Source organism: Rhipicephalus microplus, chromosome 4 (assembly GCF_043290135.1).
Source record: "Rhipicephalus microplus isolate Deutch F79 chromosome 4, USDA_Rmic, whole genome shotgun sequence".
Taxonomy (NCBI): Eukaryota; Metazoa; Arthropoda; class Arachnida; order Ixodida; family Ixodidae; genus Rhipicephalus; species Rhipicephalus microplus.
The window spans coordinates 18,002,824-18,074,912 of NC_134703.1; the positions used below are offsets into that span (position 1 = coordinate 18,002,824).

The 72,089-nt window shown below is 44.5% G+C and overlaps 3 protein-coding genes across 3 annotated transcripts; all 3 read left to right on the top strand.

Annotated features, from left to right (window-relative positions):
- The first annotated feature begins 7,001 nt into the window (after window positions 1–7,001).
- Window positions 7,002–13,949, top strand: LOC142813864 (uncharacterized). The gene is made up of 8 exons (XM_075891822.1): window positions 7,002–7,267; window positions 8,334–8,491; window positions 9,300–9,398; window positions 10,214–10,328; window positions 11,624–11,696; window positions 13,143–13,188; window positions 13,730–13,752; window positions 13,839–13,949. Exons 1-8 carry the CDS (start codon window positions 7,189–7,191, stop codon window positions 13,939–13,941), a joined length of 696 nt encoding a protein of 231 aa, XP_075747937.1. The 5' UTR covers window positions 7,002–7,188; the 3' UTR covers window positions 13,942–13,949.
- Window positions 13,950–29,303: 15,354 nt separating this feature from the next.
- LOC119171542 (degenerin del-1) lies at window positions 29,304–55,089 on the top strand. Its single transcript, XM_075892059.1, has 15 exons — window positions 29,304–29,423; window positions 30,209–30,397; window positions 31,413–31,470; window positions 33,118–33,254; window positions 33,497–33,609; window positions 37,107–37,267; window positions 45,506–45,604; window positions 46,173–46,287; window positions 47,159–47,228; window positions 47,986–48,031; window positions 49,092–49,105; window positions 49,807–49,879; window positions 53,640–53,782; window positions 53,867–53,923; window positions 54,967–55,089. The coding sequence occupies exons 2-15, from the start codon at window positions 30,216–30,218 to the stop codon at window positions 55,046–55,048; spliced, it is 1,350 nt and encodes a 449-aa protein (XP_075748174.1). The 5' UTR covers window positions 29,304–29,423; window positions 30,209–30,215; the 3' UTR covers window positions 55,049–55,089.
- A 5,448-nt stretch (window positions 55,090–60,537) lies between these two features.
- LOC142814183 (uncharacterized) lies at window positions 60,538–65,083 on the top strand. Its single transcript, XM_075892235.1, has 2 exons — window positions 60,538–60,632; window positions 60,716–65,083. Exon 2 carries the CDS (start codon window positions 60,755–60,757, stop codon window positions 62,411–62,413), a length of 1,659 nt encoding a protein of 552 aa, XP_075748350.1. The 5' UTR covers window positions 60,538–60,632; window positions 60,716–60,754; the 3' UTR covers window positions 62,414–65,083.
- The last annotated feature ends 7,006 nt before the right edge of the window (window positions 65,084–72,089 follow it).

Consider the following 72,089-nt stretch of genomic DNA (forward strand, 5'->3'; position numbering starts at 1 on the left):
CACTGCCACACGTGAAGTTGAACAGGGCTCATACAGCCACTCTACATTTATTGGACACCGGAACTTACCACCATCCGTATCTTCTAAACAAAATTTTCCCTGAAAGTGAAATTCAAGAAGAATGTGACGCATGTGATGACATCATTGGAATCAGATGCATGCTCACGAGCTGTCCCTCGACTCTCGCCGGCGTCGAAGAATAATGACTTCACTGGCAGAAGCTGGTGCAAAGCGCTTCTTGTCGAGATCAGTTACGAGTGGCCTGACGGTACCGACGGGGTGGCCCGCCTCGGTCTGAAAAGACCGGGATTCAGGACAATAATAAAGTATTGTACATTAATTAACGACATGATAAGATATATTTATCAAGGAACTATCCGGAAAAGTTGGTGGGGGTGGGCGGGGGCGGGGGGGGTCGAGGACACACTATTCGTAATTCGTGCCTGTGATGAATAAATATTGAAATAGCGTGTAAATGACACTGTTTTTGAATACTTGTGAGTAGAAGCTAGTACAAACGTGATTCCAAGCAAGGCTGATTGTAATGCTGAAAATGACTAGATAGGAGTCTGTGATACGCCGTTACACCTACACATGCAAAGTCACAATTCGACAGCGGATGGCTCTGTATAATACCTTTTTATTTATGGCACGCTAATGTCCCAACTTTCGCTCCATAGAGCATCATACGCACAGAAGAGAGACCACCGTCAAGTGATGTTATGACCTCCTCTAAACTGCACACAGGTGCAAGGCCGTAACTACGGTGGAGTTAAGGTGGTTCTCATAACCCTCCAAAATTTTTAATGATGTAACTTTTAGGGTGATACTAAAATCTTTACACATCTTCACATCGATCCACAGTTGCCAAAGTTAGCCGTTGTACACGTACCCCCCCCCCTCCCCTCACCCCTCCAAAAAATTCTATGGGTACACTCCTATACAGGTGAAATCGTTTTGTTTGCTAATAGACAAATATATTCGATTTCTGACACGTTGTGGGTAGTATGGTGGTGCTCCAAGATTTATTTTAGTTTAAAAAAAAACGGCCTCATCTTTTCAGTCATGTCTGCGACCAGGTGGTTACAGTAAAAAAATAAAATAATATACCGGGATTTGAAACATATGAGTACGTGTATGGAAAGGATGTCAGACGTTCGGAAGACATTAATATTTCATAAACAGACAGTGTAAGGGTGCATTTTAAATCCAACGTGAAAATGTAGTTAACATTAAACATATATAGGAGGTCTGTTGTAAGGCTGCTCGCGGTCAACACGGAATAAGCACAATCTGCTTCGACAAACGACTGAGAATTAAACTTATTAAGGGCGCTTTCTAAATAGGAAAAAATAAGGGTAAGCAAAGGTTGACGCGAGCATGCCTGACGTAGTGATTTCTTTCTTTCTTTCTTTCTTTCTTTCTTTCTTTCTTTCTTTCTTTCTTTCTTTCTTTCTTTCTTTCTTTCTTTCTTTCTCTTGACATGGTAGCAACGGATTGATCGTGTCCTGGATTACTTAGCGTTCACCTTGCTTCAAGGCTGTCCACTTTCTGCGACATTGTGCCCTGGTCTAATGACAAACTCTACAGCTATCGTTCGTCGTGCTTCGAAAGAATGTTTTCTGAATGTCGCCGTGCTCAAATTGACCGCGTTTTCTGCAGGGTAGCCGCAGTCTCTGCTCTTACCGCTATGCTATCATGCACACGGCGGCTGTTTTCGTGACTGCTTGCATGTCGTCGTCCCCTGGCGGCACCTTTTATTTGATTCTTCTTTCAGTTGAACATCGCCTAGCAGGTCTTCGTTGTTTATAAAGTTGATTTTACCGAGTTTTTCGGGTGGTATACGTGAACCTTTGCATGTTCTGATTGTTTTGATTTTTGGCTCCTCGCCAGAGTATTTGCCTTTTTGCCTGGTAGCGCGCTTTGCATCGACGGGATCATGTCTTTCATAATGTGTGCATTTTTTGTAAGTAGCCTCATTTATTGACAGTTTCTAGAAACGCTTCAAAAGACCAAAAGAAGCAGGCAAGTTAAGCGGCTGTGGCATTAGCAGGCAAGTCTTGTGTCGGTGCAGTCGCATACCATATACCAATCAGGGTCTGCTCCAAGTAAGTTGATCACCAATGCAGGCGCTACGTGACTTTTTGTAGGTGTTTCAAGACATTGAGTTATCATCTTTGTTGCGACTTCACACATTTAATGAGCTCACGTTGGTTGTTCTTGGTACCGTTGGTGTCACACTGGCGGTTTGTATTGCCATAGGCGCGTTTCTAAAGATTTTCTGACTGCAGTATTTTGTACATTACTATGTAGTACAGAGACAGCTAGCTGTCCTTGCTCCTTGGCTTTGTCTACTAGACTGCACAGTATACCCTGAAATGGGTTCTTGAAGAATGCACTTTGCGAGGTGACTAAAATCTGCATAGTTCGTATAAAAAAAAAAAACTGGGGCATTGCTGTTCTTAATTACCATTTTGGATGCCACATCGATAGTTTTTTTATGCTTAAATTTTATTTGTACAACAACAACAACAACAACAACAAAAAAAAACATTCGTAAGTGTCGCATGGGACCATAGAACGACCGCGCCTATATGACGCACACACATGACGAAGCGTCGTGAGCACTCGAGGCTGACTTCATGATGACCGCATGGCTTTGTGAACCTCCGGTGAAACGACTCAGTCAGTCAGTCAAGGAACTTTATTTGGTCCTGAGAACGCGAATGCCCCCATCAGGGGGTACCGTCTGGGGGCCCCACCAAAGATGGCACCGGGAGGGTAAAGCACTCGGCAACTTCGCGGGCTCTCTGGACAGCCCTTAGCTGCTGGTCCTTTGAGGAGCTGGTGATAAGCTGGAGCCACTCTTCCTCAGTGGAGGGAGACCCTGAACCCCCGTGCAAGTCGTGACACTGCCACAGCATGTGCTGGAGGGTGCACCTCGGATGACCACAGCGTGGGTCTTTTCCGTCTACGAATTTTGACCAAATAAACGGACATGGATACGTGTTTGTTTGTAACATTCGCAGGGTGATTGACTGTGGTCTGTTTAGGTGTGGGTGTGGAAGCGGAAACTTCCTACGCCCTAGCTGTTAGTGCTTAGGACCTCGACTCGTGCTAGAGAAACCGCTACGGATTGCGCGCTTTGGAGGTTAATTACAACGATTGTGAGGAACTTACGTAGTCGACGGCATCATCATCAGCCTGTCTTATGTCCACTGTAGGCCGAGGGCCCTTCCCAATGATCGTCAATCCACTCTGTCCTGCGAGAGCTTATTGCATTAAATGCCACCACTTTTTTAAAAATTTGTCACATTACCTAACCGTTTGTCGTCATCGGTTGCGGTTCCTCCCGTCTATCACTATTCACTCGGGCCTTCTAACTGTCCATCTGTTATCCGTACTTTTAATCACCCCTCCTGCCGAAATTCATTTCGGCTACCCTGGCCCAATTGTATTCTGATCCACTTTGCTGTCTACCTAGCAATGTCCAGTTTTGATGCCACGTTGCCGTTGTGCCGTCGTTACACCCACGCAGAATCACGCATGTCAGTTATATGCATATCCCTGATAGATAGGCGTAAATCTACATAGTTGTAACGATGGCAAGAGGAAAAACATTAAATGAAAACCGGACCGTGCTTCAACTGGGTCGGTTTGAAGTGTATGCTATTTGAAGGTTCGTGCTCTTAACTGGGCAGCTTTCAAGCGGAGTGTCTTCAAAAGTGGCGCTCAATCCCCCCTCCCCCTTTTTTTTCGCAGATGAACGTGACAGAACGTGGCGTGGTACGCGCGGCAATATGGCTCGTTTCGCTTACAGGCTTCCTTTGGCAGACGAGCATAATCCTGAAGATGTATTTCCAGTACCCATTCTCGGTTACAGTCGTCGAAGAGCTGCAGAAGGGAATCATGTTCCCAGCACTTACTGTCTGCACCGAAAACTGGCAAGTCCTCCTATGCAGTTCTTTCCTTTCGTAGTCCTAACCTGTAGATCAGAGGACGGCTACTTTTTAAGGTGGACGGCGGAGTTGATGAAACCGAGAGTTGTTGTTCTCCCCTGCACACGGCTCGTACCCAGTAGAGGGAGGGGATTGACCAATTATAACGGGGATTTTCTTGATACTTTCCGCATTGATTCATTCTTAGGAACGCTAATTAGTTAGAACCGAGAGTTCATTGTGAACAAGTCTTCCTTCCGTATGCGAGCCGAAACGTCGTTTTCTTTTAAGCTTTTGTTTGGTTGGTGTACTTCGTTCCCTAATTTAGGGCCGAATTGAGTAAGCCGACACGTCGAGGGCTTCAAGGCCTATCGGGGGGGTTTGCAGTCAGAGAGATAGAGAAAAAGACTTGGCGAATAGACAGCAAAGTAGAAAACTGGAATATAAATGGCATCTTTATTTTTATCTCCCATGTCACGAGGTTGCCAACAACGAACATAGGTTACAAGCGAAATCCCCGTTTGAGTTCAAAACTTCCATGTCAGTTTTCAGATGGAGAGTGAGAAGGGTCACTTGAATTAATCAAATCTTTATTCGCGATACAGGAGGAGGTCCCTTAGAACATGGCTGAAAGGGTACAGCTCCCCTTTCAGCAATGTGCCATGAGACATCATGTCAGAAAGTTAAACGGTGATGAATACAAAAAGAAAATCAAAGAAAGCAATGTTAAGTAATTAGTCATAACAGTGGAAACTATAGTAATTATAGATTACATCGGAAAATGCATTGGTTTCTTTCTCCTATCACGTGCGAGCCAAATGCCGACGGAACTACCTGCAGCGGTGGTCTACTGGTAATATGGTGCTCGCTTGCTGACCCGCAGGTGGCGAGATGGAATACCAACCAAGACGACTGCCTTTTCGATTGAGGCGAAAGTGCTCGAGACCCGGGTACTTTAAAGAATACCAGGTGGTCGAAAATTCCGGAGCCCTTCACTATGGCGTCTCTCATAATCACACCGTGGGTTTGGGATGCTAAACCCCATCAGTTATTATTATTATTGATGAAATTTTAGGAAGGTAGTTTAACTGTTTGTATTTTGGTATTGCCGTGCGTGTTTATGGTTGCACCCACAAAAACTGTACTCAATACCTGGTCCATGCCGCACTGCAATGCTTGAGAAGTTTCGCGATTGTTAAAGATCACTCGGTTCAGGCGCAGAGCGCGAGGGAGGCGAATAGTCAAGTTTGTTCGAGAGCTCACGTGGGCACCAGTGATAAGGCGGGAATGTTCCATGGCTCATGTATAAATGGCAACGCACCTCGGCACAGATCAGATTACTCGACTGCCGACGACTGTTCACGCCGATATCAATCTACAATGCGAATCGCTTTCAGGTTGTGTTCTCGCTTGCGCAGGCTTCGGTCAATACGAATGTCTCCAGAAGCTGTCTATCTTGTTATTGTTTTTGTAAAATGAATCGTAAAAGATGGGCTGTAAAAGAGAGACAGACAGGGCAGGCGCTTGTTACTTTTATTCGTTGACTTATTGCATCGTAGGTTTGTAGATTTTCTTAATTTAGCCTTTAATCTTTGTTTTAATCACGGTCGTCTCCACTTCTAGTACCCGTTCTTTTTTCTCTTTAATAACATTTCTAGATATGACATACGCGATATATTTAATTCGAATTTAATCCCTCTTAAGCTCACTTCAACGTGCCCGCAGTCTATATCTAAGGCATGCGGCCACTTTCCAAACGTACGTCTGTTACTTTACACCCAGCTACCCTTAGCAAGGACCTTATACCTACAGAGTTCTTTCATCTCTAATACTCCTCAGAAAGTACATTATGGGTACACTGCATTGATTATGTAGTTTTCGCTTTGATCTTGTAGCTAGGTTGCCGTTTTTGAATCGGTGCTTTCCCCATATCTTCCAACCAATATTTGTTAAGATTTATTCAGTAACTGTGGTAATACTTTGTTACCTATTCGTTCGCGAACTCCACATTTCTTCAAAATGCTATCACGAATTTCGAACTCGTGCAAAGCTGTTTACCATTACTTTGACTTCTTGCTTGGTAACCAACGTTTTAAGACATGCATAGGTATCGACGTCTTAAATCATTAAACGTTCACTTTGACCAATAAATTTGTTATCTTTCTTAGGATTAACAAGTCTGGCTACTGCGCCTTATCAAAGAACAACTGCGACGATAACTATCAGGTAGGCAAGCAACGAAAAAACGTTTTCTGCGCTAAACGTAGGTGAGCAATGCGGTTTCTCTTCGAGCCACGTTAATAAGCTATTCAAAATATTGTACATAGTTAGCCTTGTGATTTTGGTGAATGTCGCCCGACTGTGTGAAGCTGTGCCCATTGTAATGCACCGCCTGTGTTTTTTATCGCATGACATACTCACAAGCCTCGCCCCGACAGACTCTCGGCGCTGGGGCGCGACTGGGAGGTACAGGCCAAGGTGGCCATATCCGCGGGCGACATGTTTGAGTGTTACCTGCGCTCCACAGACCCAATGTGCTCGGCCATGCCCTGCAAAGAGAAGTATACGTGAGATGCAGTTATCTTGGTTTCACATTGAGCTTGACAAGCATTTGTTGCATGCACTGATAGTAAGGTTATTCGATGCATGGTTACTTCGAAAAAGTTGGAAACCCGCTGTAAATATTATTGGATCATGTTACTAATTGAGAGCATTCGCACGACAATACTTCATGAAGTTAGCGATTGTAATTGCCGCAAAACTTAAAAAAAAACAATGTGAAAAAAAAAAACGTCGGCTCATGGAATGTTGGTACCAGTACATCGTTGGAAGACTGTCACAGTCAACGCTATTGAAGAAATATAGTGTCAACCAAGCATAAACTAGTCAACTTCTGGGATCGAACAAAACGTCTAAAGTGTTTCTTGCCTATCTTCAATATGAAAATTGGCTCACGCTAAGAACAATAAAAGATAAAAGTGGAGAATGAATTGCGTGCTGCTTCGCTGACTGTCCGAGTGATCGAAAGTGGTCGAAAGCCGACATTCCAGGGGAAAGCTTGTCTTCATAATTTGTGGCCCTGAAAAAGCCAACATTCCTTTCCGACACTACTGCTTCGGAGACGTTCTTCATCGGAGCGCAGTCGATTACTTCAAATGCGTACAAGTGTGCGCGTCTGCATACACAAACCTTGACTGGATCTCTCTCTGAACGCAGTATAGTGCGCACGTACTTTCGACACCCGGGCCACATGTGTTACACGCTGGACCTGATAGAGTACGCACTGTCCGAGAGCACATTTCTTCGCTGCAAGGCGCCTTGGACGTGGGGTGAGTCGGTGACGTTTACCACGCTCGCACAACAGAGTTGACTTCGTCACGTGAGTGGCATGCAACAGAATGAGTGAAATTCCCTAATCCGACGATCACATGTACCTGTGTGTGTAAGAACGATCGTTGCATACAAAGACGAACGACACATTCTATAGCGACCACTGGAGGCAGATTTGATTTTCATTCAGCCTATCTGTGATTATCGAATAGAACCCGACGAAAGCTACGCTGATATATTACCACCGAGATTACCCCTTGTAACCGCTTTACAACTTCTTTCTTTATCTTAACCATGAAAACCAGCGAGACCCTGTGTGGGGCGTCCACAGTGCCTCGAGCATGCTGGTGCATTTTGGGTGATGTGGGGCACACCTCTAGTGCACGGGCACGAGCCGAGAGACTGACCTCGAGTTGTTCGAAAGGTACTCGCGTGTGGCGAACATTTCCATTGTATCATACGTGCTTTTCTGAGTACGAGTTCGCCCATAATAAGTCATTGTTTGTGTGTTCCCCTCTTGCAATACGCCACATTATGCCCGAAGTACCTCGTTTTTTGTGTCTGTTAAATGCATACGCTGGAACACTGTTTAACGCAAGTTGAGCTTCATTTGACAGCGTCATCATAACATGCACGTGTATGTTTTTTTTTGTCGAGAACGTTTCCAATCTAACTTTGCCCTGTGCATCTCTCGCCCACTTTTATCCAGTCCTATCTTGGTCGGATTTTAGTAATGGAATTGTTAATCACAGGTACGACATTAACCACTCGGCGATACTTCCCAACGGAGTATCCTCGAAGAGAATGCAACGTGGCATGAATGCATCGTGATTTAACAAAGCAGGAGACAGCAATACATGAAAGAAAAGTGCGGTAAACAAAGCAGTGAAAGGTAAAACTGAAGGGAAATTTATAGAACATGCCGAAAAGTCGAAACAACTTGGCATAGGTACACATGTGACATAATGACGAGCACGCTATTACTGGCAAAAAGCAATCGAGCAAGACAACCCAAAACAGCGTTAGTGTTAATTAATTAACTCATTCATTTATTCATATAATTAGAGCTCGAAATGAAGGTGTACTGGAGCAAAAGGACGTCGGTGGCCATCGAAGACACGAATAAGTTTCCCGTGATTGTGCACAGACCTGAGACGTGCCCTCCAGACAAGTCTGCTATCGTTGGAGAGACCGATATTGAATACGTCCTCTCTGTGACGCAGGTGCGTGCAATTTTTTCGTCAGTGAACAATGTCACCCTTTATCATAGAAAGCAAGTAGGCACTATATATATATATATATATATATATATATATATATATATATATATATATATATATATATATATATATATATATATATATATATATATATATATATATATATATATATATATATATATATATATATATATATATATATATATATATATCTGTGTGTGTGTGTCTGTGTAATATACAGCCGTAGACGTAGCGTAAGCTTTGTTCGGTAGTATGGTGACAGTGCGTGCAATGAACAGCTTGCAATAATATGCAAGTCGGCTTACCTGTAAGGCTTGTTTTTCAGCGAAAAACTCGTTCACAGACTGCTTTTCTCGCACGTTGTGCAGCAAAGGCGCGCAAGCTCGCGAGTACAACAAAATGTCACCTCTTCGAATTCCAGCGATGGCACGCGAGTAAAACTCAAGGAGGATACAAGTTTTATGTATCCTCCTCGGTACAACACAATGAGCGAGAAAAGCAGTCTATGAACGAAAGTTTTTGGTTGGAAAACAAACCTTACAGGAAAGCCACCTTGCAGATTATTGCAAACTGTTCATTAACGTAGCCTTATTTGGCGGATCATGGGAGAGGCCTTTGTCTGGCGGTGGGCGAAGTCAGGCTGATGATGTTGACGATGACTAAAGACATGGAAAAAAAATAACCTTGTTACTTCGTCACAATTTAGACTACTTACGTCGAATAGGCCAAGGTATCACTCATGTACTCGTTGCCTTGTTCAATACACTGATATTCTGTGACTCGCAAACAGCAAACAGTGAAACGCTTGCCACCTCCATATGCGTCCAAATACACGGAATACACAAGGCATGGCAAGCAAAGGGCCTACGGTGGATACTTAAATCAAGACGTGAGTATCAATTATCATAAACATGCAACACACGATTTCAATTTTTTTCTTCACATGTAGGACGCATGTGCAGAGATCTAGAAAATTAGTTTGTGCAACAGAATCGAAAGTTGGGCTAGTTGGATATGCATGGTATAACTGTCAGTTCAAGTGCACGAATAAACATAATAAGAGCTTATTCGTGCGCTTGAACTGATAGTTTGTGCACAATGGTTGTAACCTTTACATTGCGCCACATTAATCTACGCAGTTAGTGTACGCGTTTTTGCTGATCGTCGTTACCCGCCAACATTATATAACTTCTTTCTACTCACTTTATTTATTTTCCTTGCATCCTTTCCCGTCAAATATCTTTTGAGAAGTCCTTGAAATAAATAAATAAATAAATAAATAAATAAAATTCTCCCACTTCCTTATTTCGCCTGTGTCCTTTAAAGATGATGAGCACTGTCGTGACATTTGTTCAGCTTTCAGCCAATAATCAGTGAAAAAATCCTGTAAAAAAAGAACTCGGGTTTCATTAGGCCGCTTACTATTTTATTATCCCGTTACGTCCAATAATAAAATTAATAATAATAATAATAATAATAATAATAATAATAATAATAATAATAATAATAATAATACAAGCCGTGACCAACCATGCTTAATTGTCTCTTCCTACATAAATGTTTTATTGTATTCGTTTCTAGATTCCTGTCGCAACGTGACGCGAAACGGAATGCTCTATCTTATCAGCAGATATTGCTTAGAATATACAGAGTTCCCACCATGCATATCTATGTCTGCAAATTGTGATTGTTGGTTGCTTCCAGACTTGTTTACATGACTGTGAAATGAGGCTCCAAACAAAACACTGCGGCTCCGTGTACTCAGCGCTTGCTTTTACTGGCGCTGTTGGAGCTACGGCATGCGATCCTGGGGCTGGCGGTAAGGACCACAATTATCTGTAGAGCAATACCAGGAAAAAAAATTGCAGCATATTCGCGGTCTGAATGTTGATGCGTGGGGCGAAGCGTCCGTCCGTTCGTTCGTGCATCCGTCCTTCCGTGCAACCGTGGGTCGATCTGTCCGTCCGTCCATGCGCCTGTCTGTCTGTATGTCCGTACGTCTAGTGAACACACCAAGTACCACCATCTCGCATCTTTTCATCATATATAGTGATTATATACAAGTACTACCATCTAGTGGTTATTCCAAGAACTAGACAGGAAGTGGCTACCTACTGCATACATAGCCCTCGGCTTAAGAAGCTTTGCCCGTAGAAGTGTATCCCCTGTGGCACACACCCGCTTTCTCGGGTATGTGCCACTGGTGATTACAAACGATAACGGGAGACGAACGGGTGATGCCATAAAGAGCTTCGACCCTAAAACAAACAAAAAACCAATATTGACAAAACATGTTTTATAAACACTATTTTACTCAATTTATTGGTAAAAATTGTTTATCATGGAATAGTTATTGCGGCCAAACCTCACTGTTCTGCAACAGGTCCTTTATAGCCTCTAGATGGTAACCTTCTAAGGCAGTATACTATAGCGCGGAAGCTACGGAACCGAAATGCTTGCCTGTGCGCGTGCTAGGAAACGGTACATGTTTCCGATCCGCGGAGTTACCTGGCTCAAATAAATGAAGCTTTAGGCATTGTAAAAATAACACATGTATGTGAAGATGGAAAAGATACTGTACATTTTTTTTTCGCATTTCTTGGACTGCACCACGTTTTCGCACGCCTCTTCTCGCTGCAAACATAGCGTTTCCGCAGCCGACTGGACCGTGGGTGGTCGCAAACTTCCCGTTTAGTTCTCCAAGAAATATATACTCGAAATGCGATAGAACGTGGCTGCCTAAGCAGACCAAGCATCACCTGACACAAGCTGCGAGTTGCATAGCAGGAAATTTTTTTGGGAGAGAGGGGTTAAATCATACATAATATATGTTTGTGCGTGCTTCTGTAGGTGTGCGTGTAATTTAATCACGCTAAACAAAATACACTGCAAGGAACAGATGTGTGACCATAATAATATTCTTATTGCTTTTTCGCGTGTACCGCAAAAACTAATCTGCGTCCTGCGCCAGCGAATGGCGTAGCTTTTCGGAAAAGTCCACCATGATGCATTATATCCGTCCTCTGATCGGCTCTCAAAACGGTGGAAGTTATAAAGGAAAATCGCGAAGGAGTACTTTATTAATCAGTTGAATTGCTCATTTTTCTCCTTCAGAGGTGTGTGTGGCATCTCTCAGTAAGAACAACACTTTCAAACCGTGCCTCAAAAAGTGCCGGGCACCATGCATGTGAGTACTTCAGATTTCTGCTTTTATTGCGATGCGAAGGGTACGGCTACTCCGAGTGCAGTTGGCATGCCAGTAGTGGTGTGTAGGCGCAAGCAAAAATATATTTTGCAAATACGGAGTCTCTTTTTATCTATCCAAGAGCAGTTGTCCCGCACCCTTCCTTGAGCTGTCGCAGCATCCGAGGTGCGTTTAAGGCCTATCTGTGATGGCTTAGGGAAGCACACTGTATGAATTCTTTATACATAGTGACACAGAAATAGAGAAAAAAAGTATAAGGACACAGTTGGGGTACTGTAAGTAACCAAACGTCATTCTCATACATGTAACTTAAGTGCTTCCAAAGCATAAGCGGCCCTTTAATTTGGTTTTGATTAACCACCCACAGTGTTGACTGCAATTTTTTTCTATTAACTTAATCGGCATTGATTTATCTAGCTATTCAATCATTGTAATAAAATCATTATGCTATCATTATAATATCCTTATAATCGCTACATCTGATGTCTGAATGTAAACTTTAACTCGGTAATATAATAAACATAAATTGTTTTTAATAGCTAGGGTGTGACTACGCGCTCTTGCTTGGTATGAAATCACATAGGGAAACCAAACAACGGTAAGCAAACGAGTGTGCATCTATTTGAGTTGAACAAACAAACGTTCCACTTAATGACAGCCAGCGTATTATCGGTCCAGCGTTGTTATCAAAATAACAGCAACCATGGGACTCCCGAACAAGTAACAGGTTCTGTCTGGTGTAGCCAATAGTGGGCAAACGAAAGACGTGCTATCATCAAGAACAGTTTAAATAAGTGAAATCACATCAAATAGAATTAAAATAATTTTCATACGGTCTTACAGAAAGAAAGGACTACGAAAAGCAGAAAGCTGTGTTTAAAACAGCTTGACATAATTCTTAATTCATATGGTGCAGCGGAACATGACTGGCGCGAGAAATATACTTTACAAGAGTGGAAGCTTGTACTAGTTGGTGTGCAGTCATGCTGGTAAGCTTTTTTTTTCAACGCACAAACATAGGAGAAAAGGGCAGAGTAGACAGAAACAATGCACCTTCTATCTACTCTGTCTTTTTTTTTCCCATGTTACAACTTGCCAGCGAGACCAGAAAGGGCACACACGTAGTCCTCCTTTTTTGTCCCTGTCGTTCTGCGACCACGGGATTTATTAATCCTATAACCAATTAGCATGATAGCGTGCCTTAGACTCTTTACACTTTCTACAGGCGCTATTATTTGGGGTCAAGAGAGGTCTAGAATATAGCTTTATGTCGCTAGGAGCCAGCGCCACGAAATGAGTGAATGGAAACGCGTTTGCTCTCAGCTGCAAAGCCCATATGCACCGCTTTGCATGTGCACCGCAGCTGAACTTGCTCTAAACATTCAGCTATACAGAAGTCATTGATTTGATTTTCGTCCTATTCTACAGGGACACTGCGTACGACGTTCGACTCACTGGCATGGGTGTCGCATCGGTAAGTATAACGGCAGCTTGTATGCGTCAAAGTGGTAAGCTCAAACGAAGTAGAAGTCCGGGCTCTGATTTAAGTAAACATCGCTAACAGGAATCGGTACCAAGACTTCTTGATAATAAATAGCGCGGGTAGTCTTCAAAATGTGACGAAAATTGGCAAATGTGCGACCAGCAGAGCATACCCTTCTGGCCTTTATCTTATTCATGGTTCCGTCTTCAAAAGAACTCGATTCAATAACAGATGCATGGTGCCGGAACGCAAGCTCACGAAGTGCTAGTTGATGGTAATGTCGCAAAGCTATAGATGTTAAAACCCACTGTTGCAGTGCTAGTGGAAATATATACTTGTGTTTGTTAACTTTTCAAAAGTACGGTCTGATGAAATGAGTGCTTGGCAACGTTTTCTCGACTTATTTTTGTTGCGTCCTGGAGCTTGAGTATGTATCGCACAGAAAAATGAAACTAAAAAGAAAACACGAGTCACATATATTTCACGCTTTTCTAATCATTCTCGTGTTATTTTTTCTTCTCTTCCTATGCAGTACAAGTGGTTAACGAATGACGAGTAAGGAAAAAAAGTTTTGTGTCCACTAAAAACAACAGCATACATTTGTCGATAGGGAGAGACTTTAGTGTTGTTTTCATTGCAAGGACAAAGCTTCTCGGTCTGACCGTAAAGTTCTCCTCGGACACGCAGAAGATCTTCGTCTACGAGCCCAATCTCACGGCGAGTGACTTTGGCCGTTTACGGTGAGTTTCCGAGATATATCTTTCTCGCGCCTTGATCTTTCTTTTTTTTTATTTACTCGTTATTAAACTTTCTCGCTTTACCTCAGCGTACCTGTCGCCCCCTAAGTGGGCGCCAAGGGAAGCCAAGACGTGATCCCGCTGAGAGTCCCATTCGCGGAGCCCGTCCGAAGCGAGAAGCAAATAGAATCGCTAGAACCTGACATACTCTGTCGATCTACTTTACGACGTCACGTCTTAGCACCGTAGAAGAAACAAAGGGAAAACGCTACTATTTGCGCCGGCGATTCCTCGGAAAATGCACCAAATCAGCCGCACGTTCTTTAGTGCATTCGTTGAGGGACACCTTCGAGGTTACTGCTCGGTACTCGGTATCAAATGGCACGGCGCTGAGCGAACTACTGCATTGTTGATCACAAAGACAGGTTCCCCTTTACAACTCCGGCTATTTGCAGCACCCGTGCCCTGCATCAAGGGACAGCAGAAAGTGATCACTGGAATGCCTTGAACGTACTTCAATGTTATATCCATTCGTTCCCGAACAATGTACTTAATATTATACATTGAATTGAAAATGTATCACTCTCTGTTTGTGTGTGCCTCGATGAACGAAGGCCTAGAACACGCAAAAGTACCGTTTGTTGCTGACTTTCAATGAAACAGGACATTTTGGAGCACTCACTCACTCACTCACTCACTCACTCACTCAACGTAAATGTCACTCAATGTAACTCAACGTAAATGTCACTCAATGTAACTCAACGTAAATGTCACTCAATGTAACTAAACGTAAATGTCGCTCACTGTAACTGAACGTAAATTGAGTGACATAAAGTGACATAAAGAGTCGATGGCAAAGCTCGCTCCTAAGTTCTGTAATGTCACGTTGAAGTCGCTGTATAGTATAAAAGGCTTGGGCTTGTAGGTGTTTTATACGGTTCCGTCACAATTATTATTGTTGTTCGTCTCTTGTAAATGCTTTTTTATTCACACATACGCATGTGACTCTAGACTATAGCAACGGTTTTCGATAAAACATGACAGCGGGCAGTGTGCGTCGACGACAAGACTAGATCCTAAAGGCCATGATGTCTGCGTTGAAGGCGCCGACTAGTACGTTGTAGATGTTTGATACTGCTCTGTCACAATTATGGTGTACAATAGTGTTTTGTTAAACCATTTTTTAAAATTTCACATTCAATCATCCCCTGTGAGGGACACAGATAGGGACGGGCAAGCCTCGACCCTCAAGTGCTTCGCCCATAAAATAAGAAGGGGCCGCTGTTACGAGATATAGTACGCAAAAAAAATTGCCCGCAGCTTCCTTCGGGGGAACACTGAGGAGGATGCGGAGCATATAATTGGTTAACGGGGTGTTAAAGTGCGACTTACTTGGGTCGATGGCTAAATTGGTTAACGTGGTTGTGAAATGGGGTGTTAAATTGCGACTTACTTGGGTTGATGGCTAAATTGGTTAACGTGGTTGTAGGAGGGGGTGTTAAATGAGTGAACACGTGCACACGTATGCGAAAGGGCGGCGCTGGTCGAAGGGACGTCGATCATTGTGTTTGTGGATTCGTTGGAATTCATTTCACCGCGACCTTGGACGTCGACGCGCCGTACAAACCAACCGACGAGCGGCAACTGAGCGAGCGAGCGCCGACCTTGAGTATATATACAGCGCAACGGCGCATGCGCGCGCGTCAGCTGCCGATGTTCTCGAAGCGCGACGGCGCATGCGCGCGCGTCAGCTGCCGATGTTTTCGAAGCGTGACGGCGCATGCGCGCTACATTATACAGCTAGCGAATGTTCGTGAAGAGGAGAAGCGCACGCGGTGTATAGAGGAGAAACGGTGCACAGATGGTGGAGGAGTGAAGCGCGCGCGGTGTGTAGAGGAGGAAGGGATGCACAGATGGTGGAAGAAGGAGGAGGAAGCTTGCGGACGGCGCCGCACTACAAGCCTCGAGTATTAGATGCTCCGCATCTAAAAAAAAGCGTTTTAACTGCGGAGCGCTTTAAGGAAAGGAGCTGTCACATCCTTTGCCTTCGCATGGCATAAACGCTCCATGCATATGATATTGAGCTTGCGTTCGTGCCAAGGAGACGTCTTTTTCTTGTTTTTCGAGTGCCTTGACGATCATGTCTTGTCATCAGCAGCAAAAAAGAAAGTGCGTTTGGCGTAACGCTCGCAAAACACGTATAAATATATAAAAAGAGGAACCATGCGTGAACTAGAAAGAAAATGACAATAATTGGAAGGAAAGTAGACATAGACAAAAAGAAATAGAAAAACAGAGAGAAAGACATAAATAAATAAAAACAAAAATGAAAAGGAAAGAAAAGAAACTCGAAGAGAAAGAAACAAAGCAGCCCAGCTCTTTCAGGCCTGTCACTACTAGAGCGAAACTGCCTTAATTATTTTTTAACGCGATAGCGTTAAAGAGCCCGTGTCGCAGAAAACCCGCCGCCGGCGCCGGCCCCGTTGGTTTTTCATTTGCTTTTGTGAGAACCCCTTGTGTGTATAACGACGGCTGACGGTACCGCCACAAATATGACGAAAAACAGATACATGTTAGAGCACCATACTCTGCGATGCATGGGCTTCGTAATCTGAGAACTAAAAGATTATTTGTTATTGCGAGTTTCAAGACCAGGTGAAATGCATGTGGCTGGGACCTTAGAGGTCAAGACGCATGACCTGAAGCCTGTTTTTCGTATGTCTTAGTGTTGTTATTACATATGATTTGTTTCATTTCACAACGCAGCTTCATATGGGTCATATTGGCAGCGAGCTAGGGCTTCCATTGGAGAGGCCGGCATTGCGATCGTTTAGACGTCACAGATAGTATGCCCTTGCTCGCTACGCTGCGTACTATACTGTGGAACGCGAAGGTCAAGTGAAATTATGGTGCGCCACGTTCAATTCTCAGCGCGAGAAGCTTTATTTGGATCATCGCCCTAATTGATTGATATGTGGGGTTTAACGTCCCAAAACCACTATATGATTATGAGAGACGCCGTAGTGGAGGGCTCCGGAAATTTAGACCACCTGGGGTTCTTTAACGTGCACCCAAATCTGAGCACACGGGCCTACAACATTTCCGCCTCCATCGGAAATGCAGCCGCCGCAGCCGGGATACGAACCCGCGCCCTGCGGGTCAGCAGCCGAGTACCTTAGCCACTAGACCACCGCGGCGGGGCGGATCATCGCCCTATTAACAGTGCTATAGGTTGCGTGCAAGCAACTTGATCTTGTTAAGTACTGTTCCATGCCTCATTGCCCAGACGCATAAGACAAATCCTGCTATAAGTTTTCAGCATTCTCCTAAATGTAAAGAAATGCGCTACACTTGGCTCGTGAAGTAAAAAATGAAAGAGGACGCCGATGCTCACTCACCGGTCTGCAAAAAGCACTTTCGTGACGAGAATTTTGTGTATTTCACCGCAGCTAAGATGTTCGGTAACGTACAGTTGTCGAGTGCTGACGAGGGTTACCGGTAGCTTATCATAGGCATTTATTTATGTTGGAAAACTATAGGCTCACTGTAAGTCAGCAAAATACACTGAGAAGAAAAGTACCCAGGAATATCCCTCACGATGAGGTCCTTACGAAACATTTCGTAAATTTTACGATAGCATCGACATGGTCCGGACGACGGTGCACTGCAATAGCAGAGCAAGTGGCGATTGCGTTGGCCCTGCTGGATAACAGGAGGTTCACAATTTACAGCGACTCGAGATCAGCGGTCCGAGCATTTGCCAAGAGAAAAATATCGGAACTAGCCTTGCGAATTCTTTGGGACAAAGATTTCGAGCCACACACACTCGTTTGGTTCCCAGCTCATATGGGACGCATTGAGGAAGCCCCGCCCAATCCCAACGAGTCAGCCCACATAGCTGCGCGAGGACTAATAAACCGCGTATAGCTATCGGGGGGGGGGGCGGGGGGGGGGGAACCGTGACCCTCCCATCTTGTATAATGAATTGACAAAACATTTTTACATGGCGCAGAGACAGTATACCCTCCACCGCACAGAAAACTAAGCAGACCTCGGGCTCTGACACTCGGGCTTCTTCAGGTCGGGGCGTACCCTAATCCCGCGCTATCGAACAAAAATTATCCCGATAAACAACCAACTAATACGGGTTCCTACTGCCACGATATAGCTACCTTGCAATATATGCTCTGGCAGTACCCCGCGTTACGCTGTGGGGAAGTCATTATGCCGTCCAAATAGGAGGGTGCTATTGCAAGTTCCGCACTTGAACAACGGGTATGGCAAGTCCGCTGGGCCCACGACACAGCAGAGAAACTTGGTATTTCTGTTCCGACGTGGGAGCGGCCCGCAACGTTCCGAAGGACCAAATCAAGTTCATCCATTCATCCATCCATTGAAGGTGTTTATCAGCACCTTCGATGTTAGCGAACTAAATAATAAAATTAACATCAATACGTTGCCGAAAGTCTAAGCTACAGCTAAAAGTAACCATATTAGTGGTTAAAAAAAACACGACATGATGATGATCGTCAATCAGATCGGAGCGCAACTAAAAAGAGCGCTGAAGGAGAAATTGGCCCTTTGTATTGCAGGTCTGACCCGTACGCCTGGCCATGTGTTGGAGTGCACTGCGCTCATCATTCCCAAATGTTAGTTGACAGTTCTGCGTGTGCACATAAGACGTATGTGACAGATCCTCGTGTATCATCTACTCAAACTAAAAAAAAAAAAAAACGGGTGACGCCAATGTCGCGGCCGCTGGATAAAAAACACCGGCCGTGCTAACGCTTGGGTCTGCAGAAAGCACTTTCGAGACGAGGGTTTGGCGTAAGCCGCCGCAGCTATGATGTTCAGTAACAGCATGACGTGTGTGCAAAAGCTGTCCCGGAAGCTGATCGCTTGCGTTTGTCGATAAATTTTACTAATGACACAGACCGACAGATTCACGGAATGAGCAAAAAAAAAAGAAGAAAAAGGTACCTACGTCTCAAATACCTTTCAGGGCAAGGTGTTTACAAAACAATCTTTTCACCTTTACGGTTGCACCAAAGGAGTTGAAAACATTGTGTTAGACAAAGGAAAAAGTAAACTTATCAGTAGCAAAAAAAAACGGTGATGATCATCAATCATATTGAAAAACTAAAAAGAGCAATCGGGGGCGATTGACCCTTTGTTTTGCGGATCCCACCAGCACTTTCAATCATGCTTGGCGATTTACTCCGCTCACCATTCCCAAGGTGTCGTTGTCAGTTCTGCATGTGCACGTTTTCCTCGTTGTTGCAAGTTCATTCGATCTTTTTATACAGTTTGAGAAATCTCGCAAAGATAATAATAACAATATCTCTAGCATTACGTCTCAAAACGCCGATGTGATTATGGGAGACGCCGTAGTGGAGTGCTTTGGAAATTTCGACCACCTGGAGTCCTTTAACGTGCACTGACATAACACAGTACACGGGCCTCTACCTCATCGCCTCGATCAAAGTGATTCTCATGGGGAAAGTCTTCCAGAATGTAGTAACAGCTTAGCTTTCACGAAATCACTTGCATCGTCCTCTATTGTGTCAGCTGTACCGGCTTTAGGTCACGATTGTAGCATATTGGCTAGACACGCGGGTGCCACCACGGGGGCATTGCGAGTTGTCGTTCGCCTTCCCGCATGCATTGCGTCGGCAGGGGTGCAAAAGGGGCACTTGCCCCCCTCAAGTCTCTCCAGCACTTGCCCTCACCCCAGCTGCACTATAGTGCTTTTATCTTCCTCAGCCGCGATGCAACACTCCCCAAATTTGCACCCCCCCCCCCCCCCAAAAAAAAAAATCCTGCCGACGACCCTGCTGGTCCAGGTTATCAGGTTAGGCCGCTTTTTAAAGAAATGTGCTTCAGAGCCAGGGGGCAGCATGTGCGGTGCTCACAACGAAAGCGCGTGGTGTGCGAAAGTGCAAGATATGCTGTTCTCGAGCAGACGACACCCTCTGCCATCCTTTGAATGACGTCACCACGCAGGTGGTACCACGCTATGTCCTCGACGCAAATAGTAATCTGCTGTTCCCCATCTTCTCTAGATTGTGGAAGCCTTCGGCTACATGGGCGGTTAGCTAGGAATGTGGCTGGGCTTCTCGTTGCTCTCCATTCTCAAGGGTTTGGAGGAAAAGATCCTTGATTTCTTCTTCGGGAGCGGCCGGGTGACGTCCATAAGGATTCCAAGGTATGTAATCGGATGCGACAAGGCAGAAACAAAAGCGTCTGTTTAACAGGATTGGCTCGGGGAAGTTTCGGCTGTTGTCGGAAAAGGGCTGCTGAAAATGTTTCGGCGTTTATTTCACAAGGATAGGTACAATTGTGCGAGAACCCAGAAATAATTATATGCGGGTAAGAACGCCATCAAAAGCAACATTAAAGTATGCCGACGAGAAAAATGATTTTGTTGTTGTTGTTGTTGTTGTTGTTGTTGTTGTTGTTGTTGTTGTTGTTGTTGTTGTTGTTGTTGTTGTTGTTGTTGTTGTTGTTGTTGTTGTTGTTGTTGTTGTTGTTGTTGTTGTTGTTGTTGTTAGGTGATTTGAAGTCAATGACGACTTCTGCATGGTGCTACATCGGGCAAATTAAAAGGTGCGGCACTGGTATCCAAAGTGCCACATGTGTCATCTTAAGGTCTTGCTTGTAACTATAACGTGAATAGCCAGACTTTAAATAGCGTCTATAACGTGAACAGGCTGTCTTAGAATTGTATCAGAATGCAAAGCTTTGTGTTAGTGTCTTTAGCCACTACGCATGCGTCGTACGCTATATCCTCTTGCAGACTCCCGTTGGGTGACGGAAATGGCGGGCGATCGCAACGACCGCTTTTTTTTGCGTACGCTATTCTAAAACTCCCTAATAAATAGATTTAGTTGGGCGCCTTCGACAGCTATGCAGATGCTCAACTTATCTGACTAATATCGAGACATGGTCCTTCAGAGCAGAAAATATAGAAGTGTGAATAGCGCAAAATTTACGTTGCTATAGTAAATACTATATGCAGTGCGCTATTAAATGCGAAGCATTTCTTAGTGAATCAAGTGCTGTTTGATCGTTTCTATCTATGCACTTATCTAGCCGCCTCTGTCTGGGTACTCTCGTGATCGCCTCGTTAACGTGGAGACCAGCATTGGTATGAGAGAGTAAAAGCGTTAGAAGGAAAGATATGTCTGTCTATGACATGAAAAACGTTAAAATTTTTTGAGTACGTCGTCAAACCACTTTGTCCAGATACGTGTTGCACAAACCCGCTCACCACGAACCCCGGTACGCACCACAGGTAGCTTTATATCAATCTAGGAATGGTGACAATAGACATTTAAATTTAAAATGCTAGAGCGTTAAGGAAAATCGACATCGGCCGCGTTAACCTGAAAAATACATATAAAAATTATGATTGCAGCAGGAACCCAAGGGTTCTGCGGGGCAGTAAGGAATTCTACCATAAAGCCACGCCTGGTTCTTGAACTGCCTTGGAAAAATAGCCTATGCAGGCTTAATGTGGCTGCAACGTCAATCGTTTCAGTGCTAGCTAGCTAATTTCGTAACAAGACAATAAATACTAGCTATGTGCTAATGTGATACTGGTGTTGAATCGGGTTGCTGTCATTAGTGGGGCCAGAGCAGGCTCCGCTTTTATAACATGTCTAATAAACATGCTTGCTGCCCTACGATTACACTCGACCCCGGAGGATTAAGCTGACGAAAGTTGTTGATGAAGTACTCATCATCGCACCGTGAGGTACACTTTAAGGTGCTATAATACTGACTTAACGTGAGTGATGACATAAGTTACCCTTTAAACGTTGGTGTAGTCGACATTTTTGGCAAGCTTGCAATGCGCACACTTATAAGAGGAGGTCGATCCACCTGGCAACGCTTGGATAAAAGGCGAAAAATGCAGCGTAGACAATCACTTGCCGAATGTTTCGCATGAAATTTATTCCCTCAAAGAGTGTGATTTGCCGAATTTTAACCAACTAATCCTCTTCGTTACGATTGCTTATTACTAATCTGTATGACAGTATTTTAACTTTCATAGCAGCGGTGCGTGTTCAGGTTGATCTGAACTTATGTTTCTAGCTTTATTATACGAAAGTGCAATTTTCTCTCTCTCTCTCTTTCTTGTTTCCATGTTTATGCGAATATGGCCAGTAGTTTTTAGGAAGGAAAACTAGAGAGAGAAAAGGCAGGGATATTAGTCGGTTTGGTATGTCCGGTATGCTACCCTGCACAGGGAGAAGGGATAGGGGGAGTAAAAAAAAGAGTAAAGAAAGAGAGAAAAAGAGGAGGCTCGCACCCGTACTCGCATAATGTTGCAAAGCAGAGGGGCAATCTTGTGAAGTATATGGCATCATTAAAAGACTACAGCCGCTCGTGCTAGTCTGTTGCCCTTAAGAATTTTAGCAGTGCCTTGGTTGCTTGAGTACCCGAGGACTTTTTGAGTTGACATTGAAGAATAGTTTCTAGCATCATCATTCTGTTGCCAAGACGGGCCAGAGTGAGTGCGAGGGCTCGTCTCTGTACAGCGTAGCGAAGACAGTCGCAGAAGATATATGCTGCACAGTCACCTCGGTACCGCGGGCGTCGCACTGAGCGTTGTCGGCCATCCCTATCCAAAAGGAATATGACTGCGAAAGCCACTCTTAGCCATAAGTGGTATAGGAGATGTGCTTCAATTCGGTGGAGTCCGCTTGCTATATGAAATCGCTCCAACGCGTTCATGTGGTGTTTCCAATAGTTCTGACTTTTTATGTATGCAGTGTTGGCTGCGAAATTTCCTTTGCGATTATTCGAAGTATAGCAAACAACATTAGACGTTAGAAGGGGTCATTGCAGTCTTGCAAGGATTACCGGGCAGCATTACCGGCATGTTCCATGCCGTGGCGACCATGGACATGTTACTTTGCCCCTCCTCGAATGACGTTTGAATGCAGTGTCTGATCTCGAACGAATACTTGTTGTCAGCCGGGCAGCACTTTTTAGGATGATGGTTATATATATATTAATGTAACAGGAAGAAAAGAAAAATGGCGAGTTGGGCTAGTCGGTTTCAGCGCTCGTATTGTTAAGCGTTCGTCACCGTCTTTCGTCTTTCGCGCGGTTTCAAAGAGGAGGAAGATACAACCGATAAGCACGTTGTGTTCTAGCAGCAAGAGACGATAGCGTTCCGTCGTGAAGTGCACTTCGAGTTAAGAGCTGCTTGAGTTCAGCTCAATTCGCAAACATAGCAGAACAATAAATAAAACGTCTTTTTTTTTTTTTTACAGGGACGCCACGAAAGAGGATGTTATACACTCGTCCCTGAACCACCGCATGCTGAACCGCCGTGTTCGAGCACTGAGGATGGGGTCGTATTAGGAAAGCTTTCGTCGCTTATATGTGCAAAGCGATATTGCAAGAAACACAGCGGGGATGAGCGACAAATAGAATAAAAAAGATAGAAATAAACCCAGCTGATACTATAGGAGCGGCTATACGCACACTCACCTGCCCAAGCGTGTGGAAATGTTGGTGTCAGATAAAAGACAGAGAAAGAGAAAATAGTTTGCAGCCATCCGGCGCTGCAAACATGAATGACCAGCCAAGCTGCATCGAACGCCTCACATCCACATGGAAAGGGGGGGGGGGGGGTATATGATTACTACCTCAGAGTAGCAGCAGCAATACTGTAGCTTTTTGGCGGCTGTGGTAAACCGTGATTGGCGCTGCACGCGACAATTTTCAACGAGAATTTTTTTGTCGAGCAATGCACTCACGATAATTTTCTGTCATTTCGGTGGTCTACACATGGCAGTCTTAGAAAGAAGTGATTGAGTTGCTGGACGGGCCTCGCTTTTATGGACGAAAGCGAGAAACACACGCGGGGAAGGGCCATTCGAGGCCGCATTCAAAGCCGCCGAGTGAAATGCAAGGCAACTGAAATCCAGTCTTTACCGGGAACACGATGAAGTGTGTTCGCACTGTTCACGGGCGCCTTATCACTCAGAATGCTATTTTCAGTTTTGTTTTGTGGTTTCTTTTATTTAAACGAATACTGAGTTGTGTGCTGTATGCCTTATTGCATAGAGATATATGCTGTTTGCCTGCAAATATTGAAGGGCCCCTAAACCACCCAGAGGTCGAAGGTTAGTTGCCTAGTTACAGTTGTGCTTGAGTCTACAGCAAACGAGTTCGTCGACTCACTTTTGCACCTCAAAGAATGCTGTTCCTCAGCGTCCGAGGTGAAAACGCGAAGAACGCACGCATCTGCTAGCAGAGGTACACGCGAGCACGAGTGTCTGCTGGTGGTTCAGAGGCCAACGAGGCTGCGTCCGTACGGCTGCTGATGACGCGCAACTAAATCTGCCTATTGAAGATGGCTAGGCTGCATCCATACGGCTGCTGCGGACACGCAACTCAGTCTATTATTGCATCCCACGCCAAAAAAACTGACACGCGTGTTTTAAAAGTGAAGAAGAGGGAAAAGAGAGCGTGCACCAGTTCGCGATGACGAGAATTTCTGTTCACGACTATACGCGGATTCTCCGAGCTTCACTGATTGTTGGCAGACAATGTAGGTGTGCAGTGATTGGATGGTGCTATAGTCATGAGTTTGCTGTTAGCTTTTTTACCTACTGTCATCACACACTCTTCTTTTTGATTTATTCCTTCGCACCCCTTTTTTCTTCCCGAGTACAGGGTAGCAAACCAGATGCTTTGGCTGGTTAGCGTTTCTGTCTTTCGTTTATCTCTCTCTTTCTCTCTCGCACTATACTTTTATATAGCTTGCACTATACAATGAGATATTTTAGTACTAGGAAGAACTACGAAGCATTTCTTAGCGAACTTCGGCGAATTTGAGCGTATCTCGAGTGGCGAATTAGAACATATAACTGACAGACCCTAACGGGGAACTCATGACATGCATGTCATGATTACAAGCCGTACCCTCATGATGGACTCACGGTCGTTTAGCTAGCTTCAGATGTAACAAATATGGTATTACGTGACGTGAGTGGATGACGAAGGTATATTACTGGTGCAAACACGATAACCATGGCATGCGCGTCATGTAAGAACATGACTATACACTATGATCATCATGCGCCCGCGGCCGTTTCCCTAGCTCCGCATATACCAGATTCGGTATCACGTGACGTCAATAGATGACGAAGGTAACTCACACGTCCAAACATGATATCCATGACATGGAAGTCATGTACGGCGTAATTTACGTCCACCTCGTAACGTTGTGAAGAGTTTAAAGTGACATCAACGTTCCTCATTCGTGCTTCGCATATCATCGATTCCCACTGTACGTGGGATATGCCAAATATTTTTTATAGGTAATGTTGACGTCTATATGAGTGAAGCTTGAAGCTGTAGCATCGGATCACGATACATAACATAGTGAATACTGTGGCTTTTGCACATTGAAATAGCATATACGTAACGCTGTGCTTTGCTCTTTAGATGTAGCTTTATGCTGGCATGACAATTTTGTTGACTTATGCGCTGGTACATCTCAAAAACTGTGGATACCTAAAAATAAAAATAAATACTCCATTCATGTGTTTTCTGTGTCACTGTTCAGGGAGGTAACTATACAGTAAATGTTTCTGTCTAGCAGTCTTTGTAAATGGTTTTAAAATTGTCGACCTTGTCGCGTCTTGAATCGTCCTGTGATTGCTCCTAGCGTTGGCCGTTGGATTCGCCGACGGTTCATTTTGCTTGTTATCAGTGTTAGGGGAGTGGAGTTAGTCATCCTCTAAAGCACGTGCACGCCTCGATTGCGGGCTGCGTCACACGGGGGTTTTTAACCGCAGTTACGCTTCCGTGGCTTACAGGATTATCCACAACTAACTAACTAACCAACTAACTAACTATCAAATTAACTAATTAATTGTTTATTATTTTAACAACACAATTAATTAATTATTTGAATTAACACTGTCTGAGAATTAACTAACTAACTAATTAACAAACGAATCAACTAACTAACAGACTAAGTAATTAACCAACTATTAACTAATTAGCTAACGAATCAACTAACTAATTATTTACGAATCAACTAACTAATTAACTAACTAATTAACTAACTAATTACCAACTAATCAGCCGGCCGACCAACTAGATGTGCACAGTATTTATTAACTGCAATAAGTAAACGAGATTCGCGAATGCTGCTTGTGGGCCTTCAATAATAAGCAGCATGCGCTCATCAGCGACATTGTAAATGGCAGACCGACAATTCTACCGTTCAACGCTTAAAGCCCATTCTGGGGTAGAACTCTTGGGAAACACAATTTCAAGAAAAAGCACGCTGCAGAACTCACATCGCGCAGCAGTGCTGAGATGGCTGCGAAATACGCGCCGAAAGAAAGAACACTTTGTTCCCGGAACATCTCATTAATATGAGAGTTGCGTCCGCAGCCCAGGGCTCTATTAACGTGCACCGTTCAATTGTGGGTCCGACATGAGCCCAGCCGTGTCCTTCTTTGCGAGAGAACAAGGCGCAAACAGAGACTGGACGGCCATCGATTGTCCACTTTTGTGGGAACAGGCCGCCGCTTCAAGTGCTCAGCACGCCGGCTAGTTAGTCTCCTGCGAAGCCAACATCGCCACACAGTGCGGAGCAACGAAGAGCCACTCGGAAATGTAAGCATTGTTGTGCGACTGCTTTTTAGTGATAAACTTGAACCTCTGTTTTTTTTTTGGTCTCGATAAGACCAACAGGTGTGAAAGAAAAGGACTGTGAGAAAGAAAACAAGTGCAGACGCTTGCGAGTGCGAGAAAGCTAAGAATTGCGGGACGAATGGTGGAAAGAAGAATGTTGTAGACGTGATGTTAACAGATAATGAGAGGTCAGTTTGGATTACAGAAAAAATAGCATAGTCGCTATCTAGATGAAACGAATCAGACTTGGTGAAGTGGGGCATGTCACCGAACGCATGTATCATTACGATAATGCATATGTTGATTACTTTTGGGTAACACTTCCCGAAACAACGATATGATTAAGAGAGGCGCCCTAGTGGAGGGATCCGGAAATTCCGAGCACCTGGGCTTCGTTAACGCGCACATAAATCTAAGCTCGGGGCCATCTATCATTTCGCCACCATGGAATTGCGGCCACCGCGGCCGTGATTATGCCCCGCGACCTCCAGGTTAGCACTCAAGCATCATAAGCACTAGACTAGCTCGGCAGGCTACATCATTAGAAGAAACGTGAGAAAGGAGTTTGAAATTGCAAGTGGAAATGAAATAACTTCAGGGGTTACTGTGCTTAGTAGGCAGTTAATAAATTACCCTTTTCCTTGTTGCTTTGTAGCCGCAGAGCTTTACAGTTGCCATGGGGTGAGTCAGTAATGGTTACCATTGCTCATCGTGCCAGTGCATGGTGTATTGTGCCTAATTATGCTAGCCTAAATGCAACATTACTGAGCGGTGTTTAATCGCTTCCGACGAACATTAATGCATCACCGCAGTGTACACATGCTTAGCTTACAGAAATTAACCAGAACAACTTAACAACTTCGGGTTATCTTCGAATATACGCACTTAAGCGTTGGTACAAGCTTCAGAGCCCGACACTGCCTAGATATGAGTTTGAGTCGCGTAAAATAACGTAATACAATGTCGTAAGTTTATCAATACTACTTTAACTACGCAATGTTATAACACTGGCAAAGTGTGACCTTAAACCAACAACTTCAAACCAACACAAGTGATAATGTATAGACCATACAATGAAGTTTAGTCGTCGCCTCTACTTGGCGATGGCTACGCCTTTCCAATCAATCGGTTGTTAGGATAAAAATAAAATTGAAGGAAGAAATGTATATCGAAGTGTGCAAAACCAGCATGCCCATACTGACATCCTAAAGTAAAAGTGTTCTACGTAGCTCAATATGCCGACTTTTAATTTCTAAATTTATCATAATGTACAACGTAACGTAGCTGTGCATGTGTCCAAAGGTAGCAAACAGCCACACCAAACGCAAGAGGTAAACGCTCTGGAGATCAGATTTTGTATGGTGTTATTCGACCAAAGCGCAGTAGCCATAGATGAGGGGCAGCGGATGTGCCTGATCTCCTAAAACGGGCGCCAAATGTGCCCCATGCATTTTCTCAGTCGGACTTGCTCTGTTAAATGTGCATTGTTACAGCCATGCATGTTTTTGGCGATAATGGCTGATGTAGTGGAATGCAACCCTGATGTTTCATTCCAGGAACTGTTAACTTCCTATTTTGTACCTGCAAATTTGGGAACCAAAGGCAGGTCATTGTGAGCATCAAGTCATCGCATTAAATAAATGTTAGCACCCACTGCGAAGCTTTTAGCAAGGTCTACAGCTGGGCTAGTTTGTTTTTAATAGTGCAGCTGTTTAAACCGACCATAAACGCTTTCGTGTGTACAGAAGCTATCATCACCATGAACATGTATGCGCCACAAAAACTGTACAATTTATCGCTACGTTATTGCGCACTGTTTAGAAGACGAAGGCTGAACCATAAGAGCGCAAGCGCAAACTTTCAACTAAATTTATTGTATGGAAGCATGATGCTTTTATAAAATCGTGTTTCGTACATTTAGATAAAAACAAACTCGGAGAATGTACTAAGAATGAACAGCACAATGCCGACAGCCACTCATGCCGCGAGATAGATACTGAATAGATAATAATGAATATAGTTATTGATTAATAAGTGGAAAGATACCGAGAAATAAGTACTGATGAATAGATACCAACTAGTATACTCCAAAACTGGGCAAATTCCACTACCCAGAAACAGTCGGCTGAGAATGAAAGAGGCAGATGCGCCCAAACCTCAGTTTCAAATTTTTATGGAGATGTAACCACTAATTGAGAAACGCTTTAATAAACCATTGGAATTAACCCAGTAATAAACACAGTGGTCGCATGCTTCAGTGGTACGTAAACTGTCAATTTTCATGAAAGGGAACACGAGAGTGCGCATTCAAGTGGGAGCTAGAGCAACTATAGCCTCTTTTATTTTGGGAGGCCCCTTAAAATGGCCGTCTCTCGATCTCTATTTTCTTTTATCTCGAAATATGGGGAGGGGCACGTGCCCGGTGTGCCACCCCCTGGCTACGCACCTGTCTCGCGCCGAGCAAAACAAGCAGTCATTGATTACATGGAACCAGCAGCAAGATTGCTACCCCATTCCCTTTCAAGGCCAGTATCGGCCTCTTGCGTTATCGCCTTAGAAAGAAAGGGGGTTGCAGTTTTGCCGCTGGTTCCGTATAAGTAATGAATGGTTGTTTTCCTCGCCACGAGATGACGCGAAAAGAGGCTGTGGTTGCTCTTGCTCTCACTTGAACGCGCAGCCATCAGACGCCAGAGTGTGCAGGCCACATGCTTCATAAAAATTGGCACTGTACAATGAGAGATTACTAGGGAATGGAGAAGGCAAGGGCAGCTGCGAGAATACCTCGAAGCGACGGAAGCCCTTCTTGAACGACGACGTGTACGTATCATTATAAGCGGTATACCAACACTCGGTTTCAGAGCGAGTTTCTGCCTCTAGCTGTCTGTCGGTTGTTTAACTAGGACATTTCTGTGCTGAGAAGCATCATAAAAACAAAAAAAAAACAAAAGCACCGCGGCATTACCAATGAGCTAGCAAAAGACTAGCAACAACTTAAGAAGCAACCACATTAGACTTCAAAATCATCCAGCTTCGCTGTTTAAGCCTTGCACGGCTTAGTGCAAGCTTCGTCCTTTTTTTATAGAGCCAGGCTCTTAAAACTTGAAATAATAAAACTTCAAAACTTCGGGTGTCCACGAAAATTCATCCACGTCATTCCTCGTCAATGACAAAGCTACAGCTGCGCATCACTTGGATTCAACCTGGCCCAGCGGCGCATGCGCCGAGGAGAAGCCGCTGCCAAGACACGTCCACAGAGGGGGACGGTTCGCGCAGCCGCTGTGCCGAGTTCGTCCGGCGTGGCTGCCTGGCGCCAGCCGAGCACGAGCGACAAAAGTAAGCGCCTACCGGGGGGGCCAAATCCAGATTTGCAACCTCATTCCTGGCGCTGGAGTTAGGCCGGTCTTGCATGATCTGTGACAGGTTGTGGTTCAATGCTACTCTGTCTACGCCAAAGAAATACCTACAGCATCAGCCTGGAAGGTCCCGTTAAGCCCCAAGATCAACCTGCTTCGTTGTTTCTTAAGCTTTACACGGCTAGTGTAAGTTCAGTGTACACTGTAACATATACATGTGACCGTAGCCACCGTTTGCTTCTATTTCAGTTCCAGGATGAACTTGCACTCGTCTACGGTGGTGCGGGTGCTGGTGTGGCTGTTCTGCATGAGCGGCTTCCTGTACCAAACGTCGGAGATCATCGAGATGTATCGGCGATACCCGTTCACGGTGACCATCATCGAGGAAGTGCGCCAGAACATACTGTTTCCGGGACTGACCGTGTGCGTCGAGAGCTGGTGAGTCTGCTGGCTCATCACTTGTCACGTGGTGTGGCCTGACATCGCTGGAAATCGCTGGAGCGTTGGTCAGCGCTTATTTATGCACTTTCAATTGCGTAGTAGGGTAATATGCTTTCACAGGAGTGCCACGAGAACAAAGGGTTGGACAAGTGCCTTTGTTGTCCCCAAGGCAGAAGACAGTGCCACCTTCGAAACTTTGGATCCAGCAAACAAAATCAACCTCTTCAAGACCCCCCCCCCTCCCTTGTATGTCTGCCCTGTTTTACTTACGTGTTAACGTCACCTAGTATGTGACGCATCGAGTACCACCCACTCAAAATAAACGTTGCGACGTGACAGGTAACACATGTGAAACGACTTTAAAAGCTAAGGGCTACAGCATTCTGTCTCAATGCAGAACTTTCATATTGGGAGAGTATGTGTTTTCTACCCTGCTTTAACTCAAGTGAGGGAATTTCTCAATAACATTTATGATTTACACGAAGCAGCACGACACGACTGGACAGAGAATAAAAGGTCACACGCAGCACTAGCTTCCAGCTATTTATTTACGACAAGTATTGTTTATAAAATGGCACTGTATTAATAGTAAAAACAAGCAGACAATGTATAAAGACACAGAACAGAGACCTAAACTGCCATCACTGCGTGTCTATTCTTATACTCGGTACCTGTTGTGTTAAGCTGCTCCGTATAAGTTATAAGAACCAGTATGCGTGTTCGTGCGTGCGTTTGTTTGTGTGCGTGTATACTGATAAAAGCAAAATTGAAAAAAGTCGGCACACAAAATTGCCCCCCCCCCCTGGCTACGCCGCAGCCGACCAACAAGTCTGAGATCGTATCTTTGAAAATTTGTAAAGTATGAGTGGATAACTGCATGACAAAGGTTACTTAGTCTACCAACGAGACAAGGCGGCGTCTTGTTTTGTCTCGTTGTCCTGTTTTGCGTTTCTTACAATGATTTACTATCTTTCTTTTAATCATACTGCATTATTCACGATGTTTTGTGCAGGATCAATGCATCACGGTTGTGCGAGCTGTACCCGAAAGCGTGCACTGTTGAAACTCAGGTAACTAATGCTAACAATAATAACAATTTTCATGTTTTAACGCCCCAAAACCACGATATATCGCGTACTAATTCTGCGAGCTAATGTTACATAGAATATTGAGTCATCTGTCTTTATATGCTATGGTACTTTCGAGTGGTCACCAAAACGTATACTTTTGCAAAAATTGGGATTAGTAAGGCTTGACGTAGTCTACAGAACGCTCACACACGCGAGAATACAGAAGTGTCTGGTGTGTCCTATGAGGTATAATTAACGACAGATGCTGAGGAAGCGTACTCTACTATATACGATCATTCTTAAACAAACAATAGTGCATTTTTGTCCTCTCTGGTGAAATGGTAGAGCTATGGGCATGATGATTCGAGAATAAGGAGGTGTTTCGCAATTTCGGAATAAAAACGGCGCAAAAGATGGAGAACAAGAAAAAGGGAGACACAAACAGCGCTGACTGAGAAGGTTTGTTTTGTCAACGCCACGCACTATATATTTGCGCAGTCCTGAACGACAGAAAGAGGGAACAATGATAAATAAAAAGAAATAAGAAAATATGAGATTCATCATGGCTGACCATGAATATTGACATAACTTTTCTTGCTTGTCAAGGCAGTCGAACGCCTGCTGACGTACGCGCTGCTCAGCCTTTCCATTTACAACGCCTCCGAGATTTCTCGTGTCAGCAGGTCCCGATGACGCTTGACAACCGTGCATTGCTGATATGCAGGAATGCAGCCAGAGTCACGGCAGTGGATACCAATGTGGCCAGATAACGGCGTAGAAGCATTGTCTGTGTCTTCGTCTTTTTTTTTTGGGGAAGGGGGGGGGCTCCGTTTTTTGCAATATTTTGTTTTCGAGATGGTGGACTAACCCCCGTATTCTAGGACGTCCCTTCACTCAGCGCTTCACCTTCACTTTAGAAAGCCGATGGGAGCGCCGTCTCTAGGCACGGCAAGTCACTGCGTATAAGCAATAATCTGCTGCGATTCTTGAGTAGCGCAGCGTCATTTTCAGCCGAGCGGTGGCGCAGTGCTCAACTCTGTCAAGTGAAGGGAGGAAGTTGAGTCGAGGATACGGGTGTAAGACGCCCTGGCATCCACTTTAGCTACCTCTACAGCCTTACTCTGTACTTTCAATCATCGCTCTGATATCCGTACTTCCAACAACCATTCATATAAGAACCTGTGAATTTATCGCTGAGTGCAGCACCGAAAATCCATCCAAATCGTATGGCGTTCTTTTTGAAGGGGCAATACACCGCAGTTATTTTCAGATGGTTTCTTATATGTCAGTTTTTACACGTATAATTTCATTTATGTAGTGTAAATACGGTGCGGTGCTGTTGCATGAACTGAAATGCTGGAAAACTGTGGTGGCCATGCATTGGGGCGTATTATTACAACATTTATCGGGTTCAACTCGTCAAAGCCACGATGTGGTTGAGGCACGTTGAAGTGGAGGACTGAGGACCAAATTCGACCACCTGGGATTCCCTTACGTGTACCTTAAGCAAAGTGCGTGGGGCGACATAATGATGAAATCAACGCAGATATAATGTGATAGTTAGCAATTGCATTCATATTTGGGTTGCGTGCCTCTGATTTACTCATGACGTCAGTTAAGTGATGACTGATTCGTTACTGCTCACAGACATTGGCTGAGGACGTCTACCATATCCAGTTCGAGCCGGAGATGCGGCAGCGCATCGCCTTGGAACAGCGGGACCTGTTCCGTTGCAGCATGCGCTCCACTGTCAGCTCTTGCTTCTCCTTTAACTGCCTCGAAGTGTGAGTAGCTCCGTGGCTCCACTGCTAACTCAAAAATAACGTACAGGCCTGTCTTCAACAGTATAACATATACGTATGAAAAAAAAACGCCTTTACGTCGACCTGATTGCAGCACGAAGTGATGGCGAAAATATATGCATGGCTTAGGAGGCCTCTTTAGATAAACCGAAGGCGTTTTGTAAGATTACAAAGAAAAAGAAAACTGTCATGACAATCGCGATTTCTCATTGATTACGTTGCAGGATGAGAATGACGTATTTCCGATCTCCTGCTTCCATGTGCTACACTGTCGATGCCAACCAGTGGGCGGACCCGAATCACCGATTCCATAAATGCAAAGTTCCTTGGACGTGGGGTGCGTGCTTCGTTTTCTCTACACCACTAGCACGTTGCATAATTTTCTTTAGCTTTGCAGCTATTCGCCTTACTTTCAGTTAATTTCAGACAATGTTTGGATGGAACAATGTTGCATGGCTGATTAAAAAGCAGGTCTATTGATGCGGAAAGCGGGAGGCGGCAACCGACCCAGGAATCACAGTGCTCGGGACAACAGCTTGCGCTCGGCTCCTCTCGCTAAGGGCATGACCCACTGCGGCACATAATCTTCTTCTCTACACGTACAATAAAGCATGGAGGAGAGGGGAGGTATCTGAGGCGGCCTATTTGAACTTTGAAGGTTATTACAAACCTCTTGAACTTTCTTGAGTGGGAGTGCTAAACAAGACCAACGTGTATAGCACTTGCCAATACGAAACGATAGCAACCACTGTGGTCGCGTGTATTTTGACGCAGTCGACGACACAAACAAGAAAAAAGGCACGGAACCTCGCTGGTAAGATGATGATGTAGAAGAGCGATGACATTTGTTGGCTGTCATCAGCATCGACTTCAGCTCATTTTTCAATTTTCTTTGCCGCATTAAGACCAAACGTTTCACAGCCTAACAATACTTGCAATGACGAAGCACTCAACCGGTAAGAGGTCATGACTTTCCGGAAGTCAAAGTACGAAGAGATGCTAAGTTGGAGACCGGGCCTGATAACTGGGGGATTAGTGGTAACCACCTCGCCGACAACGCAGCCCGTTGTGCCCACGACGGAGCACCCACACTGCTCATACCCCTGTCAAGAGTTGATGCCGCAAAAGAGCTTCACCGCATCGTGCATAATACCACACTTATGCATTGGAATCTTCCAGTAAATTACCCTCGAGGCCCACAGAACCTCACTTCATTAGTCTAATTACAGCTTCCATGAAAGACTTTGCGACGGGACGCTACAATGCTGTATCGGTTGTGTGTCGGCGTTGCCTTCACCCATTCATTAAATCACCGCATTGGTATGCCTGACTTCCCCAACTGTGATAGCTGCAATTGTGTAGAAACTCTCGCCCATGTCCTGTGCAATTGTCCAGATTTTGAAGAAGATCGCCGCACTCTTCAGTGTGCCTTAAGGAGACTGGCTGATCGACCCTTTACTTTCGAGAAGATCTTGGGAGCGTGGCCTTCACCTACTTCAACCCAGAAAGTTTCACGAGCCCTTCTAGAATTCTTGAGGGCAACGTCACTGTGCGACCGCCTGTGAAACCTGAACTGTGTGTACGGTGTGTGTTATCTGTATCTCCTCCTTTTTCTCTCTTTTCTCTTTCATTTCACTTTCCCCTGTGTAGGGTAGCAAACTGGACTTAGTCTACTTAACCTCCCTACCTTTCTGAAATTTTTCTTCTCTCTCACTTTGAGTTAGTTAGTACAGCAGCATTATGAAAACGGCCAAACACACGAAGGCGGGGACAAAAAGATGACACACAGAGCGCTACTCCGAAGTGGCATTGATTGGAACACACACACGCCATATATGAAGAAGGGACGTATCCAGAATTTCATTGGGGGTGGAAGGGAGGGGGGCACATTTTTGGTTTAGGGAGGGGCACCACCTTGAATGGTCATTTTTCACTCTCTCTGCCATGGCGCAACAGAACTTCGGAAGGGGGGTGGGGGAAGGGCCTGGTGTGCTACGCCCTGGCTAGGCCTCTAATATGTAGTCTCTTCCTTCATGAAATGGTCACTGTACATGCTTGAGAACTGGGCTATCAGTTTCTTTCTTATTTCTACGCTCTTACTCGCTCTCTCTCTTTTCGCATTCGCTCTAACAATTACAGGCAATGTTAGCGCGTTCGTGAAAACTGATTGACAAAGAAAAAGCACTTGATGTCACGCAAGATTTTTCGCGAAGGACGATGATGCTCTCAAAGTCAAAATCAACAGGTTGAAAAGGGTGACGTACGTGAAATGAACAAGGGTGTAACAAAAGCTGGCCAGCATGTGTCAGCAGGAGTGAAAAACAAGAAATGCGGCTCAATGACGGAAGTCGTCGAAAGGTAAAATGGTATATATGCAGAAGTCCTATGAAGGTGAAACAGAAAAAATAGAGGACCTTCAAAATGTAGAAACCAAAAAGCAAGAGCAACAATAAATACCACTGGCTTTGCAAAAACGCCATCTAGTTGTTCGAGAGTGTGACAGAGGCCATGCTAACACAACTGCGTTAGAGCTCTTCTATAGACGATCTCTCTTGAATTTCCCGAATAACCTGGTCTTGATATTTCCTGATGACGATCTGATCAAAAAACCACAAGTTGAACAAACACAAGTCGCACAGTGTTAGGCCATGTTGCCGCCCGGCTTTTGCTTCAAATTGTTCGCCTCTTCTCACAAGCGATCATTGATACTGGCCGATGTAAACACGTACGTACACACGAATGTGGTAAACACGTCAACACGATGCCACAATTGCAGAACACAAAATGCATGGCGTGATTCTTGCTGCACATGCTAAAATTTTCGTTGCTCACGTTCAGACGCTCGCCCAGGCGTCCAAGATTGTTGGCGCTAAAGAACATCGCACTCACAACTGCGCGTCCGGCTGCCTTTTTAATCTTATGGGGCATTTTATGTACGTACGGAATAACAGCAGTTGTTGTCCTGCCGGGGTTTTTCCGAGGCACACCACTGGTTAAACGTCCCGTTGCTCTTGCCGCCATGAAGAACACACATAATTTCGTGCCCTGACAAGATTTCCTGAAGTATTGTCTCTCAAACCAACCGACTGAAAGAAGCTGGCTTTTCCTAGTTTCTTTTATGCGACCTTGGGGAGACCTTATTGCGGAAGCTCAAGAAAACAAGTCATGTGCCTCAGAAAGACACCGGCAGGATGAAAACTGTTGTTATTCCGTACGTATACCAAATTATATAGTATGGCTGCTTTGAAGAGCTCCGCTGTTGACATCTGTGGTTTTACGAACCAAGACCATGATATAATTATTAGGCATGCCGTAGCGGAGAGATCCGAAAACTTTGAACATGCGTGTATTTATTTTAACGTGCGCGGGCCTCGCACAGCCTACAACCTTGAGTATCTCGATTTCATCGAAAAGCGACGGTCGGGTCGAACGCGCGTCAGCAGCCGAGCACCGTGACCAATATACCACTGTGGCGGACATTTACATCGACCCGCCGTGGTCGATAAGCACGTAATGTGCCGTATTGCGAAGCTCGAGGGTGCGGGTTCGATTCATGGCTTTGGCAGCCACTTTTAAATGGGGTCAAAATGCAAAGAACAACCATGGACTGTAATTTCCGTACACGTTGAAAAACCTATGGTGCATGAATTGAATATGGAGTCTCTAAGTACAGCGTGCCTTATAACTATATCGTAGTTTCGACGCATACGTAAAAGCCCACAGGAATTATTATTACGCTCACATCACTCGGTCGATGCGTTACGCTTGATGATGCGTCGGACCATGTCGTAGCTGGTGGTGAAATATTGCTTTAAGAGTGCAGTGTTTTTGCAGAGCTCTCTCTTCGTGCCGCGTGGTCGCCCAGCAAAGTCCTGCAGCTGCAGAGCACGGACAAACTACCACTCGTCATCCACAGGTCGGAGACATGTCCACCAGACAGACTGTCGTCCATCACAGTCAAGCCGGGACTCACGTACACAGTCTCCGTGGCACAGGTATGTTTCTGGTTATGAAATGACTGCCTTCATTCCAGTGCCGATTTGATCGTACGGTATTTTAACCGAAAAAGATTACACCATCCCCCGCTAAAGAGAACCACGTGTGGGTGCGAAGCAGAGATGGTTTACTGGAGCGGGAGGTGGTGTATGTAAATAAGTGAGAGCATGCGCTGGCGCTACCACTGACACTGGCAGCGGCAATGACGCTGGCACTCATCGCGGCAGTACGCAGCTGTCACACCCCCTGTCGTGCGCGCCACTCCATAGCATTCCTGGAGCCCCTCCTCTAGGAGTCCTCTACTCCCCGGAGCAGGGCGCATGACAGGGGGTGCGACAGCTGCGCACTGCGTGGACTCCGTGGGGAAAGAGTGGGGAAACGAGGGACACAGCCCCCGCCATAAGATACTTTTCATCTAAAAAGAGAAAACACTCAGAGTACTCTGTGCGATCGCCCACGATGGCTCAAGTGCGAAAACTGCCCTTTTCTGCTCAGCCGATGGAATAATGTACCACGTGCCCCTCCGAAAGCCTTTCGCACCTCGCCTGGTTTCGCACTGCCCCCATGGTCGGCCCACCCTTGGCCAAGTGATGGTCATTTGAGTGAGTCACGCCACGGAAGTGAAGAAGAAGCAGCGAGGCTTGCTCGCTTGCTATCGGGGTGTGGCCTAGAATTAAGTCGCTGTTGTTTGTTTAATTGGTCTATCATCGTTTCTTACACTGCAATAGTTGTTTGATAAGTGTTTTTGTGCAGTTCAGACCAGACAAGATGCCGTTTTCTTCGCCTGGGCCAGGGACTTTCCTTTAGTCTGCTTCCATGGATCCGAATGTTAAAAATGCACGTGCCCTTTTGGTAGACAGTGAAGGAAAACGACGACGTTCGGAAAGACACTCGTGCAGTTGGTGACCTGTATGGCGTTTAGTAGCCTGTGTGGCGTTCGAGTTTAGTCTGTGTGGCCTGTGTTTATAATGTGCGAGTAAACTATTCTTTTTATTACGAGGTCGAAGACAACACGAATGAGGTGCAGGTAGATCTTTTCTTGCGCAACGGCATATCATCTGTTCCAGTGGCTCTAGTCCCAACCAATGACGGCATCATTCGGATGAAAAACCCGAAAATCATTCAGGTGGAATTACGGTCACTGATGGCCAATTTCCAGTCTATAACGGAGGTCCGCCAGTTCGTCAGAGGAGGCATGCTGTGCTTTTCGCCAGACCAGTCCTGTGTCATAGATCTTCTGAAGTTCTCGATGTTTGCATCCCAGCTGGTGATCACGTTCATACCTTCACATTTAGCATCTACCCGAGATCTAGTGCGTGGCGTCGATGCGAACAGGTTGCCCTCCGAAGTAATAGAGCTGTTTTCGTCAGCAGGTGGTATTTCAGTCTGTCGGTGTGGACGGGTGGTTGATAAGAACAAAATACCAACTGAGTCGGTAATTGTGACCTTTGCGGGATCAGTCCGACCATCAGAAATTAAAACTTGGCCTTTAATTTACAGAGTAGATCATCTCTCCCCTCGTCCACTCTAATGCATAAACTGTTGGCGTTATGGTCACACCATGAAAGATTGTAGGTCTGCGGTCAGGTGTAAAGTATGAGTGGAAGGTCACAATTTCAGCGAGCGTCAGAGTAATGAAGAAAAGTGTTGCCTATGTAACGAAGCTCATGCTGCCGATAGCTCTAGTTGTTCGGCAAAGGTACGTGAACTGCAAATTATAGAGACAGTAGAACGAAGATAGAAGGGGGGATAAGCAACAAGAGGGAAGGCAGGGAGGTTAACCAGGCACATGCCCGGTTTGCTACCCTACGCTGGGGGAATAGGAAAAGGGCATAAAGATGAGAGAGATAGAGAGAGAGAGAGAGGAAAGAGAAGAGAAAGAGAGAGAGAAAAAAAAACAAAAAAGGAGGATTGTCAGTCAATCGACTGGCGCGTATGCAGCGGTGGCACTACACAAAAGTTAAAGGTGGTCACGTAGGCCTGTAGTCCTCAAAAAGCACAAGACAGCTTTGACTGCTTTTTGAGCCGACGAAAGGCGATGACGGTGTTCCAGTAGCATCTGCACAGATAGTGGCCGATGGTCCAATTGTCGCAATGCGTTCGAAAGCTTCTGTCTTTCAGAGGCAAATCGAGGGCAATCATATATCAGATGGTCGATGCCTTCTTTGGTGCAGCAGACGTCGCGTTCCGCATTGTCGGTCAATCCGATGAGGGTTCTATATGCTTTTGTGAAGGCAACCCCCAACCAAAGGCGACAAAGAAGTGAAGCTTCACGTCGACCAAGTCCGGATGGAGGTCAAAGTTCCAGTCGAGGGTTTATTTGGTATAGTCTCGTATGTCTTATGCTTGGTGTGTTCCACTCCTGCAGACTCAAACTGCGTGCCAGGTGACGAAGTTGCTTTGCAGCGTCAGACCTTGACAAAGGAATCGGAAGGGTGTGTTCTTCTTGGTGCGATGTGCGAGCCGCGTTGTCTGCGGAATCATTGCCACTGATCCCACAATGGCCAGGAAGCCACTGAAACTTGACCTCGTGGCCTGTTTCTGTGACGTGGTGAACAAGCTTGACAACTTCGTAAGTTAATTGTTCATGGCAACCTCGTCGAAGGACTGACTGACTGCAACGAAGATGGTGTTCACAAAAGGAAGCTGCACTTGAAATACAAGCACGAACCCTAGTCTACGCCGGTGTTACAGCTCGTAATATGCCAACAATGGAAGCTCTCCCTGTCCCTATTGCGGAAGCAATTCAGAAGGCTGTGGAGAAGGCAATGGAGCGCATCGATGGTAAACTTTGTGTGTCTTTGGCCCAGATTCTCTCGAACCAGATTGCTCAAATGTTTGGTGTTGCGGAATTAATCTCAGTGCACCACCTCGCATTGGTGACTCCACTGAGATTTCAAAAGAGTATGGCTCTGATACGCCACAGCAGGCTACGGAAGCTACATATGCAGTAGATGAAGGTAGTGTGTCTCAATGTGAGGTTACCACGATTGAAGTGGAAGACTCAGATGAAATGGAGACGGATTCCCGATCGTTAAAGTGCTCGAAATCCCCTTTGTACAAAAAAAAAGGCATCGCACCTGTCAATTCAAAAATAGAAACAAGTACCAGAAGAACATCCTGTCTAAAGATGATTTTCTTAAAAAAAATATTTAAGCAAGACTATCACTCAAGCTATTTTAGAGCAGCATTAGGGTCTCTTGAAATCCTTCATTGAAATTGCCGATCGATTCACTCTGCAGCACTTGATCTGATATATTTGGCATCGAAAGTTTCTCCAGATAATATTACACTACGAGAAACTTGGCTTTCAATGCAGCAGTCTTTTCAATTTAATAGATTCAGATCCTTCCGTCTAGATTGTTTATCGAAAGGTGGAGATATGCCATTTTTCATTATAATAAAATAAGTCTCAAGGCAAAAATTGCATATAAGCTCATGTCACCTGACAATGAAACTCTCGCCTTAGTAATAACCTTACCAGGTTGCATGCCTTTTTTGGAGGTAAATATATACTTTCCCAAAGGTGTAATAGATACTCGACGTTTAGACGCTGCAGTGACATCTCGTTATCAAAAAAAATTATGGTCGGCGACTCCAATTCTCATCATACGTGTTAAGTTTTCCGAACTGATGGATGCAGTAAGAGATTGTGCGAGTGGACAGCGGATAACAACTTGTGTTGCCTGAATTCAAGAACGCCTACTTATATTAGTGATAGGTCTCGTTCAGCCTTATATCTAAGTTTTGTGAGTTCATCACTCACTACTTTGTCGTGTAGTGTGTGGGATTGTGCAGCTAACAGCGGTAACTTGCCTATAATATTCGAGATCGCTTGCCAAATCACAATGTCAGGCTCTCCGACTCAAGTTTTTATTAATTATAACAAACTTAAAAAGATTTGGCATCTGCTTTGACAACTCATTCTGAAGAGAAAGACAATACGAAAGCCACGAGACTAAGTGCACTGATCAAAATAACATATGAAAAAGCAGAATTTGTTGCTGAATCAGCAAAGACCACAACCTATAGTCCGTGGTGGAACTCGGACTGTGCCCGGGATTTTCGACGAAGAAAGGCAGCTTGGAAAAAAACTTATGTATAACCAGTGCCCCCAAAACTGTTCTGATTACAAGTATTGCGCTGCAAGTTTTAAACGGACAGTCTCCTTGACAAAGGAACAATTTGATAGAAAACACTATGATTACCTTTCAAAACCTAGCAACAATTAAATAGGCGCTGTTTAGGTTCATGAGATCGCGTAAAATGTTGACATCACCAAATAATATAGAATTTGAGATTATGCCCTTCGAAGAAACAAAGAAATTGTTAAAAATCAAAGCTAAAAGTTTGGAGTGTAGATGTAAATCAACTGAGCCTCACGATCTACAAAAAACCAGCGTTAACGATGGAAGTTACTAAAGTTACAGAAGAAGAGTTAGAACAAGTGATACAAGATTTGCTCTCTTCAGATCCTGGTTCAGATAGAAATACAGCTGGTATATTAAAAATATTATTCAAATTATCACCATGTGACCTACCTAGCACCGTATATTATTTCTTAAAATATTCCTGGATTCCGTATGAGGGGAAATAAGCCAAAATAGTGCCGATAGAAAAAAAGACAAGGATCCGGATAGGCCATAGAAAACATTCGACCCATTTCTCTTACATCTAATAAGGTGAAGCTCATTGAGAGGATGCTTCATAAAAATTGTATTCGGAATGGAGGAAAATTTGATATTAAACCAAAATCAAATTGGCTTCAGAACAGATTGTTCAATCTGGCGTGTACACGCAGATTTAGAAAGCCGCATTCAACTTGCTCGCAGAAGGAGACAACATGCGACACTAGTGACATTAGATATACCAAAGGCATATGATAGTGTGGAACATTCAGTTTTGTTAGACATATTGGAGAGCCATAATCTCCCCAAATACATATTGGCGTGGGTGAAGAAATTTTCGAGGGAAGAGAGTTTTATTGTTTTCAGGAAAATTGCACATCGTCAGTCAAAGTGCGAACAAACTCGTGGGGTCCCCAGGGCGCTGTATTATCGCCAGTTCTATTTAACATATTAGTGAGCACAATTCCGCATTACCAGGACGTTAAGGTGTTTGTATATGCCGATGATATTGCATTTTTCTCGGCACATAGTGACATATATTCTTCATATCAAAATCTACAGAGATATGTGAATATGCTTGAGAGATGGCTAGATGCAATTCGCATGACTTTAAATGTAAATAAGAATGCAGTATTGATATTCCCGTTAGCAGATCCCATCTCAACTTCAATATGTTATTAACAAGAGCCCATTCCACAGGTGGAATCTCTTAAATACTTGGAAGTAATTTATAATGCCAAGCTAAACTGGACTTCCCACATAGAAAGCATGGCAACTAAAGTCAACGCGCCTTAGGAATTCTTCGCAGAGTAAGCAGCTGTCAATATGGTCTAGGCAGAAGCACAATGGTGGTGATATATAAAATTTATATGCGACCAATAGTAGAATTTGGGTGCGTATTGTTCTCAGATGGCCCTGCTTACAAAATAAAGCCTCTGGTTATGCTGGAAAAAGAGGCCTTGAGATTGTGTCTAGGGCTTCCTAAGTTTGTAACAAACAATTTTTTGTGTCAGGACGCACGATTGCCTACATTGCCTTGTCGTTTCCATATCCTAACGGTTCAGGCATTTCTGAAATTTTATAGCTATGCGCCAAGACGATCTAAATATGCTTTTATAATTGACCCAGACACCTTTTTTCTTGCCCATTGGTCCCGGTGTTGAGCACCTCAGATTAATTTTGTCCAGAAACAACTAGATAGAATAAGTGTGAAAATTTGAGATGTGATTGCAGCGCAGGTTACAAATCAGAATCTTAAAATAAAATTTGATAAGATTTTCCCCTTTTAGCCCAAATTACAATTCTATAAGGTCTTAATTAGCTGACTGTAGGATCATCTTGCACATGCAGAAACGAATAATATTATAGCCACAGATGCTTCAGTAACGGATGAAAGGACAGGTGTAGGTATATAGTCATATTTGCTTGACTGGCCTTATTCATTAAGACTACTGGATATCATTCCCGGTTTTGAAGCTGAACTGTTGGCAATAGTTTTAGCACTGCGAAAGCTACCTTTGAATGCCTGTAACGCGATCATAATCACGGATTCCCTGTCAGTATGCACGTCGATTACGACGTCAACAAAATATGTGGCCTTAAAGACGCTCCTTATGCTAGTCCCTCGTCAGCTGCAGCTACTGAAATTAGTATGGGTACCTGGTCATTGCAGCTTAAAGGTAACTGAAATTGCCGACTTTCTAGCACGAGCATGCCCCGTTGCAGTGGTCTAGTGGCTATAAGGTACTCGACTGCTGACCCGCAGGTCGCGGGATCGAATCCCAGTCGCGGCGGCTGCATTTCTGATAGAGGCGAGAATGTTGAGGCCCGTGTGCTCAAATTTGAGTGCACGTTAAAGAATCCCAGGTGGTCGAAATTTCTGGAGCCCTCCACTATGGCGTCTCTTATTACCATATCGTGGTTTGCGGACGTTAAACACCACATATCAATCAATCTGACTAGAGTAGCATTGGAAGGTCCAGTACGATCAGTCCTTCCCGAAGTGGCCACTATAACTGTGACAAGATACAGAAAACTTCAGTTTCGTGCAGACGCTATGGAAGTAATAATGTCAACACAGAAATTTACCTACTTAAGATTTTCTTGGGAAATCCATTGGTGTCCTACAAAACAGTTGAAATCAATAATAACCAGATTTTGATGTCATGTCCCTCCGCTAAATTACTATTCACATAAGGCTGGCCTGGCAGTATCACTGCTATGCAACTAAGAAACAATGGAGCACTATTTTTATCAATGCGTTGATACTAATTGCTCAGAAAAAGACCTTTAGTCATCCCATTCGTCAGCCTGGGGCTGAACTTCACACACACAAAAAAAATTACTTTCCTTCGGTGCTTCGAATCATGGCTTCAGCCACGAGAACGTTTTTGATGCAGTTTGTAACTACCTTAATAAAACTAAAAGAATTGAGCTTTTGATTGTGTTCTCATTATTCCTGCAGAAATATTTCAGCATAAACGGGAGCTTTGTTTAACCGTGCTAATTCCTATTCAAGATAAGATCCCCCTGAGTAGTTACGAGCCATGGCTGTGGATTCATCATCATCATCATCATCATCATCATCATGCACGAGTGTGTTGGTCAGCCATCCTGATTCTTGTCTGGTCTGCTAATGCAAAAGTATACGCAACTAACCTCATACCATATTGGTGCAAGTGCGGGGTACATAAGCAGGCAACAGAGCTCCGCAACGGACGTTGCACCGCTTTCCCGAATCCGACTATCACTAACGTTGAGCCTTTCGTATCAACATCACCGTCTCCACGTTTTCGTGCCGCCCGAGGATCTCAGCACATTCCGAGGTACCTATGGCGTTCACTTTGAATATTTTTTGGTCATGTTTGAACGCGTGAATGTACCCAACAGATTGGATCCCACACTTCAGCTGGCTAATGTGTCGTCCTCATTCATTTGAGACGCATGACAAAGGTGTGGTATGACAACAACGAAGAAAAACTCACCAGCTGGGACGTATGCAAAGAAAGGTTACGAGAGGTTTTCGTCAATACCTCCAGCTGCAGTCGTTCGTCAGAAATTTGCAAATATTGGAGTGACTTCCGTGTGCTCTGTTGCTATCCTCAGAGTTAGCGAATGACCTGCTGCTATCGTTTCCCCCAAGCCGTTGGGTCGCTCGTCGTTACCCCAATCCGACTAAGCGGAGAACTCTGGACAACCGCCTGGTGTGCTTCACCTGCCACCACGTTGGAAATATTGCTCGCTACTGCCGCAACCCGTGCTTTTCAGCACACTCGCGCGTTACGTGGTTGGTCACGCATATTTCACGCGAAAAGACAGGAAAGAGTCCGGACGGTTGACCAACACAGTCCCGTGCCTGTCCGCTTCTCTGTTTCTTCGTCTTCGTTCACTTCATCCCTCCGTAAAAATACGGGGTCATCGTCACGTAGGGATGAATGTTATTCATCAGTCTCGGTGCGCTCCACTACACTTGTTTTGCTAACCTTTGGCTAGCTCCGTGTAATTTGAACTTAAATCAAAGCACAACGCATAGCAAAACTCCTTTGGCTGTTTCCACATTAGGCTGCCTTCGTTTACATGACCACTGTTTCGCATTCTGTACTTTTTTAGCAAACAGTTCGTCGTCTACCTCCTCCGTTCGCATTGAGATGTTCGGATTACAAGGCAGCCGGGAAGAAGGACGAGTTCCTGGGTTACCTGACTCAAGACGTACGTGATGCATTCGTTTCATTTGCTATAAGACTGCTGGTGCGTCGACAGTCACTAACTCTAAATTTAGCAGAAGGTGGGTAAAAACTTACCAAACGGGTCAAGTGAAGAAAGAAAAACAAAAATAAAATATTTGCAACAACACGTTTTTGCAGGCTTAATCATTGATAATATTGAAAAAGTATACAGTACTGCAGTAGCACGAAGGAAGGAGGCAGAAAAAGACTGCGAACGAGCGTGAGAAGGTGTCGGTGGAGGGTTGCATTGCTCGGGCAGCAAGTGGGAACATTGATCAAAAGGACGTGGTGGCTGTCTCTGCAGGTATCAGTAGACGGCTCCTACATTTGCACGTTGAGGCCACAGACAGCAGGAAAATCACTTCGCTCGCTGGAGCAGCCCCATTCTTTTTTGACAGCGTTCTGCAGAGTTATGGGAAATCGGATTTTAAAGAAGTTAGCCGTTATTCTTATGCTTCTTGCAGCATTTATATTTGTTATTTATAGCATTCATTACCTCATACTTGTGGCGAAACTCACTATTTTTCTCTTTGGTTTATTTTGCTTGGCAGCTGTGCATTCAAGAGTGCCTCATAAAACAAGAAATTAAATTGTGTAACTGCATCAGGCCTTTGCAAGAGTATGGCTCCAACTTTAACGTGCCGACGTGTGGCTATCAAAACACGGGTGAGTTTCGTGAGTGTGGTTGAACTTGGTGAAACTCAGCTCAACTATTTATTTACCTCTTCCTGTTTCCTATATCGCTGTCATATAAACACGCTGGTGGGTAATTCTTTATGTACCCTATGCTTAATTGTTATGAGTATTAATCAAGAGCTATGCAAAGCAACAATGGTAGATAACATTCAAAGATATACCACTTACTGTACAAAAGCCTTTCTGTCGTAGAGTGCCTTGTAGTGAAGCAAATAGATGTTATTTTGTTAAGTCTCAAGTACCAATATGAAGCCCAAGAGACATCTTGGTTGCCAAATTTGCATGCATTTTAATTACCTGCGTACCTTAATAGTCAATAAATTTTAATTATCGTTCAGTTTTAAGCATAATGGTTCCGGTTTTACTATAAACAAATTGCTAGCTTCCGCCTGATGCCTTATAGGTATTTCTTCTCAACTACGCGGAAGCTAGCAGGGGACATAGTATGACCGTGTAATTCGTCTTTTACATGCTTACTAGAATACCAACCTCTCTTGCCACTCTCAACATATTTTATATCGGTCAAGCTTAAAGCTAGGCTTGCCCAGCTGTAACAAAAGTTGCTCGGAGTTTAGCCATACGTGTGCTTTAGGTGGTCCTGGAATCGATGTGAACGCTATACTGTAGTAGTAAATCCCAGGCACCAATTCTCATTTTTAGATTGCCACGGGTTTTGTAGCACAATGTCTGCTGTATGAAAAGTAAAAGTAATTCAAGAAAAACAAGGGCTGTTAAGTGATCAATGTTAACCAAGGGAACAATGTCAACGCATTCATTGTTCAGCCACAAAGGATTTGTTGCAGAGTGCATATTTTGTTACCATGTATTCATTCTCTTCTAGCCATCTGTGACAAACAAATTACAAACAAGACAGTAACAAAGTGCATGAAGAAATGTGGAGCGCCATGCGAGTAAGAAAACATTCGTTTATTAGCAATGCGTATGTGTTGCAGGAAGAAGGAATTAAAAAGAAAGATTGCTCAAAAGCCTCGTTTTCATTTAGATGCAAGCTAGTAAAACCAACAAGCTTCTAATCCAAGCAAAACATGGAAGATAGTATTTGTTTCTTAAACTGTAGTAAAGTAATTAAAACACATATTTCTGATGGTGTAGCACGAGCACGTAATCTTCGAATTACGTCTAATTGGAAAGTTATTGCTGTACCGTAATTGTTGAGAAACTCTTCGATTGTGTTAGAATATTCTGATAGGGTTTCGCGCATTACCCGAGTAGTCAAGTTTATTAACAAGCTAACGTGATCATTAGCGAAAACGCTGGAGTATTGCACCACCCACATGTACAAAAAAGGTGACGTACTCCACCGTTGATCAGATTGTTTGATGATTGCCAACCATACTCGACGCTATCGTTGTATTGAGAGTGCTGCTTGACTTTCTGAACACAAGTAGTTCGTCCAATGAAGCATTTTATATTTAACCACCTGACTGCCAAATTCGCTACCATCCCAACCACGTGGCAATGCGATGTTTCTGTTTTTTTTAAAGCAGAATATTTGTCGATGATGAATTAGCGTGCTTTGCTCTTGAACGTATATAGTTCCATATCCGGGTTGTTGACGTTGCAAAGAAAGACTAGAAGTGCTATCACCGTGAATTTTATTACCACAAGCTTTAAGCCCTTCTTAATAAATCGAGTGGCGTGTTTCAGAGAAACGTCATACGATGTGCGTCTTACAAGCCTAGGAGAGGATCGGGTAAGTCGGGCGAACAAGCTTTGCTGTTTAATGGGATTTAACTGTATCACGAATATAACGTTCGTATTTTTTTCGTTAACATATCAAACTGTAGAAGAAATAATTTTTGTTGAATAGGTGTTTATTATGAGCAAGCTTTAGTTTCAAACAGGTGAAATATTTCCTGATCCCCATAACACAACCTACGAAAGTTTCCGTACTCCTAGTCATTCATATATCGCCTAATTATGATTACGTACTCCTAATCACTTTTTATTGCATAAAATTGCATTTGACTCAAAATCGTATAAAATAATGTGAGATTCACCATTTCAGAGGCTGAATTTTCGGCGGATTTTGGTAAATTATTCAGCCAAAGTGCGTTTTATTACGCATGCGTACTTATCCAGAACCAAGCAACAATTTCGTGTTGCTTGGTTCTCGATAATGAAATCGGCCTAACACCACGTCCGACATAATCTATAAAGAAATATTTGCTTTTAAGTACGCGTGCGTCATAAATGCACCAAGCAACATGAAATGTAGTTTTGCAGTACGAAATAACTTCTTGGTCATCTACGCGTAAACCCCCCTGCTTCCGATAGAATTGCGTGCTTTCATGAGTACATCGTGCAGGTATAGTAAAGAAATAACCCATAAATATTACGAAAATTTTAAATTGATACACAAATGAGGCACATGCCAAGCGCGGTAAGTCATATGTGAGGATATATTTTTGAATATAGAAAAATCAACAAGGTGCATATTTACCAACTATGCGATCAAGCCGCTAAGACAAAAGCTTGTGCAGTGTGTTGTGATGCGTAACTATAGTAAATTAACTACTCTTGATTTGGCTACATGTGAAAGTGTGCACTCAGCATTCGGCTCGACGACTTGGCTCACTTACTTGAAATGTTTTAATAATAAATGTAGCCACGTAGTTTCTACTCGGGCTGTTTTCACCATAGAGAACATCTTTTTACATATATATATGTCCCATGTCCTCCACTGAGGAAAAAAAACACAGTTAAGAGTTGTGCGCAACGACTAAAAAAATTTCTGTGTCTGTTTCTTTCAGAAAGAGAAGGAAAGGTAGGTGTACACTACTTGTGGATCTTCACCGCACTCTTCTGTCTAATGGGCACATGGTCAAGCTCTGTACCTGCCATGCTTTCTCTTGTCAGCCTATTTGCTCTTCTAGACACTCTAACGTCCACACGACCATAAGTGATAAAGACCTGGTCTAGACAGACATCGGTTCAATATAAAGGTGATACCGGTACTTTTTGTTCGTCTATTACGAAAGTCAGATTCAGGCATAATATACATTCGCGATACAGGGTCGCTAATTAATGCAAAGGGTGCTAGTGTGGTGTGAGGGCAGAGCCTTTGATGCCGTATTGCAAAAGCGCGGGGTCACGATCATCTATAAGTGCATTGAGCACAGCTTCTTTTTCAAGACTCTACAGAAGTCCAACCGGCCTGTTGTCTGCCGAATAGTTAATGAGCTAGTTTATTTTTGTCTTCTTGCAAGGCGGTGCGGTAACGTAACGTCAAGCTAACCATGCATGCACACGACTTTATAGAAAACAAAATATCTGTGCGCCAAATGTATACATTAAAAGGTGACGTTAGGAAGTTGTGCGCTTACTTTGGTTAGCTCATTCATTCTTGCAGACAGAATACTCTTTAATAAATTTAAACCTTGCGAGAGTACTGCTTTGCACTTTATTTAGGTGTATACTATACTTAACTTGCCTTTGTGTGACGAACCACTGCGGCGTGTATTGCAGGAATTCGTTTTTGGTTTACGTGAAGTTTTCCTCCGACTCGCAGAAGATCTTCAAGTACCAGCCAAAGCTGACGGTAAGATCTTGACAACAGAACCATGCCACCGTGTCTTTTTTGGTCAATAATTTTTTCGTTGAATTCATTCCGTTTAATCACTCCGAAAATTCCTGCCAAGCACGCTGGTACCAGCTCGCGCTAGATCCAAAGGAATCTCCAATAGGGACCAAGTTTAATTGGGGTGGAAAATAGTGAGCCACTTGAGTTGCACGAACGGTGCATCTCACTTTCTTTAGATTTCACTGTATAGTAAGCGACATCCCAACATCATTGTACCTTTGTGGTATATAGTTAAGTAATCACAGGTCTTCATTTATTATTTTTAGTCATCCCCGGCTTTAGAGCCGTAGTTTTGTTAGTCGCATCATCACCGATTAGCAGTCTTGTTTCTCTATAGATGGTTTCGGTGTTTGTAAACAAACTGGCTCGTGCCAAACGGCCTACCCCAGCAGACTTTCGGTGGGGCACTTCCGCCAATGCTTTTTCAATGGTTCCGGTGTTTTCGTGGTGTGGTTCAGCTTGCTGCTCTGTTATTTCTAGCGTGTTAATTCGGATGTGTTTGGAGCAACGTCTAGCGGATACATGAAGGGGCTCACTGCTCGCGTGGTCGATCGGCGCCGCGCAAAATATCCGTCGTGACGTTCCGATGAGCGCGGCCCCCTGCTCCGTGTTAACTCTGATAGTGGTCGCGCTCCAATACCAATAGAAAATGCATAAACCGCAGCAGAAGTTTGTCAGCGAACTTAATTGGGCCAGTTGGTTCTGCATGGCGACGATGTGGAGGCGCTGTGAAGACGCGGACTGGGCATTGACAGCGCACACCTGTCTTTTCCCTGTCCGCGTCTTCGAAGCGCACCCACATCGTCGACATGCAGAGAAAAAGTCCCTCGTTTCATTGTGAAGTTGTTCAATTCAGCTTTTCGACTAGAACTGGAGACCTTCCTCCTGTTGATATGTGTGTTTTCGTCTAAGCATACAACCTCAGGATAAAATGCTTATTTCTGTGCCTGTGCCACACCGGGCACCTTATAAAAAGATCAGTGGTGATCGAAATCACTCGTGATTTGAAGAGTTCATGTGACTGATAAATTATAAAATGTGCTGATGCGATGACGTCAACTGCGGTTGCAGGGTCACGCTAACTATTATGGTTTTCTCACGAGTAAGCTATTCATGAATAAAACTTTCAAGTTGAACCTGCCCAAATTAACAGTCCATGTTCACACCTAAAAAATACATTAACGATAATGCGATGTTCATTAGCGACAAAAAGACAGGCGATGAGTCATTTGCTCGCACAGATGAGAAGCCGCTCACCGGAGTCACTTTAAAAAAAATGCAACGACAATGAAACGTGCACACCACGACGTACACTGTGCGGCGATTCATGTTAGGCGTGGGTACTTTGCGTCCCGTGTTGTTTCGAACAGTGCACATAATTGATATCGCTCAACCTATAAAATAAACACCTTTGCGATGGATTTTCAGTGTTAGCTTTTATGCTTTGCATGCTGCCCATTTCCGGCGTCAGTACACTTATGTGCCACGGGTGGAACACGACAGTGACCGCATGATGTGTTCCCAGTAACCGGGCGCCTTCGACTAGTCTAACGTCTGAGTATCACCTCTGTGCCATCAGTCTGCGCTGAACTTTGCATTGCCTTCGATGAAATGCAGAACAAACCTACGCGCTCTTAGTGGCAATCCAGTTTTCTCCCGTGATCGCTGCAATGCAGGCGTTCTTTCTATCGTCAGAACGTTTTGACTAGCATATAAAATTATTTAGGCATGTAAACTGCGTCCTGGCTTGACACAGCTGTGCTCGAGTTGCCAACGCTTATTTATTTATTTATTTATTTATTAGAATACCCTCAGGGCCCGTAGGGCATTACAGAGGGGGTGGGTACAACATATATAACACACAAGAAAAAAAAACAAAATAAAGAAACAAGTATCAGATGCGCAAATCAGGAAAGCAACATAAGTCAACTAAAAATGTATAAGAATTCAAGCACATACAAGACGAAGATAGATAATGAAAACTGCGTATAGTTACAAGCATTGCTGAGAAATTGCAGTCTTGAATAACAAAGGGTCTGTTATTGATACAACGGAAGAGGGAAGGTGGTTCCAATCGGCGGCTGTTTTCGGTAAGAAAGCTGCTGAAAATAATTTCATCAGAATAATTTTAATCCGCATAAAACATCAGAACACAAGCAGCCGCGGCCAGCAACAAACGCTAAAACCACGCAAAAACAAGCGAAACCCGAAGTTTCCGGGGGTCAATGGTTCCCGGTGACCGCACAATGTTGCTAGAGACCGGCATGGCTTTGGCGAAACCGTCTATACGTTCGAGCACTTCCGGTTTGCGAATATTGATAAAAAGTTTTATGAAAAATTAGCGCGCCATGCACTTAGTCACGAAAGTCTGGGTCACAGCAGAGATGGTGGGCACCTTACTAGTCCGGGCTTGGCTAGGTCTTCACCCTTTACTATATTCTACAATGCTACGCGTAACTATGCTTGACCTCTTAGTTTTCAATATTTTTGTGTTTGGTTATTTATCATTCATATGACTATGGCCCACCACGATAAGGACACAAAAGAAAGACACGCACACAACGCTAACTTGCAACAAATGTTTTGTTTGCGATCGCACTTGCTATTTATGTATCTTTCTCTCTATGTATCTTGCTGTGTTCATGTTGGATAATGAGGATAATTTGCTGTCTGATCATAGAGCATAACAGTTAAACTGTAAAGATGGTTATTTATGGTTCTGCTTGAAGTAGTGTAAAGATAAAAATTTATGGTTCTGCTTGAAGTCAAGTCTTATATCTGATACAGATGACATAAGAACGTAGGTTTACTTAAAATAGGAGCTGAATAACTGTCAGAATATTGAATGAAAAATAATTGTTTGTCTTCACTGATATGCTGTGAGTAGCTAGCTGCGTCAATCTCAGACACGAGCTTCTTTTTGTACGTGGCCTCTGAGGTGAGCCTCAACGGTGCGCGAAACATAAAGTTAAAAGGCCCCTTGCCAGGTGGCGCAGCCAATTTTAGTCGGACACTGGGAGTTGTTGCACGCCCAATAAAGAGAACTGTGCCACAAGAATTTTTCTAATCAGTCCAGTAGAATATGAGCAAACCAATGTTTTGAAGCAGATGAGCGCTACTGCTTTGTCCATTTGTCGTCACTCTGATCTCGCGCTTTAACAATCGTCATGTCATACTAACTAGCCCAAACCACCACGCTTCTAAGTTTTGAAGCGACACGAAACCTTGATGCGAGAAGGTGAGCTTGAAAGCCTTGCCGCTCGCCCCGTGTAGCCTTCGCAAGACATATCCGTTCCTAGTCTTGTTCGGCTAGCGAGTGGGAGGATCGCATGACGCATATGCATGAACACTTATTGTGCACACGATGTCAGGATTGCGTGACGTAATATATGATCATACCTGGTGAGCGGCCCTTTAAGCCAAGGAATAGACCAGGCACATGAATGTCGACATAAGTGTGCTACAACGAGCCAGCTACATAGAGTTGCCACCAGGCTTCTTTAATTTTTGTTTACCGTTGGTGTTATCCCCATTCCGCTGTGGTAAGTTGATGTCATCATCGTCTTTTGTGTCTTAGTTCCGCACCCAGCGTCTTTTCGGTTGTGCGTCTTCGGTCGTAGAAATGGTCTGTGGATGTTGTGCTAACTGTTTCATTCAAGACAATTAGGAATGTTGCCCAGTGACTCTTTTATTTCACTGTGCCACTTTCGCTTCACAGCTCATTGAAGCCTTTGGTTACATGGGAGGCTACATTGGCATGTGGCTGGGCCTGTCCTTGTACTCTGTCATCACCGATGCGGAAAAATGGCTGAGAGACTTTTTCCTGCAGAAAGCTTTGAAAAGGAAGGCGGCCTTCGAAATGTTAGTAGCGTCTTGTTTGCTATGAACTCACAACACCTGTATTTCTTAAACTGTTTTCTCCTATACTTATTCTTGTTGCTTCAGGAGGAACGCAGAGCAGCAGCCACAAATTTTCACCACGAGTGACTACCCCGCTTGGCGGTGAGTCGGAAGTGTGCAAGTTACGAAACGCTATAGCTAGAGAGCCTTCATGTGCGCTCGTCTCCGTAGACGTATTGTTGGCGTCTCCTGCCGTCCCGGTGTGTCATTTAGTCAGGGTTTATCGTAAACTTAACTTTACGGGATGACGTCATCTTATTACGGCATTATGACGACGCAAGGTCGAGAATATTTATGGTGCAATCACGACGTATTATTGACGTGACGAATCACCTCTGGTCTCGGCTTGTCAGCGTCTAATGTCGCCACGGTATGCCGCGCACTCATGGTTCATAATAAAAATGAGTATGAGCCACAAGAAAAAAGAAAGAAAAGATAAATCCCACTAGGCGCCACCGGTCACTAGTTAACACAACAAATAGCCGAAAACGTTGGTGGAGCTTGAACAACCTTCTCTACACGTCTCGCCCTCCACCCTTTTTTTATTTAGCGGTAATAGCCACCCATAGCGCCATAGACGCGATGCATATATTTTTTATCGATGCAACAAGAAAGCTAAACGTGACAAAAATGGCGCTGTATAAACTATAGAGCTCGCGAAGATTGTTGCTCAGCTGCAAGTTAAAGCGGCAGATTTCGTAATTACGGTACCACCAGCAAAGCGGTGTTATCTTTAATCTAGCCTTTTTTTAAATTAAATGTATGTAAGGAGAGGTTGGTGCCAATGCGTGGCGCCGGCTACTCCTCTAGCACAAAGGTCAACATCGCACATTTTGTAGCAAACACAAGGCTATTCATATGTACATAGCACAACACTTAATCTAGCCTTACTTGGAAGGAATATGTTTCGCATAAAAGTGACAAAACACTTTCGTGATGTTCGGTGTACAATCATACCTTGCTAATTAACCATCAACTAACATACAATGCAAGTTAGAATTGGCAGATGACCACGTTCGAAGTTGCTTGAGGAACGTTTCTGTACTCTATGAAATTGGCTTGAGTAGTTTGACAGCAGCTGGTTGCGATTGAAAAGAAAGGCATCAGTGTTTGCTTCCCTTTCGTATCTTCTGGTGTTTTTGCAGGTCGAATCCACGTCCAGGTGACTGGGGTAGCATTCGCAATGCGGACAGTAGCCCGAAGATATTGTTACCACCGTCGTACTAGTAGTATATAGAAGAAAATCATGATGTATTGATGAATACGCAGTCACTTGTCTAACTAGGCAGCTTTCTCGCACTTCGACACAGTTCGACATGGCTTGTGAAATTGACAGCTTTTCCGTGCAGCACACGCGTCTGGTTTGCGATGGGAGGTGAGTGTTTTTAACAGAGAGGGTTTCAAACAATACTGTTACTTCTGGGTTGGGTGAAGAATTAAAGTATCAATTTTATTACATTCTGGATGATGTGTCACAGCGATAACCACTGAGAGGTTTCATCCGTCGGCTAAGGTGGAGGATTCTCAACTGACCAATTCAGCAAAGGGCCACTGTCGCATAGAACAATTTTCAGCGTATTGTGAAGATGATTAATGAAAATGATCATGGGTGCAATGCTTACATATATACATTCATTATAGGCCCTGATCTGTGAACAGTCAAACTTTCTTAATTACTCAAAAAATTTAACAAAACGAAAAGTTCTAAAGTAGTGAAATATAGCCTCAATAATGCAATGAGGTATTAATTTAAATCTGGGGCCGATAAAGATTTTACACTAAAGCCAATTTCTCAGTGTCTCTGAGTTTTTTTTTTTACCTAACCAAACATGATACGCTCAATTATGACTGTGGAGACTATATGAACTGCTTACGAAAACAGTTATTTTTTAATTGTGGATTGTTTAGGAAATGTTAGCTCTTGACACAGCGCCGATTGCTACTTTTGGCAGATAATAGGGTTCGTGCAGATAACAGAAAAAAAAATTGCACAAAATAGCACCCAGAAAGCGTTCATGTAAATCTATAATAACTACAATAATATATGCTGCGCTTTTTATATTCCCAAACCACAATATGATTGACGGACGCCGTAGTGCAGGGTTCCGGGAAAGTTTTCCACCTGAATTGTCTCCATCAAAATGATGACACTGCTAAATCAGTGAAGCCGTACAAATTATCACGTATTCGCGACATCTTTTAGTAGTAGTAGTAGTAGTAGTAGTATTTTTATTTACAGTAAGCCGGATACAGAGCTCAATGCAGGGGCAAAGGGCTAAAGGCGAACAGCCTGACAAAGGCCCTTGTCCCTCCATGTAGTGACCCGAAAAAAACGCAAAATACAGCCCTGTCACTTAACACAATAGTTCACATAAAATGCAGTTACATAAACACCCTATATGCTGAAAATAATCCACAACGTCTAGTAACGTAACAACGCTGAAAAAAAAACAATCCAGCCAGAGGAACACAGAATATTTTTTTACGGGAAAAGACACATAACGCGATACATTCAGGTGAAACTGAATGCATAAACTCAGCCTTAAAGGTCTTAATATTTTCTAGTATACCACTCGCCTCTTGAAACTTGTTTATCACTAGTAGAGTTCGTTTTTTTTTTACGTATGTATCAGCCGTTGACGTATGAGTTTCCTGAGTGTGAAGGGCGTACGATGCAGGGCCATTTAGTATAGCAGTAGCTGTGTTCTTGATGAGGATAGCAGTGCTTAGTGGAGGGAGGATTAAGTGCAGCGAAAGTGCGCTACGTCGATGTGTCTATTAGTCACCGATTACTAAGGAATCCCTATGATGATGGCGTTGAAGGATATAAGGCTTTTTATAAATACATAAAGATCAAGATGACAAGCCTGGTATGTTTCTATTCTCCCGATTAGAACTCTTTGCCCTGATATTGTTGTAACATTTTTGGGCGAGAGGCAGATCGTAATTAGAGCCCGACGTCACTGTGTGCTAAAATGACTGAGAACAAAATTTCCGCGGATGTTTGTTACGCTTACTTCTTATCTTGGCGTAAAAGCAATTGCATCGTTCTGTGCCTTCGCCATGCAATTTTTTCACAGCGTTGGCACGAACTGAGTTTAAATAATAACGTGCCTGTAACATTTCTCGTGTAGCAACTGGTGTAATTGACAAAAACGCAATACTAGGCTCTACCAACAGTCCCTTCTAACGTATCTTGTATTTAAGTTTCTGTTTATCATCCATTGAAATGCAATTTTTTACACAGGATGGTGCAGACAAGGGTCTCACAATTTTATATTCAAAATATTAATGAAAGGCTCCATAAGATCTCCGTGTTTCTAGTCACTTACATTTTCTGTGATCACGCCACAGGTGATGATGATGATGATGTTTTCTATAATTCGAAGACCTATTTTTTTAGAAGTAATAAACTAAAAAACGAGAGAAACCGGCACCGAACTGTACGACACCGATCTATTTGACATACGCGTCCGCGCCACGTTTCGAAATTTCGCTTCATACAAGATGGCGCCACGACACCGCTTCAGAAGCCAGGTAGGTTTTTGAGGTTCAGTGGGCGCCCAGTACTTGATAACGACAGGCAACAATCAGGGCAGGTTTCCCATTTCCTGTCACTGCGCAGTTGTAAGCATGAGGAGCTGTGGGTTGCGGTGGGCAGTTGCCGACGTTTGACCTATTTTTCCTGCAACTGTTCCTTGACATGTAATCAGCCGATCTTCCGCGGCCGACGAATAATGAAAGTGACGCAGGGAAAGGATGATGACATTAGATGTTATTTTTCTCATTAGTTGCCCATTTATAATATAGACTCGCATGCCTATTTCTTATTTTTTATGATATCAGGCTGAAAAAAAGAAAAAAAATATTTGCTTTCATTTGGCAAAGGTCACACCAGAATGCAAAGGAACTTTCAAGATTGTTTTGGAATCTTCTGATAAAATTGGCCGTTACGACTCGAGCAGTTTAGTTGAGTATGGAAGTAACGCGAGCAGTAGCAGTCGCAGGTGCATAAAAGCTGACATGTCCCGCTAATGATCAAAATATCGATGACCGCTTACCTTCTCACCGCTGTCGTCATAAAGGGACTTTTACAGGTTTGTGAAATATTGATTGATTTGTGGGGTTTAACGTCCCAAAACCACCATATGATTATGAAAGACGCCGTAGTGAAGGGCTCCGGAAATTTCGACCGCCTGGGGTTCTTTAACGTGCATTCAAATCTGAGTACACGGGCCTACATTTCCGCCTCCATCGGAAATGCAGCCGCCACAGCCGGGATTCAATCCCGCGACCTGCGGGTCAGGTTTGTGAAATAATGTTAGTAAAGCTGGTTAGAGTGAGTGATTGTAAGTTAGCTCGAAAAAGCTTGTGAACATTATATTTTGGGAGCGGGCCTAATTAAGCTGAACCCTGTGATGAAAAAAACAAAAAAACAAATTCAATCTTTCACTCAACGCTCACGAACATTGGTCATCAGAAACGCCCCATTTTCCTAAAATGACGTCATGTGGCTGCTAATGTGTCCGAAATGCGGTGGGCATTGCCTAAAATTGATGCGTGTAGTGTTCCTGCATCGTTTTTTTTTTTTTTCAGGCAGCCTGCATAAGTGAAAGTTGCAGCTCAACATATGCAGAGCACATTATAGTAACGCAAAGTTCGTGAAAAAAAATGAATCAAGAAGGAACAGATTATTAGCTTGCACTATTGCTATGGCTCTTAAACACACATGTCAGATTCTAGTAACGTTGTTTGTCAGTTCCCACATGGACGCGAAGTATTATTGCAACCATCCTTATGGTGTTTCTTCGACGAACTTTGCGCTACTAGAGTATGCTTAGTGAACACCAACTTGCCTAATGAGTTATTCTAAACTTATCCCGGCTGCGGCGGCTGCATTTCCGATGGAGGCAGAAATGTCGTAGGCCCGTTTGCTCAGATTTGGGTGCACGTTAAAGAACCCCAGGTGGTCATAATTTCCGGAGCCCTCTACTACGGCGTCTCTCATAATCATATGGTGGTTTTGGGATGTTAAACCCCACAAATAAATCTATTCTAAACTTGTACAGTCAGCGACAAAAGTTAAGACACTACTTGGTCTGAGAAAACTTTGAATTTTCGTGCAATTTGTGGCCTTATTCGGTTGAACTGCACAGTACACGTTGTTAGCGTGTTTCAGAACAAGTCGGAAAATTAAAGCTGCCTGACCAAGCAGTGGGATTGTTCAGCGTTTTCATTGCCATGGTCCTCAACTAAAGTTTTGTCGTGGACTACTTTGTTCAGCGACATGGAAGCTGATAAGCCACCGCCATCGCCAGAATTTCGATCGCATGCACGACAGAGCCATCTTTGTCTGGGGTGAGGAAGAGGGCGGAGAGTCACGCAGAACGAACGATGACGACATCGTTTAGGCTTTCCTTATCTCACGCTTGATACCAGGGCTGCCTCACTATCAATTGTGACGTAGTTCAACCTGCAGTCACCGTGCCGGCCGCGCCGACAGATGATAATATGAATCTAAATGATCTTTTCAAAGTGCAGGTGCGAGAGTAATCTCGTCCTGTCGCTATGGGAAGAAACGCGAACAGCAGAAAGTATGGCTTTCGGCCCAGTTGTACACTGACATGCGTTGTCTGCAGTTCGGTGAATCTCTGCTTTCAGCCGACGTCACCTCAGCGTTTGAATATTGATCAGGCTGGCGCTATCAAACGGCGAGTGATTTCCGAGTACGAGGCGTGACTGGCAGGTGATGAGTACTTGCGGCATGAGAAAGTCAGCCGGAGCAAGATCCTAGCGCGCTGCGGTGACACCGACTGAACGCAGAGACTCGCCAAAACGACAGACAAGACATGTGGGAGTTCGACTGGGCTGGAAGCCACGCTTTCCGCTTTTCGCATTTCGTACAGTAGTCATAGTACATGAAACCAAAGTGCGTGCAGTTATGTCAGGACGCGACTGGCTTGATTTGTGAACCTATCGATAGAAGTATACGCGCGTTTGGTGACCGTGCTCACGACGGCTGTTGGCCAGACAGTATGGAATTGATTGCTCCGAAGCACATTGGTGTGGTTTCGTGAGATGAGACGTTGACGGTCATGTGATTCCCGGTTTCCTACTTGAGCCAGCCCCCTCAACTTTCACTTTGCCAAGTGTAACAAGAGGTATTTCTTGGGAGAACACGCTGCGTGAAGCTTTTTCCAAGCGTCGCACTTCGCAGGTGGTCAGCTACCTCACCACACCAGGTAAGTGTAAATAATGCTGCTTTTTTTTTAAGTGCCACAAACATAGCATGCGGCGGCAGGGATCCCAAGATAAATTTCTATCACTGCGGGTTCCCTTTCGCGATTGTTGACAGGTATAGTGGTCTTGAGGTTTTTGTCCCACACTTGGTCCCACACAAATGTAATGAATACTAAACTCGTGTTTTTGGACGTTATAGATCGCAACACTTGTCAGTATGGTCCACTGTTAGTGGGAACACGTGAGCTCGTGGCCGGTGAGCCGTGTGGCGCCAACTGGCGGCGAGATTTGTAAATACGTTGCATGCGTATAGATTCATAATCGTGGGGCGCGCCCAGTTTTGAGTGCTGCTTCTTCGCCTGTGCGCATGAGAGCGTTCGAAGATGCTTTCGTATTTGTGCGATGCATTTTACTAGCTGTCACTCTGCCTGATGGTCGTCGGACTTCCAGCAAGGAGGACGCGTCTTGATCCCGATCAAACGCTGACGTGTGTACGTTTGGCTCCGGCTACTTACCGTGTTATGACCACCTCTTCAGGTCCTTGGACCCTGGATCACACATCACACCAACTGTAAGTGGACCTGGCACCCATTCGACACCTTGTTGGGATGTGATAATGCTCCTTGAGAACAGTGCTGACTGTTTATTGTTCAGCTCGACCGCTTCCGCGCTAGGCCTAACCGCCGGCCTAGTATGAGTGGAGGCGCCCAGCGCGACGCGGCCAGCGTCGCAGCGGGCGTCGCTGCTGGAGGCGACGCCGCTCGCTCATGGCGTGCTCTACATGCTGACCTTCGTCCCACTGGTTCATCGGCTGACACCTGCGCAGCGGATCTGAAGAAACCATCTTCATGGGAGCCTAAACCTCCACCACTGCCCGATGCGGACTACAAGGTGATTCTTCGGATACGCGGGGGTCTCGACTGTACCAAGTTGCACCCCTGTGTCTTACGACAACTCGTTCTCAAAGCAGTTGGACTTCCCATCAGCAGCCCTGATCAAATCAGGGTCAATCCCACCAGTCACACAGTGCTCGTGAGTACGTCAAGCATGGACCGAGCAGATTTATACCACAACATCCGGACCTTAAAGTTCAACGGAGTCCCCTACGAAGTCGTCACCCACGTTGCCGACCCTGTAGATTCTTGTCGTGGAAGGTTTCATCTCCCTCTGGATTACGCTGACGAGGAAATCCTTCCAACCCTCCAAAGATGTAATCCAGCCATGACCATTGGGGCCGCTCGCCGACTGAGCACCACCGAAACCATCTTGGTTGTTTTCCGTGGCACGCACGTCCCTTTTTACATCAACTACGAAGGCTGCACGCTTCGCTGCCGCCCATTCCGACTGAAGGTGGAAGCCTGCACCCGTTGCCGAAAAATTGGACATCGCCAGGATGTCTGCCCCTCTACTCCCGATGCAATCTGTCACAAGTGCGGACTGAAGGATTCCTCAATGGACCATGAATGTGAACCCGTCTGTGTCGTGTGTGGTGGAGCTCACATCACCGGTTCCCCATTGTGCAAACAGCGTTACAAGACTAAGACACCTAAATACCAGACACCTAAGCCCTCAGAAGTTCCATCATCCCGGACACCGAGCCTTAATCGCTCGCAAGAGCGTGGCCCACAGCGGGGTCGCAGCAAGAGCAAGAGGCGGGGCCCAAACTCGACTCCCAAAGAACTTGACTTCCCGACCCAGTCAACGAACCCCCATTCCACCAGTCATCTGCCAAACCCATTAAAGGTAAGCTGGGCACAGGCAGCTTCCTCTAACTGCTCCTTATCTCAAAACATTAGCCTAGAAAAAGTTCTAGCTGAAAACGCTAGCCTCAAGGCAGAAATTCAAAAGTTAAAGCTCGAGCTACAATCCCGAATGCCCCTTAGCAATCTTTCGCAGCATTCCGAACCACGATCTTTCATTCCTGCTCAATCGCCCCCTGCTGTTGAACCCACGATACCTCTTCCTCCTACTGACATGGACACTACAATGCCTCGAGACACCTCCCAGCTGCCACCCTCAAATAAGCGCAAAACCCCTGCCACACCACGCGAAGAAGAATCTCTCAGCGACACAGTTCTAACTCTTAACGATAGGATAAACGCCCTCGAAAATAAAACACAGAAGAAATTCGCCGTCATTGAAAGTAAGATTTCTCACATAGAGAGCAGATTCACAGCTCAGGAGACGGGCCAAGCTGCCATAAATGACAAACTTGACAAGTTTCTAGATTTTGTACAAACTCAAATGCAGCAGACCACTGCATGGATTGCGGCCGTCACGGCCAATAATCCAAATATAGCCGTACCCGCCTTCTCTCCTACACCCCCTCCCGACAATGGCTGCAAACCCTAATCGCTCGAACTTTGTAGTATGGCAATGGAACTGCAGGGGGTTCCGCAAAAAGAAAGCGACTCTTCAACAATATTTGGCCTCCTGCCCCAAACCCCCTGCAGTCATTGCCCTACAAGAGACCCACGGAAACATAACTTTTCCCGGTTACAGTGTACACCAAACTAAATCTCTAAATTCTCCCGATACTGCAATATTAACGCAAAAACATTTGACGGTAACTCACTCTAATTTCGACGGCGTCGATGTCGAGCACAACTTTTTGGAGGTCCTTCCTTGTAAAACTCAAGAATCGCCTTTATACGTATTAAACGTCTATAGTAGGCCACAGGCGAAACACCATCGCTTCAATACTCTCTTTGCCCGAGCCATTGCGGCCGCGAAACATCACCCTCTCCTAATACTTGGTGATTTTAATGCACCAAATCAAGTATGGGGCCACTCTGTTTCTACACCCAAGGGTAGGGCTTTGTGGGTTCACATACAGGATCACCGCCTCACCCTCCACAACAATATAGACATGCCCACTAGATTAGGTAATAGTGTAGCTAAAGATACATCTCCCGATCTTACACTCAGCCATCGCGTTCACTTTGTCACATGGACCAACCTGAACATTAACTTCGGTAGTGACCACTACATTATTCAAACTACCATACACTTCCGACACAAACCTTTAGCTCCCAAGCGCCTGAGCCTTATTAACTGGAACAAGTTTCGCGAGGCCCGTCACTGCTCGGCGCCTACTGAGATAGATGATATCTCGGAATGGGTACAGCAATTGCACACTGACACAAAAACGCATACCACCATGTTACCACCTGATACGCCTTTTACAATAGTTGACACCCGACTTCTTCACATGTGGGAAGCTAAGCAATCTCTCCTCAAACGCTGGAAGAAGAGGCGACACAATCGCCGACTGAGACTGAGAATTGCGAGACTCGATTTGCAAATTCAGGACTATGCCATACAGCTTGCTTGTCAACAATGGACCCAGAAATGCGAAAGCATGCATGGCCACCTAGACAGCAAGATGACATGGCAGCTCCTGCGGCATTTATTAGACCCTACCATATCACGTACCGCAAATAATCATCACATTAACAAACTACTTCACTCGCACAAAGGTAACTTAAACACTCTTTTTAATGATCTTCGCGACAAACACCTACCCAGCGCGTATCGATACGATGCACCTGACTATATCGGACAACCAAATGATGATCTCAGTAGCCCCATAACGGAGGCTGAGGTTAGACACGCGCTTGCGAACCTTCGCACCTCATCTGCACCAGGCCCTGACCTCGTCAATAATAAACTTCTCCGCAACTTAGATGAAAACTCAATTATAGCCCTCACTAAATTTTTTAACCACTGCTTCGACACTTCTACCTTGCCGGCTGCGTGGAAGGACGCCAGAGTTATTTTCATACCAAAACCTGGTAAGCCCATAAACACAGCCAACCTACGTCCGATTTCCCTCACTTCATGCATCGGAAAAACACTTGAACATGTAATCCTCAACCGCCTTAGCAAATTTATAGAAGAACACAACTTATACCCTCACGAAATGATAGGCTTCCGTAAATCCCTTTCCAGTCAAGATGTCATGCTTCGACTGAAGCATGACATCATTATCCCTAACTCTAGCCTCGATACTCAAGCAATTCTCAGTCTCGATCTCCATGGGGCTTTTAACAACGTCAGCCACACTGCCATATTGAGTGAACTGAGCGCTATAGGCGTTGGTAAAAAGATTCATGATTACATATCTGCGTTCCTTTCGAACCGTACGGCAACTATTTACATTGGGTCTGAACACTCTTGTTCTTACTCCTTGGGGAGTTTCGGCACACCTCAAGGATCAGTGTTATCACCTTTCCTTTTTAACATCGCGATGATGCCGCTGGCTCGAACGCTGAGATCCATATCAGATCTCAAATTTTCACTTTATGCAGATGATATTACCCTCTGGATGACAGGCGGCTCCGATGGTCACATTCAGGAAACTCTGCAGACTGCTGCTGACAGGGTGGTGGTTTGTGCGGGTAACATGAATCTGACCTGTTCACCCACTAAATCTGAACTGCTCCTCCTTCCTGCCCATCGGGGCTCGGAAAAGCACATCTCTGATATACAAATAACACTGAACAATACACCCGTGCCTAAAGTTGACAGACTCAGGGTGCTTGGACTACACATACAACGAAATCGACTAAACACACACACCATTAAAGCACTTCAAACAACTGTGGACCACACTCTACGCCTTATAGGCAGGATATCTAATAAGCATGGCGGGCTACGAGAGGCAGAGCTCCTCCGCCTCATCCAAGCCTTCGTCCTCAATAAAGTGACTTATTCTCTCCCTTATCTGTTCCTTCTGAGAAGAGAACAAAATAACGTAGACACTTTGTTACGTAAAATCTACAAATTCGCTCTCGGAGTCCCCATTCGAACGTCCACCGCACGGCTCATGGAGACAGGCACATTGAACACCTTAACTGAACTTATTGAAGCACACTTAACTTCACAATATGCTCGTCTTTCCAACACACAGACCGGAAGATACATACTCGATACCCTCAGTATCAGGCCAACTCCAACCACTAACGCCAAACACACTATTCCGCGTGAAATACACAAGAATCTACTCATTCCGCCGCTCCCTAAAAACATGCACCCTGTGCACCACGAGCAACGTCGACGACAGCGTGCAAAAACTCTCGAAAAACGATTTTCTACTTCTAAAGAAGTGCTCTACGTTGACGCTGCCGAATACAGTACTCGTCCTTTTTTCGCCCTCTCAGTTGTGAATTCGCTAGGTCAGATATCTGCTGCTGCTTCTATTTCTGCTTCCTCTTCTGAGGAGGCGGAAGAAGCAGCCATAGCTCTGGCCCTTACAGTTCCAAATTATTCACTTATTATTAGTGATTCAAAAACTGCCATCTACAATTTTGGAGCGGGTAGGGTGTCCAAAACAGCCCTCTCCCTCCTTTTGGCCCATCCCCCGCAACAAGACACGGCTTTAATATGGACTCCCGCGCACGCGGGCCTTGCCGGTAACGAGGCGGCTCACGCCAGCGCCCGAGGATTTACGTTCCGGGCGCAGGCGCTGGAAGAGCCAGGCCCCGTTTCGACAACGGCACCGTTTGCTGCGCGGGATCGCCTTTTAACATTTCACGACATCTGTAGTCACTACCGCCTTGGTCGTTTATCCTTACCGCCGCTAACGTCGAAATCCATACGAAGGCGCGAAGTACTGTGGCGACAGCTGCAGACTCACACCTTTCCTTCTCCTTACATTCTTCACCTCATGTACCCTTCTCTTTACCCGTCCTCCTCCTGTAAATATTGCTCCGCACAGAAAGCAAATCTTAATCATATCATGTGGGGGTGCCCTAAGCACCCCCCTCCACCGTCCCTTCGAAAACTAATTAGTAATGAGGAGCAGTGGGAGGCTGCCATGCGCAGCTTGAAACCCGACGTCCAGGAGGCCATCCTGGGTTGGGCAGAGAGGGTTGCGGAGGACTATCGAGCGTAGCAATCTCTCCTCATCTCTCTTCCATTGCACCTTTCCTTTACAAAGGAAAAATAAAGTTTATACCTACCTACCTTCCAGCAAGCGCAAAAATTGTATAGTTTTTAAAATTTTGTGCTGCAGTTTTTCGCGAGGTCTCATGTTTAGTCCATCATTTTTTTCACGTAGTGCTCGTTGCAACAAGTCGCTTTTCAAAAGAGATAATGCTATTGAAGTCTGATGCAGCGAACATTCTGACCTCGCATTTTCTGATTGATTGATATGTAGAGTTTAACGTCCCGAAACCACCATATAATTATGAGAGACGCGACCTCGCATTTTCTACCATGAAATATCGGCTTATTAAAGAAGCGGAAGGCGTCCCGCCGCGGTGGTCTAGTGGCTAAGGTACTCGGCTGCTGACCCTCAGGTCGCGGGATCTAATCCCGGCTGCGGCGGCTGCATTTCCGATGGAGGCGGAAAAGCTGTAGGCCCGTGTGCTCAGATTTGGGTGCGCGTTAAAGAACCTCACGTGGTCCACATTTCCGAAGCCTTCCACTACGGCGTCTCTCATATTCATATGGTGGTTTGGGAAGTCAAGCCCCACATATCATCAATCAATCAAAGAAGCGGAAGGCTGAGTTGGTATCGGTGGATTTACAGTAGAAAAACAAAAAGCGCGAAGGGTCATGGCTCGCCGAAGTGCGATGGAAAAGTAGAAGACACGGCGCATGCCCCACCTTGATGAACCAATTCAAATGGGCCACATTTCGAAATCTCGCCTGGAGTAAGCGCTGTGTACATGTACATGTTGGGACATTTGTATTTCGGCTTTCCTGTTGCAATTTGTACATCTGCCGTCGAGTCATCTTTTTCTACGCAATTACCGAAACAAAAGGACCGCCATTGGCTCTAAAGGATGTATACCGTTTTATAAAAAAAAAACCGTTCTGCAAATTGAGCGAAAAAAGATTTTCGAGGATATTGACGCAATTTTTTTTAAGTCGCGAAAAGGTTAATGCGTTCATAACTACCGAATTTCTAAGTGTTTTTGCATTTCGCCATCGTTCAGATGCGACTGCCATGTTCGACGACCGAACCCGCGAGCTCAAGTTTAACAACGCGGCTGAAGTGTCACGCTGTTAAAGCGACACGTATGACGCTTTGCTATATAGCTCGTCGAATGTCATGCAAGTGTGATTCATTCACTAATTACAGATGAAAGAATAAATTTGTGTGCTTCAGAACCACGAGACAGTGACGATCGCTGACAGCGATGATTAGCGAGGACGGTGAAATGTTACGATTGACGTCTGACGATAGCTGAATGTATAAGAGACTATATCGTTAGTTTTCTATATAGTTAGGAAGAATGACAGTACTAAAACTTTCGGCAGAAACCTGCCACGCCGAGCGAACCAGTGTGAGGTGGCGAACTCTAATTACTCGCTGTTGACGCGTCATAACTGGATACAGTTGCCTTTAACATGACACGCGTGTTCCAATAAAAATGCGAAGAACTGCGGATTTCTCTCTAGACGCTATAGATGGCTGCCGGCAAATGTCGATGGTTTGCATTTTGCCACGTGGTTCTGGGGGCAAACAAGCGATGTTTTAGATTCATGAATCCGGCGCCCAGCGTCACTGCAGATAATATATTTTGAGAGTGCGTGCAACGGTTCTCCGAAAAGGCACATTTTGTTTATTGTTTCATAGAATAGGGAACGTGCGTGATAGCGTGCATTCCAACGACCGCAATTGGAACAGCCATTCTTCCAGCGCCATTTAACTTGAAAAATGAGCATCTCACGCCGACACGACTATGAGAGACGCTGCCATTGAAAAGCTCCAGATTAGTTTCCCTCGTCTGGACTCATTTCGCATACGCTCTGTGCTTTGGGGGTTATAGTGCCTGCTTTTTCTTAAAGTAGCAAATATATGGACTCTCTCGGTGGCTTATTGCCGCCATGTTTCTTACAGAGTACACATTGATAACATCGTCGCACGCATCGTATGGTCTATGCAAGAGCCTGTACGTGTTGTTATCTCACTGCTCAGTTCTCGTTGAGACGACACAGGACGAAAATCACTTCTCTGCCTTGAGAGGTCAAAATACTTTCATACGAGTGTTTTGTAGAGTTACGCGATATCGGATCTAATAGAGTTAGCTACTAGCCTTACTTCGTATAACACTATAAGTGGTTGCTATCGCATTTATTGCCTCGTTCCGGCGGGGAAACTGCGATTTTTTTTTTTGTTCAACTCTGAGCCTATAGTTGCGCCTGCTTGGCGTGTAATGAAACCCGTGACTTATAACGCCCAGCAAAGAAGCGTTGTCACCACTCAGCCGTTCCTGCTCTCCCCGCCACTTTCTGAGCTTGAAAAGAGGGCCTAAACAGCGATCTCATTATCGTGTCTCCCAATATTTGGCAGCGGAATTATTTTAAGCCACCTGCATTTCTTTAACTTATGGGCTGTATGCCCTAGCATTTTTACGCTGCGCCACATCAAAATGTCGTCATCTCTGAGCTACCACTGAGGTTAGCTCGTTAACAGGCGATACTTGGGTGACTTGAGCCTCGCAGTTGACGCTAGGAGAGCTGATATATAGTTAGTACGTGTTCATTCTAAAAACAGGACGCCCAAGAACCGACACAAGAATAAAGTCGGGACATCACAGACGCTTACTGTCGATAATAGTGAGAGCGTATGCGTGAGCCATCTGATTAACTTGCATCTTGACGAAGTCAAATGCCCTAACATTTACCTTCCACTTCGACCACCACGCGTGCTATATTGGTAAGTTCGCATGGGCATGCGCAGATAGGTTTTCGGGTCTTCTTTCTTTCCCCTCAACGTGGACATCTTTGTTTGTTAGGTGTCCTCACTTCCGCCTTGTTTCTGGGTTTGCATGGCCTCTTTTTTGTTTAATACCCCTACAATTTATTCTCTCGAAATGTCGTTGCACATACTTCTTCCTCGTGAAAGCGCGGTTTCATTGCGACATTGATTATGGTGAAAGCCTTGGATGCTTCAGCGGTCGCAGAATGTGTCGGAATCATGGAACCGCACAAAAGATACCTCACTCGAGTAGCGCGATCTGTCACTTATATATTCTTTGGGGTGTTTGCCTTAAAAAAAGTACGCCAAGTTGAGACGCGCGAGCTGAATGTGGGTGTTCACATCTTTACGAGATAGAGAGCAAATGTAAGCCACTATCATTTACGGACGACTACACGTAGACGTGCGCCAACTGACATTTACTGCATCTACTGTGAGAAGCCCGACGACCCCCAGTGGACTCACTCTGACCCAGTAGACGTCAAAAAAATTCGCACCTTTGTCGTCTGTCGCGTATGGTAATGTAACCTGCATCGAACTCACGGAAAATCATGAGCAAGGACAGTAATGAAAGCAGCCCTGGCACACATCAGGCCCTAATTCTTATCAACCATCTTAGTCACGGCTTTGGCTAAGAAATTACGAATAATTCAGCATGATCAACATAAGATGCCGCTATGAAGTGCAAATAAATTTCACCGCGTACTATGTCGGTTCAGGCCATGTGGCAGATTCAACGAAGACAATTTGTTTCTTGTATGTTTGCGCCTAAAAAAGGAAGAACATAAGCTATGTGACTTATAAAAAAACTGGCCGTTTTGGGGGGTAAACTCTGTAATCTCTACGATATAAGCCGCAACGCCTCACCCAGTACCCCAACGAAACTTACTCGGAAAAATTTAAAACGAAGTAGCACAGTTGGTAGGACCAATGATTCGGAGGGACACTTCGGCTTTCTTTCTTTCTTTCTTTCTTTCTTCCTTTCTTTCTTTCTTTCTTTTTCTTTCTTTTTTTCTTTCTTTCTTTCTTTCTTTTTGAAAATATTTACTCATATATAGGCAGGTCAATCGATGGTAACCTTTCTCCCTTTCTCCAGGTCCCTTCAATAATATAAACTGTCATGCAAGGCTCCATCGTCAGTGAGGTGAACTATCGACCAACGCGAAGAGGCGGCGATTCAACGAAGAAAACTGTAGCGATGAAGATACGCCTCGACAAAACAGACTCGAAGATTCAACAAGCAGGGAAGCTGTACTGTGTATGTTTACGTGGGAAGAACTGCCCTCCGATTGCCATGTGGCCCGATGAAGCCTTTAGTTTCACCCTCCGAATCACTTCCTCCACTTTCCATTTGGTTTTTCTGTTCTCGCATCGGTGGCTTCCATCACGCCGCTCAAAGTCACAAAGTAAAAAAACAAATTAAGGCATGAGTTTAAATGAAGGCTTGTGGCCAACTAAAGCACCGATTCATCGTTTCTGTTCTGGGAACCGAAAGTAAATTGCTCCTTGTTTCTCCCTCTATTCGTCATCATAGCTGTTTAAACATTGTGTGATCGCAAGTAAAACCTCTTGTTTCGGACATGATGAATGTAACCTCTGTTCTCCCATTGCTGTTAGTTATTTGAAATAATGTCGTTACATTTAAAACGTACTTAACAGTGCGATGAAGTCATTATGAAAAAATGCGTACACAGCGGTTGTGTGCTCGGGTTTACGTTTCGGCAGGTACACTTGTCTTCTCCAAGGCTGTAACTGAACAGTTCCAGCCTTGAAGAAGACAAGTCTACCTGTCGAAACGTAGGCCCGAGCACACAGTCAATGTGTACGTATTTTTCATAAGAAGCTTCCATCTTTCCGTTCCTCTCATTCTTTTAAAAGAATATGTGTAATACATAGCGTAAAATACGTCAAGAATGGTAATTCATGCTACTAATGGCGTGAGCCTGCTCAATAACGAATTGAATAGATTACACGAAGGAGGGTTCAACGTGTGCCACTATCACTAAAATACTAACAAAGGGCTTGGAGTGCGAGCACAATATTACCCGTATTTATGAGTAAAGCTACTACGAGTACCAAAAAAAAAGGGGGGGGGGACGGAGACGCTCCGTGAGCTTTTATAAAGCGCGCCAGGTTTCTTAACGCACTTATTTTCTCTCACGTACTAATTTCTTGGGCAAAGTGTCAGTCGTAGAAAAAACGAGATCAACAAAAAATTACGAATAAAAAATATACGCACACCGCAAGAAAATAATGAAGTTGCTTTTCAAAAGTACATGTGCAGAACTACTAAGTTCTCCATATAAAGTGTAGGAGCTACGGTACGCAGAGTTTGTTATGCAACGTTATTCATGCGAGCTTTTCTCTCTTTAGTGCAGATATTACAAATATTGTCACGCCTATATCACGTATAGTGCAAAAAATGTTCATGTTTCTCTTTTATTTATTAGTAAATTTTGTGACCTTGAATAACACACTAACAGGGTGAAATTTCACTCCTTATGCGATGGTGCAAGCACCGAGAATTCGATGACTGTCAACTATTGCAGTTCGGAAATCGCTATACCGTGCTGCAATCATGATCACAGGATATTCACTTCTGTTTTGGGAGACGAAACATTAACCTCTGCAGAGCAGATAACCAAATCCGGCACGGGGGTTGGGACAGCAATGTAAACAGATGACCACTTCCAAAAAGGCTTGTTTGAAGGACAATGTTCACTAATGTAAACGAGTACTGCAGCTTCGACGCTTTGTTCCAGTGGTGCATTTGAATATTATCGCTGTCTTTGGCCACCGGTATTCGGCAACAGAATAACTTCACCAAACTTATTCTAGCGATGGTACGTGCTATAGGTACGAAATACGTGTCCTGGATTTTCCGTCGCTACCTCGTTCGTCTGCTTAGCTTCTGTACAGTCTCGGGCTTATGCTGCCTGTTTGGAAAAAAAAAACATGCGGGAAGCTAATCCTCTATTTGTCTTCCTGTAGATGTAATCTAAGTACGCAGTACGCTAGGTGTAACCGAAAACGTGTTTGTACTTCAAGCAACACCGGGTCGGGCAGCCTATAGACGTTTTTGATATAATAAGCCAACCAAGCTGATCTGAGGAATTTGTTCAGATATCCGTTATGCAAATCTCGACCACTTGGGAACGTGCTTGCAAAGTAGTGAGCACATTCACATGTTACGCTCGTTTTATATGCTGTTGTTTTTTGTCGATTTTTTTTAGTACGCATACCTGAACTGGCTGCTACATAGCCGCCTCGTATGCATACACATGAAGCATGGACTTACGCCTTTTGATTTCTGTT

Bases quoted from the DNA above. Each gene is read 5' to 3' on its own strand.
- LOC142813864 (XM_075891822.1), top strand. From the start codon at position 7,189: ATGTGTTACACGCTGGACCTGATAGAGTACGCACTGTCCGAGAGCACA. The intron at 7,268-8,333 runs GTGAGTCGGTGA...TCATATAATTAG, and splicing joins CAAGGCGCCTTGGACGTGGG to AGCTCGAAATGAAGGTGTAC. The intron at 10,329-11,623 runs GTAAGGACCACA...TTTCTCCTTCAG, and splicing joins ATGCGATCCTGGGGCTGGCG to AGGTGTGTGTGGCATCTCTC.
- LOC119171542 (XM_075892059.1), top strand. From the start codon at position 30,216: ATGAACTTGCACTCGTCTACGGTGGTGCGGGTGCTGGTGTGGCTGTTC. The intron at 33,610-37,106 runs GTGCGTGCTTCG...GTGTTTTTGCAG, and splicing joins CAAAGTTCCTTGGACGTGGG to AGCTCTCTCTTCGTGCCGCG. The intron at 46,288-47,158 runs GTGAGTTTCGTG...ATTCTCTTCTAG, and splicing joins GTGTGGCTATCAAAACACGG to CCATCTGTGACAAACAAATT.
- LOC142814183 (XM_075892235.1), top strand. From the start codon at position 60,755: ATGAGTGGAGGCGCCCAGCGCGACGCGGCCAGCGTCGCAGCGGGCGTC.